Raw genomic sequence first — 72,089 nt, 5'->3', positions numbered from 1 at the left:
TTGATTATTTAACCCACTGCTGCATTACCCCTATTTGTTTATGTATTTATAACCCTGTATTCACCTGACCAGAAGGCTTGTTCCTCCTGCCACCGATCTTCACTAATTCCCACTACATCTAACTTTAACCTATCCATTTCCCTTTTTAAATTTTCTAACATACCTGCCCCATTAAGGGATCTGACATTCCACTCTCTGATCCGTAGAACGCCAGTTTTCTTTCTCCTGATAATGACGACCTCTTGAGTAGTCCCCGCCTGGATATCCGAATGGGGGACTATTTTACCTCCGGAATATTTTACCCAAGAGGATGCCACCATCATTTAATGATACAGTAAATATGTACGTATGTTTTAGCATTGCGTGTAGTACCGAGCGAACGTTTGTTTTAGGATAGCTTGCTGTATGTAACTTTGGGGGCTGACATCTTGCGGCCTGCCTCGGAGACACATGTGCATCTGTCACTGCCTGCTTTGGGAAAGCTATTCAATGTATCTTACTGAACGTTACTTTCAGCACCTATAAGAATCTAAATAAAAGATAGTAGTTTTATCGCTTTCAAAATTTGTATACTGCACATGGTTATTAATAGAAAGGTGTTGTGAAAATCTCAGCTTTCCAGTGGGGATACTTTCGGATACAGAAAAATTTACTTTAAAATTAGAAAAACTACATCTAAGAAAGGAAATTCACGGGGGAACATTTCTGACGTGGTCACCATCCATAACACAGATTCCTACACCTTTTTCCCCTCCGCCAGTGTGGCCCAAGGCTCCGTCCTCTCCCCCCTTCTGTACCTTTTGTTCACGGTGGACATGCCGCCACCGTCACCCCCCGTCCACCTTCTCCAGTTTGCCGATGACACCGCCTTCCTTGCCCTTGCCCCCACCCTGCAGCGCTCCCAACACCTTCTCCAATCCCATCTTGACCGGTTCACCGCTTAGTGCAACCAGTGGTTGCTCAAGGTCAATCCCTCCAAAACCCAGGCGATCATTGTAGGCAAAACCACCCCTTCCTTCCGCCTCCTTGATTTCTATCTCACCATCTATGGCCGTCCTATCGCCCTCACTCCCACCCTTAATTACCTTGGCGTCACCCTCGACCATCGCCTCTCCTGGACTCCCCACCTACGGACAATCCAAGCCAAGGCACGATCCCGACTCAGTCTCCTCAAGCTCCTCTCCGGCCGTACATGGAGTCTGGACCCCTCCACCATCCTTCACACCTATAAATCCCTCATCCACCCTATCCTTTGTTATGCCCATCTGGCTTGGATCTCCGCCCCCCCTACCTTTTATAAATCCCTCCAAATCCTTGAACGCCATGCTCTCCGCCTCGCCTATCGCATCTGTCTCCCCTCCACCACGCGGATCCTGTACGATCTCATCCCCTTCACCCACATTCTCCTTTTCCTTGAAAGGATACGGATCCTGTACACCTCACGTAAACTCGATCCTCCTCACCCACTCATCTCCCCGATCCTCTCCCACCCCACCCGGTCTCCATCTCTCCACCCTCCTTACCCTCTCCCGAGGTGGCTTCCACCAGCTCCCCCTCCCTGATGCTGTCCTCTTCCCCTCCATCTACCCCTCCTATCAACTTTGACCCTGCCCGCCCCCCCTTCTGGTGTCCTTTCCTTTCAGCACCCTCCCTCCCTTCTCTTCCCTTCCCGTCTCTTTCCTTTTCCCCCATCCCCTCCCTCCACCCCTCTTCCCTCGGGCTTCCCCTCCCCCTTCCACCCTCCCCCTATCTCCCCTGCCCGTGGCATCTCTGCTCTCCCCTCTCGCTCTCCCACTCCCCTTACTCCTCCTCCTCCTCTCTTGGCAGGTCCCCGGACTCGCACACGCACAGTGAACATTCGCGCGCCGGAGGTAATCGCCATTAGTGTCTCGTGTGTGTGCCTTCGTTTGTGTTTAGTGTTTGTTCGCCGAAACGCCGCCACTGTTCACGTTTACCATCGCCATCATCCCTGTTTTGTGCGACGTGTCAACAAGTGTCAGTGATGTTTTCTCGACAGGCGTGAACGGCTCCGTGTTTTTTTTTTTTTTTGGTGGCTACATTGTTTTGCCCGCCATTTTGATTGTATTCTCTGTGTCCCCTCTCTTTATTACTTATTGTAAATCTCAAGGCTGAAGAGCGGCGTACTCAGCTGCTGACAGCCCGCCTTGTGTAAGGTGATAAATGATGTGTCGGCAGCGGGGCCAACACCTTGTAGATCGAAGTGGCTGAAAGTGCACGCTAAACTAACGCAGACGGGCGTGAAGTACTGGAACATGAGACTTATTAATGAATAAGAAGAAAAGTACGTAGCTGGAATAATATACTTAACTTTATTCTCTTGTTGGAATACATCTCTTGAATAGTAGTAAGCTATAAGCACTGATACAAATGGCGCCTTGCTAGGTAGTAGCTATGGAATAAGCTGAAGGCTATTCTATCAGTCTCTCGGCAAATGAGAGGAAGACTTGGTAGGTCTGGTCGCAAGCTATGTCGTCCGTACAACTGGGGCGAGGTCTAGTCCGTGTATTGTGACCTGCCATGTGGTGGCGCTAGGATTGCGATTACACAGTGGCGACACGCGGGTCCGACATGTACTACAGGACCGCGGCCGATTTAAGTTACCACCTAGCAAGTGTGGTGTCTAGCGGTGACACCACATTCCTCCCCCGCAAATCGGCGAACGGTCGTGAGATAAGGCTTCCGCCCGCCGTGGGGAGGACCCCATGTTGACGTATGCGATGAGGTGGGGAGCCTAACAACAGGCGAGGCTGTGCCACTCGCACCCGGCCATTCGGTCCGAGGGGAGCTAGGAAACGCCTGCAAACCTAGTCCAGGGTGCACGTCAACATGCGGTGTATGCGCACGTAATGAGAAAAAAGGGGCCGAAGGGTCGACCTCCATTGCGTCGGGGAAGCTGACGCGCGACGACGACACCTGGTCCGGAGCGGGCAAGAGGTCCATGGCGGAGGACGGCTGGGCACGGGAAGCGAGTGGCGGCGCGTGACCCAGGGAGACGCCAGGCGGCTGCAGCGAAGCGTCCGCTGCGGGCGGCGCCGGCGGCGGCTGCGGCGGCGGCGCGACGCCATGAGGCAAAATGGAAGGCAGCGTCGGTAACACCTGGGGATGAGGCGCGCCAGTAGGTGGGTCCCCAAGGCGCTGACCTGACGGCTCCGTCGCTGAAAGCAGACGGGGAGCGGCAGAACCCAGGCGACGACAGAGGCGCAGCTGATTGAGATGCCGACGCACCTCACCAGAGGCCCCCAAAACCAAATACATCGCGCGGCCGAGGCAGCGAAGAATGCGCCCTGCGAGCCAACGCCGTGAACCGCGATAGGTGCGATAATAGACAACGTCGCCAGGAGCAAAAGCAGGAGTCTGCCGCTGCACAGGAACCTGATGCGGCGGATGCAGCAAAGACATCAGGGTACGATGAGGACGACCATGGAGCAATTCAGCCGGCGAGCGACCATCGCGGGGCTGAGAGCGATACGAAGACAAAAAGAGCAACAAAGCGTCCTCCCGAGAATGAGACTCTTGCAATTTCAACATCTGTGACTTGAAAGTCCGGACCAATCGTTCAGCGGCACCGTTTGACTGAGGCGAAAACGGCGCGGACGTCAGATGTTGAATACCATTGGCCTGGCAGAATGACTGAAATTCTGCGGACATGAATTGTGGGCCATTGTCGGAAACAATAGTCTGCGGAAGACCTTCAATGCAAAAGATGGCAGACAAGGCTTGGATTGTGGTAGAAGACGTCGTGGAAGACATCCGGACAACAAAAGGAAAATTACTGAAAGCATCGACCACAACCAACCATCGAGCATTCCAGAATGGACCAGCAAAATCGATGTGCAAGCGTTGCCAAGGGGAAGTGGCGTTCGGCCATGCAAAGAATTTACGCGGCGGTGCGGATTGGTGTTCGGCACACGCCACGCAAGAGGAGCACATATTCGTAATCGCAGCATCGATTCCGAACCAAGTACAGTGCTGACGAGCAAGTTGTTTCGTACGCACTATACCCCAATGTCCTTGGTGAAGAAGCTTTAAGACAGAGGACTGCAACGAACGTGGGACCACGACTCGGGATTGATCATTATCAGAACGCAACAACAAAACACCACGTCGTACAAAAAGTCTCTCCTTGTGAGCAAAAAAACGGCGAACCAAAGGATCCTCGATCCGTGACTTTGACAAGGGCCATTGCGTAGCAACAAAACGCAAAACAGTAGCAAGGACAGGGTCAGCAGCTGTGGCTGTAGCTACACGACGAAAATCAATCGGAAACGATGCGACCACGTCATCGGCTTCCGAATCAATGAACATGCAAGCAAGTTCGGAAGAATCGAATGCTTTATCCTCAGCAACAGGCAAACGGGACAACGCATCAGCGTTTCCGTGCTTAGCAGTGGACCGATACAAAATATCGTAGCGGTACTGCGAGAGAAAAAGTGACCAGCGAATGAATTTCTGCGCTGTACGTGGAGGTACAGGCTTGTGCGGATGAAAAAGCGATGTCAACGGTTTGTGGTCTGTGATGATGGTAAAGTGACGACCATACAAGAAGTCATGGAACTTGGTAACACCAAACACGAGAGCTAAAGCTTCTTTCTCTATTTGTGAATAATTTCTTTGCGCAGAGGAGAGCAATTTGGACGCAAAGGCAATAGGGCGATCATGCGAGCCATCCTTGTGCGCAAGCACAGCACCGATCCCGAAATCCGATGCATCTACCATCAACAAAAGGGGTTTTCGGGGATCGAATGGCGTAAGGCAAGTATTTGAAAGTAACGCCGATTTCAACTGGCGAAAGGCGCGTTCGCATTCCGTCGTCCAGACGAACGGAACACCTTTACGGCGTAAGCGATGAAGCGGAGCTGAAATGGAAGAAGCATTGCGCAAAAATTTATGATAATAATTTATTTTACCCAACACACTCTGTAGCTGTTTCAAATTCTGCGGAGCAGGTAAGTCCTGTATGGCACGGAGGTGCTCTGGACTCGGATGTATACCTTGGGCATTTATGACATGCCCCAGGTAGGGTAAGTCCCGAGCAAAGAACACACATTTGTCCTTTCTCAAGCGAAGACCATTCTGACGCAATACCTGAAATAATGTTCGGAGATTTTGCAAATGTGCTGCTTCTGTCTGTCCTGAGATCACAATATCGTCCAGATAGTTCGCAGCAGTAGGGACCGACGCACAAATAGTTTGTAAATATTGCTGAAACAATGCAGGGGCGGATGCACACCCGAATGGCAGTCTTTTGAAGCGATACAAGCCAAGATGCGTGTTTACCACCAAGACGCGCTGGGAGTCTTCGTCCAAAGGTATCTGCAAGTACGCATCTGCTAGGTCCAATTTTGAAAAATATTTTCCCGGGCACAGTTTGTCAAAAAGATCTTCCGGGCGGGGCAAAGGAAAAGTAGCAGTCACAAGTTGTGGATTCACAGTGGCCTTGAAGTCCACACAAAGTCTCAGTTTTCCGGAAGGTTTTGGCAAAATTACTAAGGGTGAGGCCCAGAGAGAAGCCTGCACACGTTCAATTACACCTTGAGATTCTAAATCGTGCAATGTTCTTGCGACCTCATCCCGCAATGCGTGGGGAACATTGCGCGCTCTGAAAAATTTCGGTTGCGCGTTGTCTTTCAATTCCAAATGTGCTGCATAGTTCTTAGCGCAACCAAGGCCCGGTGCAAAAATGTCTGCAAATTCTTCACAAAGACTAGAAACACTGGCGGAAGGCACAGTCTGATTCACTGATAGGACCTGATTTACTATAGACAAATTAAACAATTGAAACAAATCTAAGCCAAACAAGTTCACTGCACTAGAAGAACGAAGAACGTAAAATGATACAAGTTTTGTTTGTCCCTTGTATGTTGCAAGAAGGCTGCACTGTCCTAACACAGGGATCGGCTGTCCTGAGTAACTAGTTAACTTAACATTTGCGGCACGCAATGGCGGTTTGCCCAGTTGTTTGTACGTGTCGTGATTGAGCAATGAAACTGCAGCTCCGGTATCGAGCTGGAATGGGATCACCTTGCCTTCAAAGTCTAAGTCCACAAAAAGTTTATTGTCCTGCTGACGACAAGAGCGACTGTCACGTGCAATTTGAACTGATACAGGTACAGAAGCACTTGCGACTTTACGGGATTTCCTGCGACGTCGACACACACGTTGGGTGGGACGAACACAGTCACTGTTAGCTAAAGTGTCACTGGACGGGTGGGAATGAACTACATTAATGTCCATGGGCGAAGGTCCACGAGCCTGATTGTCCTGGGTGCGATTCCGGCGCGAAGCAAAAGGCCTGGAATTATTGCGATTGTCTGATCTAAGCTTTTTCTGGCAAACACTTTGTACATGTCCCTTCTTTTGACAGTAAAAGCAAATAGCTTGGCGTGACGGGCAATTTTCACGCGAATGTCTAGTTGCACACCGCGGGCATGATTTCACTGCAGTTGCTTGCTTACGCGGCGCACGTGTTTGCGAGCGAGGCTGCGACGGGCGCGAGGGCCGCTTAGCGTCCCGTGCAGCGGGCCCGGCGGGCTGATTAATGTGACACACTGCTGGCGAAGTTTCAAATGAGTCCTGAGCAAAGTCAAGTGTGTCTTGCCTATCCAATATGTCTATCACTTGTTGAAGGGAGGGATTTACGAGTTTCAAAATCTGTTCCCGTATGCGAACATCAGAAACGTTCTGTGCTATTGCATCACGCACCATAGTATCTGAATAAGGGAGGCCACAGTCACATTCAAAGGCACACTCCCTAGTAAGTCCTTGCAAAGTTGCAACCCACTCCCGATTAGTCTGACCGGCCGTACGTTTTGTACGAAAGAACGTATACCGTTTTGCAACTACATTGACTGTTTCTTTGAAATAGGCATCTAAAGCAGACAAAATTTCTTCGTAGGACAGAGTTGCTACGTCGCGTCGGGGAAACAATTTCACTATCACACGGTAGGTAGACACACCGACACAAGAAAGCAAAAACGGCTGCCGCTCTTTACCTTGAATTCTGTATGCTGCGAGATGAAACTGGAACTGGCTGGCCCACTCAGTCCAGGTTTCGCACGTGGCCTCAAAGGGCCTAAATGGCGGTGCGACAGCGTTGTGTGGCTGCGGTAGCGATGAAGCGGCGGCTGCCGCATCGGTTTGCAGCGCACGTTGACCCTGGACGAGCTGTCCAAGGGCTTCCAATAACGCCTGCGTCTGCTGATTCTGCAAGCGAAAAAATTCGGACAGTACATCTGGAGATTGTGGCGAAGCCATGACACAAGCAAATCAGAGCACAAAAAGGGAAAAAGAACAAATCAGTCCAAAGCAGAAAAAACACTTTCTCTCGTCGCCATGTGATGTGTCGGCAGCGGGGCCAACACCTTGTAGATCGAAGTGGCTGAAAGTGCACGCTAAACTAACGCAGACGGGCGTGAAGTACTGGAACATGAGACTTATTAATGAATAAGAAGAAAAGTACGTAGCTGGAATAATATACTTAACTTTATTCTCTTGTTGGAATACATCTCTTGAATAGTAGTAAGCTATAAGCACTGATACAAATGGCGCCTTGCTAGGTAGTAGCTATGGAATAAGCTGAAGGCTATTCTATCAGTCTCTCGGCAAATGAGAGGAAGACTTGGTAGGTCTGGTCGCAAGCTATGTCGTCCGTACAACTGGGGCGAGGTCTAGTCCGTGTATTGTGACCTGCCATGTGGTGGCGCTAGGATTGCGATTACACAGTGGCGACACGCGGGTCCGACATGTACTACAGGACCGCGGCCGATTTAAGTTACCACCTAGCAAGTGTGGTGTCTAGCGGTGACACCACAATAAAAATCACAATAAAGAAAATAAAAAAAATTTTTGGTTGTCACTTGAAATACTCACCTGAAGTATCAGGGTATAGAATTATTTAACTGCAATTTAATTTTAAAAATTTCAAGTGCCTCACTATTTTGATAGTATGAAATCTAGAATAAATTCAGAAAGATCTAATAAAATCATTATTTACTTTATTATGTGTTATGTGAGCCTGTGAGTAAATGAGATTGTGTAAGTGGGACGTACGTCAAATTTCAATATTGCTTTATATACCACTTAAGTAACGTTCAAGAGTTACACAAACCTGTCATGGGAAAATGATCCTAGGGGCTTTACTCACTTTGATGATGGCATATGTCTATGTGTGATTGCCACTGTAACAGAGCAGCCAGAAAGTCAGCTGGAGTAAAATTTGTATCTAAGAATATTTCCAGAATTACTGTCTTGGCATGTTTCAGTGTTCAACTAATGAGCATCTTTGGCGAGAAGTTCCTTTTTTAGAAATCCACAAGAAGGACCGAATGTAGTTACTCATATTAGTGATGAAATACTGTGAAAACGTTGTTTCATTTTGGTCGGGTTTGAGCAGATTCCTGGCTGCTGTGTGTGTGAGATGTGTGTATGAAGCGTGAACTGGAAGGAAATAGGCAGTAGTTTAAAAGTGGAGTGATAGTACCTTTTCTTTGGTTATCAAGGACAAAATAAACATTATTGTGTGGAAATTTCAGACATTATTATCCAGAAGCCAGCCCATTTTCTTACTACCCACTACAATTGGATGACCGTATTTCTATAGAACCTTCATAACTAGAGTTGCGTATCCTCAGTAATTGTAGATATTAGGAGGTGTATTTTATCAACGCGCTTTTACATCATCTTGTAAGTATCTACGTTGCCGAGTGAAGGGACGTCGAACAGACGCCGTTCTGAGGCAGGTGAATTTTAATTTGCAGCCTGCACAGTGACAGAGACGAATAAACAGGATTAATTAAATACTGACGCGCCGCAATGTGTGTGTATTCATATTCTACATCTCGTCCTAAACCACTGGACCAATTTCAACCAAACTTGGTACACATGCGCCATGGGCTGCTGTGAAGCGGCCAGTGTGAAACCTAGAGCTGCAGAGTGAATACCTGCTGGAGGTTGGGGCGCAACTTAAAATACAGTGGCTGAAAATCATCTGTGGGCGCTTGGTGGGCATGTGAACCTCTGATAAAAACGGATTCTTCCAATTGCAGTGCTGCTGGTGCAGATGTACGTGCGGCTTGTGAGCTATGATTGCGCCTCTGGTGGCGCCTGCCAACGATCAGCATGCCAACAGGTTCTTTTTGATAGGGCTACAGTTTCGATTACATGTGACGCACTTGCGATTCTCGTAAATAGTCTCTAGAAGGGGTAGTTCCTGTGGCACTCAAGCAAATTGGCCACTGGCAGCGTGCGTAGTACTGCCTACATTGCTGAGTATAATAATTTCCAAATTGCATAATCTAAATGAATGTTAAACATATGGGTTGGATGGTGCACTCCTTTATTTAACCTGTGTTAGGGCACCATTTATATCTCAATTATAGTCGTTCTTTTGTAGAGACTGTTTAATACGTTTCTTAGGTATTGCAGGTGTCTGCTTTTCCTCATACAGCACCACAGTATCTCTCTATTAACTTTATCGGATGCTTTAATGAAATCTATGAATCTTAAAGATATTTCCTTATTATACTATTCTAATTTTCTGTTATTTTTTAATTGTAAATACGGCATCTGTTGTCAACCGGCCATTCGAAATCCTATTTAATCTTTTCCTAGTAAACTTGTATATGCTGATTAACTGTCTTTCGAAGTGCCAAACTATCTGTGAAGGAACTGATGATTTATTGGCAAAACGCGCAAATCCAGAAACAGGATCTGAGAAGTTAGAAATCAGAAGCTTTCCATCAACAGTGGGAATAACTACAAATACGTGCTAGAAGGTTTCTGTAGATCATAATCGAAAATCAAGAGATGTTCTTAAAAAGTCGAAGACGTAGCACATGTTAATGCTTTGAAAATAATTAATACTGAAGATGGTAGTCATTCCTGAATCAACTGTCGAAACAACTGAAAATGTTGTTCCAGATATGGGTCTCTAGTTATTTACGAAAGAATTAACAGATTGTAAGCGAGCAGATACTGGCAGAAGAGCCGAGAATGGAGCTAATATGATAATCAAAAATTCAATAAGTAATGGAAACGTCCTACCCCAATGAACCATGGACCTTGCCGTAGCTGGGTAGGCTTGCGTGCCTCAATGATACAGTTGGCCGTACCGTAGGTGCAACCACAACGGAGGGGTATCTGTTGAGAGGCCAGACAAACGTGTGGTTCCTGAAGAGGGGCAGCAGCCATTTCAGTAGTTGCAGTGGCAACAGTCTGGATGATAGACTGATCTGGCCTTGTAACACTAACCAAAAAGCCTTGCTGTGCTGGTACTGCGAACGGCTGAAAGCAAGGGGAAACTACAGCCGTAATTTTTCCCGAGGGCATGCAGCTTTACTGTACAGTTAAATAACGATGGCGTCCTCTTGGGTAAAATATTCCGGAGGTAAAATAGTCCCCCATTCGGATATCCGGGCGGGGACTACTCAAGAGGTCGTCATTATCAGGAGAAAGAAAACTGGCGTTCTACGGATCGGAGTGTGGAATGTCAGATCCCTTAATCGGGCAGGTAGGTTAGAAAATTTAAGAAGGGAAATGGACAGGTTAAAGTTAGATATAGTGGGAATTAGTGAAGATCGGTGGCAGTAGGAACAAGCCTTCTGGTCAGGTGAATACAGGGTTATAAAGACATAAACAAATAGGGATAATGCAGGAGTAGGTTTAATAATGAATAAAAAAATAGGAGTGCGGGTAAGCTACTACAAACAGCACAGTTAACGCGTTATTGTGGCCAATATAGACACGAAGCCCTTGCATACTACGGTAGTTCAAGTTCATATGCCAACTGGCTCTGCAGATGATGAAGAAATTGATGAAATGTATGATGACATAAAAGAAATTATTCAGGTAGTGAAGGGAGACGAAAATTTAATAGTCATGGGTGACTGGAATTCGGCAGTAGAAAAAGGGATAGAAGGAAACATAGTGGGTGAATTTGGATTGGGGGAGAGAAATGAAAGAGGAAACCGTCTGGTAGAATTTTGCACAGAGCATAACTTCATCATAGCTAACACTTGGTTCAAGAATCATAAAACGAGGTTGTATACATGGAAAAATCCTGGAGATACTAGAAGGTATCAGATAGATTATATAATGGTAAGACAGAGATTTACGAACCAGGTTTTAAATTGTAAGACATTTCCAGGGGCAGATGTGAACTCTGACCACAATCTATTGGTTACGAACTGTAAATTAAAACTGAAGAAACTGCAAAAAGGTGGAAATATAAGGAGATGGGACCTGGATAAACTGAAAGAACCAGAGGTTGTACAGAGTTTCAGGGAGAGCATAAGGGAACAATTGACAGGAATGGGGGAAAGAAATACAGTAGAAGAAGAATGGGTAGCTCTGAGGGATGAAGTAGTGAAGGCAGCAGAAGATCAAGTAGGTAAAAAGACAAGGGCTAGTAGAAATCCTTAGGTGACAGAAGAAATATTGAATTTAATTTATGAAAGGAGAAAATATAAAAACGCAGTAAATGAAGCAGGCAAAAAGGAATACAAACGTCTCAAAAATGAGATCGATAGGAAGTGCAAAATGGCTAAGCAGGGTTGGCTAGAGGACAAATCTAACGATGTAGAGGCTTATCTCACTAGGGGTAAGATAGATACTGCCTACAGAACAATTAAAGAGACCTTTGGAGAAAAGAGAACCACTTGTATGAATATCAAGAGCTCAGATGGAAACCCAGTTCTAAGCAAAGAAGGGAAAGCAGAAAGGTGGATGGAGTATATAGAGGGTCTATACAAGTGCGATGTACTTGAGGACAATATTATGGAAATGGAAGAGGATGTAGATGAAGATGAAATGGGAGATATGATAACGCGTGAAGAGTTTGACAGAGCACTGAAAGACCTAAGTCGAGACAAGTCCCCGTTAGTAGGTCAATTTCCATTAGAACTATTGATGGCCTTGGGAGTGCCATTCCTGACAAAACTCTACCATCTGGTGAGCAAGATGTATGAGACAGGAGAAATTCCCTCAGACTTCAAGAAGAATATAGTAATTCCAATCCCAAAGAAAGCAGGTGTTGACAGATGTGAAAATTACCGAACTATCAGTTTATAATAAGTCACAGCTGCAAAATACTAACGCGAATTCTTTAAAGGCGAATGGAAAAACTGGTAGAAGGCGACCTTGTGGAAGATCAGTTTGGATTCAGCAGAAATGTTGGAACACGTGAGGCAAAACTGACCCTACGACTTATCTTAGAAAACAGATTAAGGAAAAGCAAACCTACGTTTCTTGCATTTTTAGACTTAGAGAAAGCTTTCGACAATATTGACTGGAATACTCTCTTTCAAATTCTAAAGATGACAGGGGTAAAATACAGTCAGCGAAATGCTATTTATAATTTGTACAGAAACCAGATGGCAGTTATAAGAGTCGAGGGGCATGAAAGGGAAGCAGCGTTTGGGAAGGGAGTGAGACAGGGTTGTAGCCTGTCCCCGATGGTATTCAATTTGTATATTGAGTAAGCAGTAAAGGAAACAAAAGAAAAATTCGGAGTAGGTATTAAAGTCCATGGAGAAGAAATAAAAACGTAGAGGTTCGCCGATGACATTGTAATTCCGTAAGACACAGCAAAGGACTTGGAAGAGCATTTGAACGGAATGGACAGTGTCTTGAAAGGAGGATGTAAGTTGAAGATCAACAAATGGAAAACGAGGATAATGGAATGTAGTCGAATTAAGTCGGGTGATGCTGAGGGAATTAGATTAGGAAATGAGACACTTAAAGTGGTAAAGGAGTTTTGCTATTTGGGGAGCAAAATCACTGATGATGGTCGAAGTAGAGAGGATATAAAACGTAGACTGGCAATGGCAAGGAAAGCGTTTCTGAAGAAGAAAAATTTGTTAACATCGAGTATAGATTTAAGTGTCAGGAAGTCGTTTCTGAAAGTTTTTGTATGGAGTGTAGCCATTGTAATGAAATTAAATTAAAAAAAATGAAATGAAATGTGATATTGATTTTTGCAAAATGTACGGGGGGGGGGTGGGAGGGGGGTTGTAAATGTTACTTTTTAAATTGCTTTTTTTTTTTTGTTATTTGCTCTTTCTTTCAGTCAGTACGAACTTTCCGGGCGTTAGCTATGGAACACAAGACTGTCTCTGTTAGCAGAAAATGGTTTAATATTGCAAAGCCGACGTTTAATTATCATTGATAAAACACACTTCACTATACGTTTAAGTTATTTGAAAGAACCAACAAATTGTTGAATTTCAACGTTAACTATCCGTCTATGAATGCACAAATGTGAAACTAGTAATAAATTCCGTCAGTCTCAGGATCGCTGTAAAAGAAAAACGTTTTCTTAATTCACTGCTAATTTTTATCTGCTCCCGATTTACGGGTTTGGTTAAATTTTTCTTAGCGGAACAATGTTTTAAATGTGCTGCCGCTGCAAATCGTTCGGTCGCGGCACAGCCCAGCAACACCAGCGATAATTGCTAAAAATGCTGAAAATTCTTTAAAGAAATATTATAGATGACATGGGCAAGCTAATTTACATTAGTAATACACACTTTTGATAAATTATAGTGTGTTTAGACCACAACAATAATTCAACTTACAGTAGTTTTTAATTTCTCCTCTAATGGCGGCTAAATCTAGATACAGACAAATGAAGTCTACCCATTCATAAAATGCTACGTCACAGGTTCCTCTCTCTCTCAGCTCTCGAGGAAGAAGACAAAGAATGCACACTATGTATTCCTACTTATACGACTCTCAACCGTTATTGTCTCATTGCAATCTGCGGCTGTATTTTACATTTTTCTTATCGCAGATATCGACACATTTCGTAATTACATCATGAGTATAGAAATATTACAATCATAAATACATTGAGAATATTATTACAGAAAATATTACAATAATAACGAATTTCCTCTATACAAAATTAAATAATATTTTTTGTTAAATAATTACAGTATATAAAAATTGTTTCATAGCGGCGTGTATAGTACAATTAAATTTTAGTTTATTAATAGTGTGTGTGTTGCCAGGGAACGTTACATTGCCCCCTGGCAGCGTTTGGCAAAGAGTTTCTATACTTTAACACAATGGTGCCAGTAACGTTCCTTACAATTCTGTATTTTTTATGGAATGACTCTTTTAATTAGTCCCAGGGTTATATATGTTCATGGCTCCCCCATTTGGGCGAAGGCAGACAGGAAACTTGGGCAAAACTGTGCCGGAGCCCAGCCATCCCAGTTGGTTCATGATTAAACTTGTCTTTTTAACAGTCATTCTTTTGAATTGATTTAGCAGTTTGTCATCTACGGTTACATAATATCACAGTCACATACAAGTCAACGAAAGTTTGTTGTGTGTGGTTTACAACTCGTAATTATCATTTTTGCGATATACTGCAAGGTCACTTGTCCTAGGATATATCACTTAGTTTTTTGAAATCATTTAGCACAACGTCACTTTTCATAATGTTCCCACTACCTACGTGTTACAAATCTTGTTAGTGTTCATTTTCTCTTGTCAATTTACAGGTATACGTAATAAATGTTCACTGTTTATCAAAAATCGAGTTCATTGACATGTTATGCAGTTTGTGTAAATATTTTGGTATATGTCAATAACGCTGTAGTTGGTGAGCGGTGCGGAGTGATTGTTGAGCGGCGCTCGGCGCGGCGCGTCGGCTCTGTGTAGGTCACCGCCCCCGGTGTTGACAGCTAAGGCGCGGAGAGGCGTGTGGCTATCTGGTCTGCTACGGGCTGCTGTGGCCGCAGCATGGCTGAAGTAGCCGGATGCGCGTTGTATATCAGCTCGCCCATGAGACATCTTCTTGCAGTGCTCCAGCAAACATGCAACAAGTTCACAAACAGTGTAATATCCTTATGGGCATTTTTCCTGCTGTGGGAAAGAACGCACACAGTTATTGGCAGTTATTATTCAGTAGGCCTTCACTAGTCTGGTTTGCACAATGTTTCGTTGTCACAGTAACACGTTTTATGGGCACACAATATTTTTTCACCATGTCATGACTTGTCATTAGTCACACGCAAGTTTTCACCTTAGGACAAAATGTATCTCCGTAGTCAATGCGCTTTTCTGGCTTCCCTTGACACACAAAGAGTTACAGTTTGACACTAACTTGGTCCACCGTCTGTTATCGGCTCACTGTTCGTGTCGTGCTAGTTTCTTGTCCACTTGCACACACGGCGATGATACAGTTTCTTATTGCTTGTTCAAAACAACCTCGTGACGTATTGCTGCAGGTTTAACAGTCACTGTCTGTCTCTGCCACACAATACCGCACTTTTGTTTAAGTTTTTTCAGTTACAATGTCCGTTGTGCAATTTTTTGTAACAGCACATTCGTAACTTCTTTGTTCGCTCTTTACCAAGGTGTGTGATAATTGCGTACATGGTAACAAATATTAAAATTTCGTATTAGTTTGACCAAAAATCATCTATATTTATGTTCGAGTAGATTTTATTTGTGCATTCCAGCCGGATTCAGGCATATTGTTCAATAACTCCTTTGAAATCATGTCTCACTTTACTTGCAAGGTCCTACGTAACTACAGTGTAGTCTCTGTAGGCTGAAATTGACTTGGACTGTATCAGGCTAGCTCTTTTTTAGTGATTGGATCTGCACATGCTTCAATTGAAGCTTCTTTGTGCGTAACCTTGCGTTACTTAAATTTGCAATAAGTTTGCCTCGCATGGTGCCCTCGGGTCACTACTGGGTGCATTACTCTCTTTGATAATTCTGGTTTGAAAATAAAGTTCTCATATATATATATATATATATATATATATATATATATATATATATATATATATATAATAGAAAAGATTGTACCAAGAAATATTTCAAGTTTGACACACATATAGAATATTATGCAGTACACAAACTGATCACTACTAAAATGTTCCTCCTGACTGATCTCTGTCACAATTTAACACTACAAATAATTGCACTAATCAGGTTATCTGTGCAGACATTTAGAGCATGTTTAAGCTAACACTAATTAAAAAGAAGACATAACACAATTATTCATAAACAAAAGAGAAAGTCAATCATATTTTTATAACTAAATACTTCTACACTAGTACATTATCTCTACAGATCACACATCATTAATGTTCATTCATTTTCAAAAGAATGGCGTCCTTTTTTTTTTACACGTAACACATAGGACTATTAGTCATTTACTGTAGGAATATTTTCACATCCTTACGCGGATACAGTCCCCGTACTCTCCCTGATTGGAGATCTGCTACGAGATAGCTACTATTTCCTTCTTGGACTAAGGAATGAAGTATGAGGCTCGACAGTAGGTTTTGTGAGGCTTCACCTCGATATTGTATTGATATCCCTTAACAATTCCTGGTCGTTCTGAAAATACATCTGCATAGTTATATCCTGCTGTGGCATTGAGTTCAAATTTTCGGACTGTGATACTCTGTTCACAAGTACGTCCACATTTGCTTTTAATTGATCACTTCGTACGTCTGGATAATAGAGATTTTGTCCTAGAGAATGATTGTCTAAATGTAGTATCCACTGATTCCTACATTTTATGTTAACAGCATTACAATTGGGCACAGGTACCTCTTCAGATCTGAGCATGGACAATTCTATCCTCCTACCCGCGTTCATCAAACTTAATTTTCCCCGAGAAAGGTCGATTACTGCGGCGTGTAGCACCTGTATCTACGATTGTTTGCACATCAATATTGTTAATTTTGATCTCTATTATCGCTTGTACTTTGTGCTCCTTTATGCACGTGGGTGGTTCAGTTATTAATTCATGTCCCATCTGTACCCCGTCATTATACCTGAGGATACAGATTTCCGATGTTTTGTTCTGTGTCGGGCTACTCTCACTCCAAACCTCAGCCGACGATGGAGAGCGTATCTCGGCTGAATCTAGTTTGTTGGATTATTACAGGTGGATGGGTGTGGCTGCTTTGTGTCGCTGACCTCCACTATGTGTAAGTTGTGTTGCGTCGGCTGCCACGGTTGCGCAATTGGCGCATTTTGTGGTGGCGGTCGGTTATTGTCATATCTTTCACTGTTTTGCCGGTACGGACTGGGCCTCTGGTACTGTGGCCAAGTTCGGTTTGCATCGTTATAGGTATTAGTGTTCCACGGCCCCCTGGCATTTTTCCTACTATTGCTTGGTGGGCCTGTTTCATATCGGTCATCAGACCTCCTTTTCCGGTCATTATTCACCGGCGGACTATTGCCGTTCCGGTCTCTACCTCTATTCCCGTTTTGTACATATTCTTGTCTCCTATTGTTACCTCCGCCGTTTCCATTATTTGGTGGAGGCGTGTTATTTCGACCATTTCTGTAACCGTTTCCGTTACTTCTAGCCTGTTCAGAGGCTGCTTTAACATCCTCCTGAATCAGGTCAATTGAGTCCAGAACAGACAAAAAATGTTCCATGTCGTTCTCCGGTACGTGTATAAGTTTTCCTTTTCGTGTATCGGCAAGTGTGATTTCAAATGCCCGATCAAAACCTGGATGAAATCTGCTCGTCCCAGTAACGGGTCTTATTAATGTATTTCTCAAAATATTTTCGCAAATTGCCTAATCGTGGAGAATACGGCTCTGGATTATATACCTCTTTCCGTAATCTCTCCTGAATACATGTTGAACAATATTTGGCCAAGAATGCCTTTTCAAATTGCTCATATGTGTCGCAACTGTCAGCTGCTTCGGTAGCCCATAATGCAGCTTCTCCTTGTATGTAAGACATAACGAACTGTATTTTTTGTGTATGACTCCAAACGCTAGGCAAAATGTTTCTAAATCCCTTGATAAATACTACAGGGTGAACAGATTTCTTCTCCGTTGTAAAGATCTGAAACTGTCGGTTTCTAATCAGGCTTTCTTCAATCACTATTTTGGAGTGACATTGTTTGTTTCGCTAACATTGGTTGCCTGTTCTGTCTCGCAGTTGCAATTTTTCACTGCTGTACTTATACGCCTATCATTGTTGGAATTGGCTGGCGTGACACACGCCTGTGCGTCGCCGTGCAGCAAGCTGTTTTCCACTTCCGCAAGACGACGGTTGACATTTCGCTGCCACAGCGGAAAGTCAGTGTGCACCGCCTTTTTTAGGTCCTGCACTTCCGCATTGGAGCCCACGGCTTTGGCCTCAATCGCGACGTGCACCTTCTCGTCTATTTTTTTTTATAAATTGGTTTTCTATTTAGTGCACTTGTTCGGACATTTTCTGCTCAGTTACTTGACTTGTGTCAATTTCTAATTTTTCCATCCTGTTAGCCAGTACACTGATTTCACCCGCGATACTGGCGTTAGCCACTTGGATATTATCTACTCTTTCGCTCAGTTCTTGCACCGCTTTTGGTATGGTTCCATAGTTTTGTCTCAAACTAACAATCTCACTTTGCATAGCTTCCAAAGATTGCATTAACTGCAAGTCTCTCTCATGCTGGCGTCGATCACGCTCTGCTTGTTTAGCATCACGTTCTCTATCGCGTTCTGCTTGCATACGTGCAAATTCAGCTTGGAAATTGAGCATGCGCTCGAACGTAACCCTTAATGACTGCACTTCTGACACCTCACCACTCTCTGGTCCGTGTCTAGTGCTTGTGGGTGGTACAGTATTTCTACTATCAACTGAAACACTGGCTGGCAGTGGCAACATTTCTTGCCCTTCTGCCCCCAGATTCTCACATTGTACTTCCTGAACTACGCCACTAACATTACATCGTGCCTCACTTTCTAACTCGGTACCACTGCTTGCTAACTGTTGTTCATTATCCATGTTTATATCTTTCTGACTACGCAATCTAACCATAGTCAACAAAAGAAACAAAATCTGAACTAAATATCCTAACACTCAGGTTTCACTGACATAATCACACAAGAAATTATCGTTTGTTGAAACACACTTATTATATACTACGATGACTAACTACTCAAATGTCCTGTTATTTTTTAAAAAAGAACACTGACAACAAGCACACCACAAATGATCCGAGAACACTGCACTGAGGCTACTTTACTACCCACAGGACAACTACACTGTAGCTTTACGTTTTGGTGATCTATCTTGGGTGCAGCTGCCCCCTGGTATTGTGGTAGGTAATTAATTTTTTGATATAATGAGCTCTCTTCTTCAGCTTGCCTCTGGGTATAAAGTGTTCTCATGCAAAAAATCATATACAGGTATTGAAATGGAAATGAAGTCCCATGCTTCTTTACAGAGCGTAGGGGAACGATGCGGGAGACCCGCACCGCCTTACTAGGCAAGGTCCTAATGGAGGTGGTTTGCCGTTGCCTTCCTCCGACCGTAATGGGGATGAATGATGATGATGAAGACGACACAACAACACCCAGTCATCTCGAGGCAGGAAAAATCCCAGACCCCGCCGGGAATCGAACCCGGGACCCCGTGCTTAGGAAGCAAGAACGCTACCGCGAGACCACGAGGGGCGGACATACAGGTATTACCACACGATATTGGTTAGGCAATACATACAATACATGAAAAAAAATATTAATTGATCTCCAACAAAGTTCGACTACAATAATTCCCTAGTTATCTCATGAGTATTTTGTGGTCACTGCAAATTCGAGCCCCACGTTGGGCGCCAATTTAATGAAATTAAATTAAAAAAAAATGAAATGTGTATTGATTTTGCAAAATGTATGGGCAGGGGGGTTGTAAATGTTACTATTTAATTTTTTTTTTTTTTTTTTTGTTATTTGCTCTTTCTTTCAGCCAGTACGAACTTTGTTGTAGAGCCCCTTATTTACGTGTGGTAATAAAAATTCATTTAGACAGAATTAAGTACATTTAAAATTGCTTGATCTTAGTCAACCCTCTCATGCTGATAAATTCACATTAACTGATTAAGAATATTTACTTGAGAATTAAATCTTTTACATATTTCGGCCTTGGCACACATTTTCTAAATGCAGTGGTTTTTTTCTAATATTTACTGAATTCTTTCCCGGCGTTAGCTATGTAACACAAGACTGTCTCTGTTAGCAGAAAATGGTTAAATATTGCCAAGCCGACGTTTAATTATCATTGATAAAACACACTTCACAATACATTTAAGTTATTTGAAAGAACCAACAAATTGTTAAGTTTCAACGTTAACTATCCGCCTATGAATGCACGAATGTGAAACTAGTAATAAATTCCGTCAGTCTCAGGATCGCTGTAAAAGAAAAACATTTTCTTAATTCACTGCAAATTTTTTTCTGCTCCCGATTTACAGGTTTGGTTAAATTTTTCTTAGCGGAACAATGTTTTAAATGTGCCGCCGCTGCAAATCGTTCGGTCGCGGCACAGCCCAGCAACACCAGCGATAATTGCTAAAAATGCTGAAAATTCTTTAAAGAAATATTATAGATGACATGGGCAAGCTAATTTACATTAGTAATACACACTTTTGATAAATTATAATGTATTTAGACCACAACAATAATTCAACTTACAGTAGTTTTTAATTTCTCCTCTAATGGCGGCTAAATCTAGATACAGACAAATGAAGTCTACCCATTCATAAAATGCTACGTCACGGGTTCCTCTCTCTCTCAGCTCTCGAGGAAGAAGACAAAGAATGCACACTACGTATTCCTATTTATACGACTCTCAACCGTTATTGTCTCTTTGCAATCTGCGGCTGTATTTTACATTTTTACCATCGCATATATTGACACATTTCGTAATTACATCATGAGTATAGAAATATTACAATCATAAATACATCGAGAATATTATTACAGAAAATATTACAATAATAACGAATGTCCTCTATACAAAATTAAATAATATTTTTTGTTAAATAATTACAGCATATACAAATTGCTTCATAGCGGCGTATATAGTACAATTAAATTTTAGTTTATCAATAGTGTGTGTGTTGCCAGGTAAATTTGTTAACATCGAGTATAGATTTAAGTGTCAGGAAGTCGTTTCTGAAAGTTTTTGTATGGGTGTAGCTATGTATGGAAGTGAAACATGGACAATAAATAGTTTGGACAAGAAGAGAATACAAGCTTTTCAAATGTGGTGCTACAGAAGAATGCTGAAGATTAGATGGGTAGATCACATAACTAATGAGGAGGTTTTGAATAGAATTGGGGAGAAGAGGAGTTTGTGGCACAACCTGACAAGAAGAAGGGACCGGTAGGTAGGACATGTTCACAAATTTAGCATTGGGGGGCACCGTGGAGGGTAAAATTCGTAGAGGGAGACCAAGAGATGAATACACTAAGCAGATTCAGAAGGATGTAGGTGCCAGTAAGTACTGGAGTACTGGGAGATGAAGAAGCCTGCGCAGGACAGAGTAGCATGGAGAGCTGCATCAAACCAGTCTCAGGACTGAAGACAACAACAACAACAATGTAAACGTGTTTGAAAATAATGGAATAACCCATTACTTACGCAACACTAGCAAATTCCTTGACTTCAGCTGTGTTAGGTACAGATATTCTACCCAAGAGTGACATAAGAAAATTTTTGTCGGACTGGAATTTGAAGGCGGAATTCCCACTTATCGCGAACGGTAGCCTTAACCACTTCACCTATCCATATGCACTCAACTGACCTACTTAAACTTCCATATGTGACACTGTCTACATCCTTGTATCGTAGTCCTTTAAGGTCATCACCTAATGCTCACAACATTACTTCGATTCCATACAACAGGGATATTGAGACAACGAGAAACTGGGCCACTGTCGTTATAATCATGCGCTCAGCTTTGTTTCTAATACATACATGCATGTGTGGTAGATTAGACCCTGTTGACGATCAACAGCTGCACGAAAAATTTTTGTAATATTTATGAAATATAATTGTAGACAGTGTGAGATATGATATAGATCGGTTCGGTAAGCGTGCACTGATAGGGAGGAAAAAGCCGAAGTGATTAAGGAATCCGGGTCCGAGTACATGTCCGGCACAAATTTTCATACATCGTTGTCGGGTAGTTGATCTGTACTACATACCGCCAACGTCAACGTATTTGCAACCAGTGAATTAATTCAGAAATATTTCCTACATTTGTGGATCGCGAACAGTATCTGTTCTCTCTTAGGCATGCCTATAAATAACATTAATAATTTCGAGAAAATTTCCGCCATATTACTTACCCTCAGAAAGAGAAGGCCAAAGATGTCTATGAAATTCTTTCTGAATTGCGTCTTCATTCCTGTGTTAAAAGTTTTGTGTTTGACACAACCGCATCAAAGAAGTGCGGTTTTGGAAAAAGGCGTTTGGTATTTACCTTCCAGGTATCGGATATATATGAACCCATTTTCAAAAGCGTTTTTGTAGAAAACATGAGCTATGGAAACATAGCTCCAGTTTTGTATCATACTTGTAAAAATTTCCGGCCTCTTGTTTTGCAACAGATTTTAACAAATTTCAATTTGGAATTCAACATTCGAAGGCCTTTGTTTAAGTCGCTGTGCCTCTAACACTGAATTTTGTTCGATATACTTTGAGAAGCAACTCATATAGTATTTTATCCAAAAACCTGAAGTATCAGCACAAAAAAGAAACGCCATTTATGTAACTTATACGTTGTTGTATGATTCTGTGCGCTTGCACAAGCCAAAGCAGAGTATTAGGACTTCTATATTCTTTCAAAACTTTCTATCTATCAGGTTGTCGGTCTTAGTATCTCTAGTGTGGCTGAACAATGGAAAATCATATCTGGCATTGATATGTTTCCCTTTCTGTAGCTTTGGCTACACCCTGAAATGAAAACGAAAATGGTTAATGGATTGAATCGAGAAGCAGAGCTATGTTAATACTAAAATACTAAAATGTTTCTATTAGGAATCAATAAAATTTCAGAAGTAGTCTACAATGGAATTGAGCTTTGTGTTCTAGTTTTGACTTGAGTCGAAAGTTCTTTAAAAGAGATCGCTATAAATTCGAAATGAAGCCTTCTAAAATGCCCTATACGTAGTTATTAAACAGAAAATAGTAACTATAATAAATTATTTACAAAAACTCATTAACAGAGGAAATGTGTGTTTCATGTTGTCTCTGGGTATCGCGACAGGATTTCAGAGCATAAAGAAAGAATACATTTAAGTTTGTTGTGCTCAGAAATGTTGTGCTGATCATCGAACGTGTACATCTACATCTACATGGCTACTCTGCAAATCACACTAAAGTGCCTAGCAGAAGGTTCTTCCAATAACCTTCACAATAATTCTGGTATTCCAATATCGAACTGCGTGCGGAGAAAACGAACACCTATATCTTTCCATGCGAGCTCCCCTTATATTATATTCTTTTAATGATAGTTTCTCCCTATGTAGGTCAGCGTCAACAACATACGTTCACATTCTAAGAAAAAAGTTGGTGATTGAAATTTCCCGAGAAGATTCCACCGCAACGAAAAACGCTTTTGTTTTAATGATGTCCACACCAAATCCTCTATCACGTCAGTGACACTCTCTCTCACCTCTTTCTCGATAATACAAAAGGTGCTGCTCTTCTTTTTAACTTTATCGACATCTGGTAAGGATCCCACACCACGCGGCAGTACTCAAAAGTGGGCGGACAAGCGAATTGTAGGCAGTCTCTTCAATAGATCTGTTGTATTTTCTATGCGTTCTGCCAGTAAAACGCAGTCTTTGGCTCGCCTTCCCTACAACATTTTTAAGTGTTTTTCCAATTTAAATTGTTCGTAATCTTTCCAATTTAAGTTGTTGTAATTGTAATTCCTAAGTCTTTAGTTGAATTTTCGGCCTTTAGATTTGAGTGATGTATCGTATAATCGAAGTTTAACGGATTCCTTCTAGCACTCATATGGATGATCTCACACTTTTCGTTATTTAGGATCAATTTCCAATTTTTGCACGATGCAGGTACCTTTTGTAAATATTTCGGCAATTTGTTTTGATCTTATGACAACTTTACTGGACGATTTACGAAAGCATCATCTCTAGACAAACGAAGACGGCTGCTCAAATTCTCTCCTATACCGCTTAAATACGTAAAGAACAGCAGAGGGTCTATAACACTACACTGGGAAACGCCAGAAATCTCTTATGATCTACTAGATGACTTTCCGTCAGTTACTACGAACTGTGACCTCTCTGACGGGAAATCACGAATCCAGACACGTAACTGCGACGAGATTTCATAAGCACGCAATTTCACTACAAGCAGCTTGTGAGGTACAGTGTCAAGAAATACAAAATCAGTTTGAAATCCTTTGTCAGTAGCACTCAACTCTTTGTGTGAGTAAAGAGCTAGTTGTGTTTCACAAGAACAATGTTTTGTAAATCCGTGTTGACTGTGTGTCAGTAGACCGTTCTCTTCGGGGTAATTCATAATGTTCGAAAACAATATATGTTCCAAAGTGCTGCTGCAAATCGACGTTAATGATTAAGTGGATTACTGCTCCTGCCGCCGGCCAGAGTGGCCGTGCGGTTCTAGGCGCTACAGTCTGGAACCGAGCGACCGCTGCGGTCGCAGGTTCGAATCCTGCCTCGGGCATGGATGTGTGTGATGTCCTTAGGTTAGTTAGGTTTAATTAGTTCTAAGTTCTAGGCGACTGATGACCTCAGCAGTTAAGTCGCATAGTGCTCAGAGCCATTTGAACCATTTGAACTGCTCCTGCCATTCTTGAATACTGGTGTGACCTGTGCAACTTTCCAAGCTTTTGGTACGGTTCTTTGGTTGAGCAGTTGTATGTGATTGTTAAGTATAGAGCTATTGCACCTGTTGTGGCCACATGTAGAAAGTGCTGCTTCACGCAGTGGAGAATGGCGAAACGGAGGCACGCCGGCGACCAAGGCACTGCGAAGTAAGCACGCACAGATAGCCTAGCAGCAGTCTACCAACAGACTGACGCCGAGACTCACACAGACAAAGCGCCGAGCGAATCCTGGAGAGTGCTGAGTAAGGGGAAGTGAGGCCAGCACGCTACGTTACGCTGCAATATAGTGCGGGAGTAATAACAGAAGCTACCACTGAGGGTGAAAAACGTCATCCTGCCGGATATAAATAGTGGAGCGCAGGCAGCAACAGACAGAAGCCGTTAGGAAGCAGTTCGTATGTGAGGACGGACGTGGTCCGTGTCCGAATGTTCAATCTTCGTAGGTGACGATTCCGGAAGTCTGTTCCAGTTCGCAGGAGTCATCCGTTCCCCGCCAGATGTCAACTTCAGCTCTGGAGGTCGGCCCGAGTTCGGTAGGCACCATGGTTGACTAACTACAGCGAGAACTTCCAGCAGGACCGGCCGCAGCGCGGTCTTGGTCACAGGCGCCGCCACGGACTGACGCCTGGACTTCATGGCAACCCGGCTCCACGGTGCGTGGTCCGTCCATGACGGGACCTCGCGGACATCGCAACTGACGGCTTCCCAGCCGCCAGTACAGCAGGCGTCGGCAGCTGACCTCACGGCGACGGGGCTCCGTGGGCGCCCGTACTGGGGCGCTGAGCGGCGACGAGTTCATCTCAACCACAGGGCATCCTGGCTTCAGCGGAGCACTGGTGGCCTGAGGCTCCCGAGTGCGATCAGCGGCGCGCGTTGCGCGCATTTTCGGGGAATCTACACAGCAGCAGCCAGGCGGAGGGATCCGCAAAATGGCTCTGAGCACTATGGGACTTAACTGCTGTGTTCATCAGTCCCCTAGAACTTAGAACTACTTAAACCTAACTAACCTAAGGACATCACACACATCCATGCCCAAGGCAGGATTCGAACCTGCGACCGTAGCGGTCACGCGGTTCCAGACTGTAGCGCCTAGACCGCACGGCCACTCCGGCCGGCCGAGGGATCCGCAGGGCTGGGCAGTGATGAAGAGGGAGAAAGTGTAAAGAAAGCTCAATAAATAATTGTAAAACTCCACGCCGTCTCAGTCATTGGCGCAGCCACTGTGTCTGCTGCTAACACACCAGCATACTCTGAAAGGAACCTAATTGGTATACGGCCTGGATCGGAAGACTTGCTGTTATTCAGTGACTTAAGTTGCTTCAGTATTCCTAGGATATCTACCTCTAAGTTACTTATGGTGGCAGCTGTTTCTGTTTCGAATTCCAGAATATTTACTTCGTCTTCTTTGGTGAAGCAGTTTCGGAATGCTCTGTTTAGTAACTCTGCTTTGGCAACGCTGTAACCGATAGTATTTCCGTTGCCATCACGCAGATAAGGAAGTGATTGTGTGTTGCCGTTAGCATACGTTTCATACGACCACAATCTCTTTGAAGAAGATTGTGACAAAAAAAAAAAAAGAAAAAAGAAAAAAAGAGGACGAAAGCTGCAAAAATCACTACAGATCTGAATGTCACACTCGCGAACCCTGTTAGCACCGAAACAATAACGAAGGGTGCTTCAGAAGCCGGAAATGGCAGGGCAAGCCGGAATTCCAAAACGACTCATTATCGATGGAAATGCCCATAACAGAAAAAAAACGTGGTGCTGAAACACAAAGTATGGAGCCGTGGAAGATTGTCACTTGGTCGGATGGGTTTTGTTTCACAGTTTTTTCAAATTAAGGCCGACTTTACGCCCGAAGGGTGAAACATGGCTGTGGTTCGGTGATGATTTGAGCATCCAAATAATGGTATTCCATGGTCACTCTGAAAGGTCGAATTACGTGACCATTTTAGCTGATCAGGTCCATCCCATGTCAGAATGTTTTGTTCCCCAATGGTGATCCTCTGTTCCAGTGTCTACACAGCTCGCATCGTCCAGGACTGGTTTTGTGAGCACGAGAACGAATTGTCACGTCTACCTTGGCTTCCACAGTCACCATATTTCAACTCTGCACAGCCTTTGTGGCTACGTGATCGCTATCCAACTGCACCAGCGTTACCTGAACTTGCATCTATTTGGCAGGGAGAGTGGTTTAAGTTTCCCTTACAAGCCATACAGGAGCTATATTTATCCATTCAGAGATGACTGGAAGCCCTTCTTAATGCTTATGTGTTTCCTGCACGGTATTAGGAATGCTAATGAGTAGTGTTTTTGGTGTTTCCAAATTTTACATAATCCCTGCAGTTCTGGCTTACATGGTCCCACGGAACCTTATAGATAAATAAATAAAGCAAAGAAATAAGAATACTGTGTAGCAACAAATTAACTGTGTGCAATCATCATTCAATGCCAACTTCGCAATCTGATCACATGCAGTCACCTGGTAATCTGACATCTCATCGTATGTTTTCATTACTACAATATTCCAAACAATTTACAAAAAAATGGTTCAAACGGCTCTGAGCACTATGGGACTTAACATCTATGGTCATCAGTCCCCTAGAACTTAGAACTACTTAAACCTAACTAACCTAAGGACATCACACAACACCCAGTCATCACGAGGCAGAGAAAATCCCTGACCCCGCCGGGAATCGAACCCGGGAATCGAACCCGGGAACCCAGGCGTGGGAAGCGAGAGCGCTACCGCACGACCACGAGCTGCGGACAAACAATTTACAATACAAGAATTATGTATACACAGGGGGGACGCTCCCATCGAACTCCGAAAAATTCAATCACAATGCAATTGTTTATTGTTTCTTTCACTGAAAGGATATAGCTGAAATATGTAGAGTGTACAGTCACAGCCAAATTGTCCGTAGAACGACACGTACCTCAAGTAGAAGAGGCACTTAAAGTCAGCCGGCAGGGGTGGTCGAGCGGTTCTAGGCGCTACAGTCTAGAGCCGCGAGACCGCTACGGTCGCAGGTTCGAATCCTGCCTCGGGCATGGATGTGTGTGATGTCCTTAAATTAGTTAGGTTTTAGTTCTAAGTTCTAGGTGACTGATGATCTCAGAAGTTAAGTCCCATAGTGCTCAGAGCCATTTGAACCATTTTTTAACTTAAAGTCATCAGTCCGGTGTCAAGATCGGATAGTCGAGTCTAATCCCAATAAGTCTGCAGCACACCAGAGAGAGAGAATTACGGTTGGGTTCGGTTGTTTGGGGGAAGAGACCAAACAGCGACATCATCGGTCTATCGGATTAGGGAAGGATGGGGAAGGACGGGGAAGGAAGTCGGCCGTGCCTTTTCAAAGGAACCATCCAGGCATTTGCCTGGAGCGATATAGGGAAATCACGGGAAACATATATCAGGATGGCCGGACGTGGGGTTGAACCGTCGTCCTCCCGAATGCGAGTGCAGTGTGCTAACCACTGCGCCACCTCGCTCGGTAACAGCACACCAGCTAAGAACATACGTTTAGCAGCAGTTAACTTCACTATTCCTGGGGCTCCCGACAACCAACAGATGAGTTAATTTTCTTACCATGAAACAAGTCCTGACTGAAATTATGTGACTGTATACTGTAGACATTGCTTAATCTATGAGAAAAATATTATCAATAGTTTCGATTAGCTAATCCTCGATTTCATGCAGCTATTCTTCTTTTGCATTTCTTCTCTTAAATGATACAATTTTCGATCTCTTACTTCTCACATTGCAAGGAAATATCGAAGTTTCTTTTCCGTTGGTGAAGAGTAAAAGTACGTACTAACGCCCGAACAAAAGAAGATAATATAGGAAATAATTAAGATAACTATAATTTCGCTATACACTTTAACAAGGATCACTGACAGCGTTCGTAGACGGGTGACATCTAGTGGGAGTTGAACGGACAGAAGAAAGAAAGTTCCACAAAGTAATCCTGGAGAGTTGCTTCAGACGGCCCCGCTGTATTCTGATGTGCGACCGACGTCTCGGGTCGTATCTCTTATCTCTTCCACAGTCCTGATTCGAAGCTCCTCTTCTCTCTGCATCAGTGGCACTCGGGATATATATATACCTCATTGAGTAGCATACACCGAAGGGCGAACGAAGAAAAGCCAAATATTTTCCTCTGTAGGACTTACGCTACGGTGCATTTCGGAATACTTCAGGATCGGGGATTCGTTTTAGAAATAAATTTCGTATACTTCTCGTTGTCCTTTCCGAACATCCTTTAATATTAACTCTTACCTCAAATTATATTCTGTTTTTATGTATGTTTTACCTATTACTACGCGTTATTACTGTTGATTATCAACATTAATAATATTACAACTTTTGGCTTATTATTAAAATTCCTAATGTTATAACTTCTTGTTTTTTCGAGTGGAATAAGATGGGTGAAGGGAATGGCTATTAACTCGGCCCGGAAATTGTATTTATGAAACTTAGTTTTTTAATGTCTTTACAATTCCTCAATAACATAAGTCAATTTGGTTCGAACAATCTCCGAAATCTAATCCTTCTGAGCACTTATCTTTCAAATGATAAAACTGAAATACCGTGTCGTCAAAAAATTCTTTGTTTAGGACGGTGTATCGCAAACAGAAATTCATCCAAGTGGATGAATTCTAATAGTGGGTCCTGACGTTAACCTTCAATAGACAAGAAATGAGCGACTGAATTGAAAGATGGTCTTACAACACTTCAAGACAATCTGCATGTAGAACTTTCGATAACTGCAGATGTGGATCGAAAAATATCCAGAATGTGGACAGCGTGGTATTCTAAATTCTGCGATTAAAGGTGAAAGAAAGATATAGTATGCTACATGTTACATGAATAGCCTTTATGGATTATGCGCGCACCACATGTTGAGTGTTGGTATAAATGAATCCAAATTGATTTATTTGACCGTTTCAAGAAGAATGTGTGCGCTGATTTATTATTGTGCACAACACATGGGTTTACCACGACACGCCAGATACGAGATAGCAAATAAACAGTCGGTGAAGGAGGCTGTGGTCCTACACAAAGAAGACGAAGTCAGTTTACCGGAAGATAACAGTCAGTATTCTCTGGTATTCAAAGGGAATTTTAACTAATCATTCAGCATAGCGTAAAACAATGACTTGCGGATATTTTTGGGCACACTGTACAAAACATTAGTAGAAACGAGTTAGGGATTTCAGAAGAAAAATATTCACATTACAACCGTGCATCCACCGATTATTTGGCGGTCAGGAAATAGGTGATCCTTGATTCAGATACCCTCGCCTGTTATTAAAGAAATTTCTTGCTGAAAAATGTCCAGTAAAGAGCTCAAGCGCTGATTTGAAGGCCTTTCGAAGTTGGGAGCTATTCAGTTAGAAAAATGTGCATTTACTTCAAAGTGGAGTACGTCAATAATAAATTTATTTTGACATAAACAGCTATATCAGATAAGATTAGAGTTTAATGCCCAATTGAGAAACGAGCTCATTATAAATGAAGCACAAATTTGGAATTCGTACGGGGTTGGAAATGAGCTGAGCTCTTTCAAAGGAATCATCCAGATGTTTGGCTTAGCACTTTAGTGAGTCCGCAAGTAATTTTTTGGATGGTAAGACGGGAACTTGAACTGCCGTCCTCTGTTACCACTGTACGAACTCGCTCAGCATCAATAGCTTTATGTAGAAACGTTGAGTTTTTTTATTACTGATGTCCATCGCACCTACGTTTGAAATATTACAGTAGTGACCCTAAGGATGGTTAAGATGTGAGCGGTGTGCAATGGAAAAAACAAAATCAGCCTAGTGGACACACACACACACACACACACACACACACACACACACACACACACACACACAAACACATACATATGTGTGAGTGTGTGTATGTGTGCGTGTGTGTGTTCCACGTCTCCTCCTAAATCACTGGACACACGCTGTTTGTCTGACAGTCTGAAGTGATGATCGCTGACTGAAAAATCTACAGATACCACTCACTTAATGCTGGTCCGTAATTTGACTGGACCAGAGATGGGATTCTTCCTACACGTCGGTGAAGGGGCTTAATGTAGCTCTGAAACTGGCGGTGACATTCCAGTACAAAATTTAACTACATTATATTTACTACAAAAAGGTCTTACTCATTTTTTTTCTGCAGGATTAATAAGTTGTGCGTAGCGAGCTATAGGATATGGAAATCATTCACCTTGTTTTTTAAGGTTGCTTAAAACCCAGCAGTAGGGGCAGCTGGTTCACCATGTGTGACAACATATGTCTCTCTATTTTTCTGTGTGTTTAATGTTCCTATATTTTGGCGTCTACATGTTCTTCTTCATGTGTTATGTCACATGTTTCGGTGCTGGAGAAGTCCATTGTCCTGAAGTCCTCATCTGAACTCAGTTGCCTTTCTGACGTCTGTTACGATGCTTGTATGGTTTTTCTTTTGTTTCTAGATGGTGTATCGTGTCTTTGAGATGTGCTCTGTTAGTTCATTTAGTTGTCTCCACATCTGTGAGTCACTGAGTATGTATTGTAGTATTTCGGTTGTGATGCCTGTTATGTTTTGCTGTGTGTGTGAGCACTGCTCATAGCATTGCATGAGTACTCACGGGATTCAGTTCGCCACATTGGTAGTAGCTATTCTGCCATCAGAATTGGTATGAATCATCCATAAATGCTCCCTGATGTGCGCAAAGAAGGTGTACACCCTATGGCATTTATCACTTTGGTCATACTTCCGTTGCCAGTCATCCAAATGCCAAGTGCTTAGTTGATTCCAGAATGAGATTTTCACTCTGCAGCGGAGTGTGCGCTGATATGAAACTTCCTGGCAGATTAAAACTGTGTGCCCGACCGAGACTCGAACTCGGGACCTTTGCCTTTCGCGGGCAAGTGCTCTACCAACTGAGCTACCGAAGCACGACTCACGACCGATACTCACAGCTTTACTTCTGCCAGTACCTTGTCTCCTACCTTCCAAACTTTACAGAAGCTCTCCTGCGGACCTTGCAGAACTAGCACTCCTGAAAGAAAGGATATAGCGGAGACATGGCTTAGCCACAGCCTGGGTGATGTTTCCAGAATGAGATTTTCACTCTGCAGCGGAGTGTGCGCTGATATGAAACTTCCTGGCAGATTAAAACTGTGTGCCCGACCGAGACTCGAACTCGGGACCTTTGCCTTTCGCGGGCAAGTGCTCTACATCACCCAGGCTGTGGCTAAGCCATGTCTCCGCTATATCCTTTCTTTCAGGAGTGCTAGTTCTGCAAGGTCCGCAGGAGAGCTTCTGTAAAGTTTGGAAGGTAGGAGACGAGGTACTGGCAGAAGTAAAGCTGTGAGTACCGGTCGCGAGTCGTGCTTCGGTAGCTCAGTTGGTAGAGCACTTGCCCGCGAAAGGCAAAGGTCCCGAGTTCGAGTCTCGGTCGGGCACACCGTTTTAATCTGCCAGGAAGTTGCTTAGTTGATGTTTGTGCTCTATGTGTTACCCTGTTATTTCCATAATCTTGATGTGCCTTCCGCTCTTAAGCTGGTAGCTTGAGGCCCGATATATCATCGTTAAGTCGATCGTGAAGACACCCAACACCACACACAGTGCCTCTGATGAGGTAATGTGGAATGACCCCGACAGCCTAAGAAGTACACTTCTTTGTCCACGCCTCACCGCCGTCTTATTGGTCACTAGAGCAAAACCTGTGTGCCCATATACTTTCTGCGAAGCTCACCACCGATCATAGGGTGTGCAGTGGCATACTATGATGTGTGTGATTTGTATACTACGATGTGTGTGATTTGTAGTGTTTGCTATGTAGTGCTTAAGTGTGCGATTATGTATATTATTTTATCCGTTTTACTATGAGTATACGCTTGTGCTTTCGTCAATGTATACTCCCAGGTATATTGTGGCTTTTTCACTTTTAATGATTTTGATGCATAGATGCGGCTGTGGGGTGCTTCTCAATACTATATATGATGTATTGTGTGCTGCGACTGTATGTTTGTGTTGGAAAATAGTATTTAACATATCACTGGGTTTGCTCTATTGTCAGGGGAAACCAGTAATACCAACTCACCAGTGTATGCCATGACCCCGTTGATGCGGATGTAGGTCCTTGACTATGAGATGCAATAGGAACTCTCTTGCGATGTCACAAAAGATGGGTCCGCACACTGAGACCTGAGAGCATCGTTTTGTAATCTTTTTGCTAGTTTCCGATTTACCGCCTGCCACTCTGCAATTCTGTTTGTGCAATAATCGAGGAAACTATTGCAGAGAGACGCCAATATCTGAAGGTAACGACGTCGATTAGACTGTGCAGACCACCAAATGTTGTCTAAGGTGCCTGCAATGTCGATTAAGACAGCGATACAATAGTTGACTGTTCCCTATGATGTGAAAGACTGTATCTACTGCACGGAGAGTGCAAGGACGTCTGGATCACTATGTACCGTAAGCACAGCTCACATGGTTGCGACATACAATGACGAGGCAACAGAGAGAGGCATGCTGACAAAGGTGAGCCCAGCTACGATACCGAGCATAATGTTTCTGAGTCTTGGGCTGCATTAGAATGTAGTGGGAATGAATGTCTCATCCAGAAGCAATATAGGCTACTGGAAGTGACTGAAGAGTCGATACCTATAAAGCCAGTAAACGAAATTAATGTGAGCATTCGAAATAACATATTTTGTCAAATTTAATCTCTCGGATGTTGTACGCTAACAGCATGGGGAATGTGAACAAATACTGGGCACATTTTCTTTTCAGACGAGTCCTGGTTCTGAGTGTGGTGTGATTAAGGATGTGTCTGTGCATGGAAGTGAATGAACGTTGTCCGATTGCATTTGTCATCTTCATACAGTTCCCAGCGCCTGGAGGTGGCCGTATGGGGTTCCAGTTGGTACACGACACCATCACCTCTGGTCCGACAGTTGTTAATTGGGATAGTGGGCTTTACGTTTCTGACCTGTTAAGGCCAGTGACCGAGTCCTACCTTCGAAGTGACCATGATGGTATCTTTTAACAAGATAACACATATTGTCCATGCTCTCCCGACCTAGCTCTATATGGAGTGTGTGCGACAGTTGAGCTCGTGCGAACATTCTCCAGATCTTTCATTCACTGACTACACGCCGTCCAGTCACACAAGTGAGACCACCACCAAGTTCGACATCAACGTTCAATAACCACTCACAGATGACAGGTGGCAGCACTAGCAGTGGAGGGTATGTTAAGCGTGTCGGGGGGAAGCGGAAAATTTCGAAACTGGAGCTGGGATGAAACGCCAGTTCGGTAGCTCATCCGACATCCTGAACACAGGGATTTGTCGTAATGCGGAAACGGAGGGATTTATTCGATGTCCGAAAGGGCATGATTATTGGCTTCCGTGCCAAAGGTAGAAACCTGCCACCATCGTTAAAGTACACCGTGCATGGCAAAATGGCGTTATTGGAAACCGGCGCAGCGGCAACTGTTGTCCACGACGGGCCATAGATGTTAAGGGTAAACGACGGCTGCGGTAATGAATACAAGTAAATAGACGTATAACTGTTGAGCAACTGACCGCTGATGCTCCAAAGAGCTACCAACAGTGTCTCCTCAACGACAGTTCAGTGAACTTCGTTGTGTACGGGTCTCTGCAGCAGACGACTGGTTAATGAATCCATGCTGACTGCTGTTCATCAGTGACAAAGGCTGAAATTTGCACGTGAATACCACAATTGGACGTCCGCAGAGTGGCGACAGATGACCTTTGCAGATGAATCACGTTTTAGGCTTTTTCGGACACATGGCCGTTTGCAGGTACAGCGTGAAACGTCTGTAAGCAAACACACTTCAACAATCGTCGGAATTCTCAGGCCGGAGGATGGAGCGTTATGGCCTGGAGAATGTTTTCGTAGCACTCCCTGTGTGACCTCGTCATTCTGGAACGTACGATGGGTCAACACAAGTACGCAAATATCCTTGTAGACCATGTCCAACCCGACATTCAGTTTGTTCTTCCTCGTCACAATGGTATCTTCCAGTAGGACAATGCAACGTGGCATACACCTCGAAATGTGTGCGCGTGCTTTGATGAGCACCAGAATGAATTTACCGTAACCCCCTGGCCACCAAAATGTCCAGCTTTAAGCCCAATCGAGAATTTGTGGGCCATCTGGAACGGGCTGATCGCGCCATGTACGCTCAACCGAGGAGCCTAGCGTTGTTGGCTATGGCGCTGGAGTCACCATGATTTTACATTCCCGTCGGTACCTTCGAAAACCTCGTCGACTCTTTTCCTGCCCTTCTCACAGCGGTCCGTGCTGCAGAAGATGGTTATTCATGCTTTTGGCTTATGGAAACATTAATGTGAATGGATAGTGGGTTGGTCATTGGTTGCCAAAAGATTGGAATGATGTACCCGTAATTGGCTTCCAACTTCTGTCGGACTCGATGTCCAGACAGGATGGACCAGTCGTTGCCGATAAATGTGGCAGCTCTATGCACTAAATTCCCCACACTGTCCTCCATTAGGCCTCGCTGAATACGCCCTTGCTGGGACGTATAACAGAAAAACAGAAAAAGAACTTCAGTCTGTTGGATCCGACTATGGTTTCCGGGAGAATTTCCTTGGCCACAAGGCAAATTTCGAAACTGGAACTGGAATGGACCTTCCAGTTCGGTAACACATCCTGAAGACGGGGATATGAATGTGAACAACTGATATCTGCAACTGGTTGCCTATCAGCCCATTCCACTCTTTGAGTTAGAGAATTATCTCTATTGCAGTAAGTAAAAAAGTTAACGTCTCTGCCAAGAAGAAGCACCAAAGAGATTACGTGTCAATGTACCACAGGATTTTCTTGCAGAGAGACCGTAATTTGTCGCGCTTTGCAGAACAAAAGAGACACATGTAAAGGTAATTTTACGAGTACACCGAGGAAATGTGATAGAGCGATTTCTGTCTACAATACACCGTCTGTTCAAAAACTTCGGACATTGATTTTATTCCTGGTGTACAAGCGACTTCAGCGCCCTAAAAACGATAGCAGCTTGAACAAATCACTGTAAACAACAAATGCGCATCCGATCACTCAGTCGTGAGAAGGCAGTATTAAGAAATGAACGGGCGGCCGTAATGTGTCAACGTTGTTACAATACAAATCTCAATAAAGCACCACCTCATTCTCCAGAATGTTTGAAAGGTTAATTCAAATCTCTGTCTTTCTGTGCAGGTTTTGCGTTCTTCAGCTCACTCTAGTACCACGAAGGTTACTCTGTGATGTCTCAACACATGTCCTATCATTTTGTCCCTTCTTCTTGTCAGTGTTTTCCATGCTTCTTTCTTCACCGATTCTGCGGAGAACTCCTTATCAGTCACCTAATTTTCAACATTCTTCTGTCGCGCCACTCCTCAAACGATTCGCTTCTCTTCTTTTACAGTGAACTCTTACAATTACTTAATTGCAATGCAAAACGCAGACAGTTCTTCTCTGGAAAGAATCATCACTCATCACGAGACTTACTGTTACCGATAGGAACCTACGACAAAATGACAATATTCAGAAATTCAGAAGAAAGGTCAACACTGTGACATCCAACGAGGAATGTTAGTTGGAGCTAGACGCGTGGGGCATTCAGTTTCGGAAATCGTTAGGGAATTCAATATTCCGAAATCCACAGTGTCAAGAGCGTGCCGAGAATATCAAACTCCAGGCATCATTTCTCACCACCGACAGCATAGTGGCCAACGGCCATTACTTAACGATCGAGACCAGCCACGCTTGTGTAGAGCTATCAGTGCTAACAGACAAGCAACACCGGCAGAAGTCAACGTGGGACGTACGACGAACGTATCCGTTGATACAGTGCGGCGACATTTGGCGTTAATGGGCTACGGCAGCAGACGACCGACGCTAGTGCCTTGTTAACAGCAGGACATCGCCTGCTGCGCCTCTTCTGGGCTCGTGACAATATCGGTTGGGCTCTAGACTACTGGAAAACTGTAGCCTGACCAGTGAGTCTCGATTTCAATTGATAAGGTAGAGTCGAGCATGGCGTAGACCCCCGAAGCCATGGACCCTAGTTGTGAACAGCGCACTGTGCAAGTTGGTGGAGGCTCCATAACGGTGCGGGCTGTGGTTGCATAGAATGGACAGGGTCCTCTGAGTGTTCGGTTACCTGGAGATCAGTTGAAGCCATTCGTGGACGTAGTGTTCGCAAACAACGACGGAATTTTTATGGATGACAATGCGGCATGATACCGGGCTACAATTGTTCGCAATTGGTATGAAGAACAGTATGGACAATTTTGGCGAATGGTTTGGCAACCCACATCGCCCGACATGAATCCTATCGAACATTTATGGGATATAATCGAGAGATCAGTTCATGCTGTAAATCCTGTACGGGCTACTCTTCCACAATAATGGACGGCTATAGAGGCATCATCATCATCATTTAAGACTGATTATGCCTTTCAGCGTTCAGTGTAGAGCATAGTCCCCCTTATAAAATTCCTCTATCATCCCCTATTCAGTGCTAACATTGGTGCCTCTTCTGATGTTAAGCCTATTACTTCAAAATCATTCTTAACCGAATCCAGGTACCTTCTCCTTGGTCTGCCCCGACTCCTCCTACCCTCTACTGCTGAACCCATGAGTCTCTTGGGTAACCTTGCTTCTCCCATGCATGTAACATGACCCCACCATCTAAGCCTGTTCGCCCTGACTGCTACGTCTATAGAGTTCATTCCCAGTTTTTCTTTGATTTCCTCATTGTGGACACCCTCCTGCCATTGTTCCCATCTACTAGTACCTGCAATCGTCCTAGCTACTTTCATATCCGTAACCTTAACCTTATTGATAAGGTAACCTGAATCCACCCAGCTTTCGCTCCCATACAAGAAAGTTGGTCGAAAGATTGAACGGTGCGCAGATAACTTAGTCTTGGTAATGACTTCCTTCTTGCAGAAGAGAGTAGATCGTAGCTGAGTGCTCACTGCATTAGCTTTGCTACACCTCGCTTCCAGTTCTTTCACTATGTTACCACCCTGTGAGAATATGCATCGTAAGTACTTGAAACCGTCCACCTGTTCTAACTTTGTTCCTCCTATTTGGTACTCAACCCGTTTATATCTCTTTCCCACTGACATTACTTTCGTTTTGGAGATGCTAATCTTCATACCATAGTCCTTACATTTCTGATCTAGCTCTGAAATATTACTTTGCAAACTTTCAATCGAATATGCCATCACAACTAAGTCATCCGCATATGCGAGACTGCTTATTTTGTGTTCACATATCTTAATCTCACCGAGCCAGTCTATTGTTTTCAACATATGATCCATAAATAATATGAAAAACAGTGGAGACAGGTTGCAGCCTTGTCTTACCCCTGAAACTACTCTGAACCATGAACTCAATTTACCGTCAACTCTAACTACTGCCTGACTATCTATGTAAAGACCTTTAATTGCTTGCAAAAGTTTGCCTCCTATTCATAATCTCGTAGAACAGACAATAAATTCCTCCTGGGAACCCGGTCATATGCCTTTTCTAGATCTATAAAGCATAGATACAATTCCCTATTCCACTCATAACACTTCTCCATTATTTGCCGTAAACGAAAGATCTGGTCCTGACAACCTGTAAGAGGCCTAAACCCACACTGATTTTCATTCGGTTTCTGCAGGGGGAATTCAGCGACTTGTTGAGTCCATGCCACGTCGAGTTGTTGCACTACACCCGGCTAAAGGAAGTCCGACGTTATATTAGGAGTTATTTCATGAGTTTTGTCACCTCATTGTATAACTGATAACGCTGGCAGCTTCATCAGGCTGTTCACGGAAGATAGCAACGTCATACGACTACAGTGAACTTCACTACGAGTTGCAGGGGATGGATGGTGGTGCAGAGACCTGCATCTGAAATCATAAGTCAGAGTGACTTATTGTGCATAAGTCAGCAACTGTTCGGTTACATTGTTGGTGATCAATCGCTGGAGACCGTAACTACAGTAAATTACCTAGGAGTAATCAACCGTAGCGACGCACATTTACGCAGATACTCTGCAGACAACTGTGAAGCGAATATCCGCGGAATGACCGTACATAGCTAATTGCACGCAAAGCGGGTGCCAGGTTGAGATTTGTTAAGGAATCATAATAAAAGGTCTACTGAGTATTGCTTGTCAGGCTGAGAACCCTGTTAGGTCAGATTAAACAAGAAGTAGAGACATGCAACGAAGAACGACGCGTCCCCGGGTCGCTTAATCTGCACAAGGACTTCACGGAGTTGCTCCTCCGCTGGTAGAAGCAACAAGAGAGAAGTTGTGCCTCACAGAGAGGTTTATCGTTGCAATTCCGAGACTGTCGGGCAACAAATTAGTTCCCCCGAAATGCGTCTTCCACAATGATCACATCGACAAATTCAGGAAATCAGTTCGTCTTCAGAAATTTACCAACCTTCATTCTTCCCACGAACCCATTCGCGAAGTTACAGGGAAGGAAAAACAGATACAGGCACCAGAATTATCCTGCGACACACACCGAAAGGTGGCTTGCGACGTGTAGATGTACAGTCGTGCTCAAAAGTATCCGAACGACCTGAATTGCATTTCGCCTGATTCGCATGCAACCCACATAACGCAGCTGTTTAGCAGGTCCTCTAATCGCTCCTCGGTACAGTCGTTTGACTATTGAAAATGGTTCCAACAAGTCACCAGTGGAAAAAACTGCTCTGTATCGCAATAACTCAAGATGTAAAGCTATACCACGATACTACAAATATCAGGCAACACCTTATCACAGATAAGACTGTCATTAAGGCTTGTAAGCTCGCATTTATTACAATAAATGACATACCTGCAGTGTTACGACTCTCAGTATTACATCAGATAGGTAACTCACGAAGTAAATTCGTCGTTTTCATACCGACATTAAAAGACATTAAAAATGTAAGTTAATAACGAGCAGCTAGTTCAGAACATGTATGAACTTCAAATGACACGACGAACGGTCTCGTTCTGCATATGGATTCAAACCCAGCTCTCTCGTGACTGACGGAAACTAACAATTATTCTTGACTATGCATACAGAGAGTGATATACCTCGATTTTAGACAGTTTCAGCTGGCAAATATTAACTTTACATCACATAACATAAACATTTTTAACGGACGGGAATTCCTATCCAGCACCTATTGTCCCTGTTAACGAACTACGAGAGATGGTAAATATTGCTTCTTCACAAGTAACTTACTTGAAATACCGTAAGGAAAAGCTTTGTGTTGGACAGGGATTCGAACCCAGAACCTAATCAAATTGTTATCGAACACAATCAACTGCCGGCTCGGTGGTCTCGCGGTTCTAGGCGCGCAGTCCGGAACCGTGCGACTGCTACGGTCGCAGGTTCGAATCCTGCCTCGGGCGTGGATGTGTGTGATGTCCTTAGGTTGGTTAGGTTTAAGTAGTTATGAGTTATAGGGTACTGATGACCACAGCAGTTGAGTCCCATAGTGCTCAGAGCCATTTGAACCATTTGAACAATCAACTGTGCATATCGGTTTTTCTCGGCAGTAGCTAGATGTTTTAACTGAAATGACGAGACGAAGCATTAATTTTTTCCTTCCCAGGCCTCCAACCCGACACCTATCGCTGTTATATTATAGAGAAAACGAAAGTTAAATATGTTCAAAATGGCTCTGAGCACTATGTGACTCAACTGCTGTGGTTATCAGTCCCCTAGAACTTAGAACTACTTAAACCTAACTAACCTAAGGACATCACACACATCCATGCCCGAGGCAGGATTCGAACCTGCGACCGTAGCAGTCCCACGGTTCCGGACTGCGCGCCTAGTAGTTAAATATGTGTTTGTTACACCAGCAGCGACATGTGAGCATGTTTGAACTAGACGAAGAGTTCATTGCTGACTGGGAATCGAACCCCACACAAAACGTTCTTGTCTGTAAGAGACGTCAGCTACCGAAATTTTCTCCACCAGCATCCTTGAACTTACAGTTATCTCGCAAATATTTCTGTCACACTGGGAGTCAAAAACGTTAGATATCGTTAGTGCTGACAACGAATGAAAATACTTTAAAAATCAAAATTATTATCTACCTGCAGATAGGTGTTCTCATGCTAGAGCTTGATAATTCATAATGAAAACTTTAGTGCTGGGCCAGGATTCGAACACATTCAAGCGCAATATGTGGAAATGTTGAGGAATCTGCAGTTTTGAACCAACAACAAATTGTATTCGAGCTGTATTATCACGAAGGGATCAAATTCCGCGTTGAGGGCGGTCTGAGTTGCATTATAAGTTCAGAACCAATTTTATCGACATACAGAAGCTCAAATATAAGATGGAATAAGCGACCTGTATCCTACATAGCGTTTGTTTCGTCACTAGAAATATATAACTAGTATAATAAAGGTTACTGGAGATAGAGTTTCTACATGTCGCCACTCCTGACTTTATTGTGGTTCAAACTAACGTCTACTTGGTAGAGAAGGAATATCATGATTAATGTGAATTTCAGACCACAATGCAAGAAGAGAATAGAATCTGTCCCTCCCTATCAAAAATCATCGGCAGAAGTTGGTATCGAAGCCAGACCATACGTATATCAACCTATTATCAACCTAACAGACCGCTGAATCGCCTGCTCCTAACGCCGTTGCACCACATTAGATCAGACTTCTGCCACAGAGGCTCCATGTAGTGGTTTGCAGCATGTTCAGTAGATTCATTTACTTGGTGGACTGAATCGCCATGAACTACCTGCCTCAGTTACCCAGTGCATACATTCGTCTGTTTGTTGTAATCACCGAAATAAATTCACGTAACTGCCACCTGCACAGAACTGACAACGGCGTAGGGTGCAGAAATTTAAATAGGAAGTGTTCCTTTCCACTTGAGCTACTCGATTGCGCTATGTGTTTGTTGAAAACGTCATGCAGTGCAAAAGAAAAGCTGTAACTGTCTGTCTCTCAGAAGTCTAGATCCGGTCATATGCATTATCTCACAACACTGTGGAATGCGGAAATTGTGAAGGAAGTGTTATTGACTTCTGGAGGTGCCATAGCTGCGTGTCGGCTAGTTAGCGTAATGGTAAGCGTCGTGCACTGTAGATAAGGAAAAATGGTTCAAATGGCTGTGAGCAGTATGGGACTTAACTTTTGAGGTCATCAGTCCTGTAGAACCTAGAACTACTTAAACCTACCTAACCTAAGGACATCACACACATCCATGCCCGAGGCAGGATTCGAACCGGTGACCGTAGCGATCGCGCGGTCCCAGACTGTAGCGCCTAGAACCTCTCGGCCACTACGGCCGGCCTGTAGATAAGACGTCGCGAGTATGAGTACATTCACCGCTACATTTTTTAAATACGGAAATCTGCTATCTACTGAAGTTATCGATCTAATGGAACTTTGAACATAATTCCCTTCACTTCTCAACCCAAAATAGTCGCATGTCGAAAAGGGCTATCTTCTGTGACATTTTGTTCTTTTCAGGTCTCATAGAAGGCCTGGCAGCAGGTGCATCTCGAAACTTTTGTATTGTGTATGGGGAGAGCGCATCGTGCCAAAATACCCCAGAAAAGTATTTTCTACATTACCTGTCATGTGATGGTGGCATTTAACTCTTCTTCAAACCTTGTTGGAAAGCTTTAACCCGGAACTAGTTTTCTGAATGCACGTAAACAATAAACCGCATGTGCATTGTCAGACTGTTATATATAATATCAGAGAAGGTAGGAGACGAGGTACTGGCAGAAGTAATGCTGTGAGTACCGGTCGCGAGTCGTGCTTCGGTAGTTAAGTTGGTAGAGCACTTGCCCGCGAAGGGTAAAGGTCCCGAGTTCGAGTCTCGGTCGGGCACACAGTTTTAATCTGCCACGAAGTTTCAGTATCAGAGAATTTGGATATATCGTTGATGATAAACTTCTGTCTCATGTTTAGTATTGTTTTAACAACACTAAAAAAAACCTTACGGAAATTGTGCACTGTACTATAAAAAATGAAATAAACCTACCCAGGTTAGCCTTACGAGGAAAGTCTGTTTTAATAAAACTGAGGCCGGCCGCGGTGGTCTCGCGGTTCTAGGCGCGCAGTCCGGAACCGTGGGACTGCTACGCTCGCAGGTTCGAATCCTGCCTCGGGCATGGATGTGTGTGATGTCCTTAGGTTAGTTAGGTTTAAGTAGTTCTATGTTCTAGGGGACTGATAACCACAGCAGTTGAGTCCCATAGTGCTCAGAGCCATTTGAACCATTTTTGAATAAAACTGAGTATTTGTACACAAGTGTGCCTCTATTGGCACGAATTAGTAAAACACTACTCACATTTCGATTGAGTCTGTGCTTAATTGGTATGCTGTATCATTCTCAAGAGGTATGCAACTGTAACATTTAAAAATAAAGTTATGTATTCCTAGAAAGCCGAAATTTGCTTGTCAGCAGCGGAAAGAAGCGTTTCCTGTAGTGCGAAATTGTAAGTCTTTCACCATTGCACTATGAGCCGAAAGTATTTTCTTGCTATTTCCTTATCTATGTATCTGTCTGCTCGTAGCTCCTTCACAGAAAGGATAAAAACGTTATTGTCAGCTAGACTGGAACCGCGTACTGCAACGATCGCTTATTCACAGGTTAGCCCGTAACCAAAGAGCTATAGAAGAGGTACGTGTGTCGTTTTCCTCTTACGTGGCCAATAGTGGCTAGAACTCGTAAACAGCTACTTAAATGACGAAATTAGTTGCGATTTCCTCGTGCAACGACTTTCCTGGGCAGAAAACCGTAAATTTACAATCATTTGTTACAATTCAAACGATAATAACTCAGATTATTCTGTGGAAATGACAGGAAAAATCAAGTGAACTTTGAGGCTTAATTCCGTGTACACCAGGAACTAACTCGTCGATCACAGAGTTGCCAAACATCCTTGCCGTGTTGCCAAATCTCAGTTACAGTACCTGCAGCAGGCTGGGAAGTGACCATAGCTGGCGTCTCAAAGACGCAACTACTATGTCATGGAATATGTAATGCGTCTGATTCGCATTACTGTAACTAGATTTAGGGACTGGGACGTAGTTACTAATAATACTCAGAACTGACTGCAAACTAAGAATGCTAATTCAGTAAGGCTTATAGTTATTTTCATATTTCTTTCGTAAGTGTACTCAAAACTAAGAAACTCATTCACGGACGTTTTCGTGCCTCACCAATAGTCAAGCACAACAAACATATAAAAATAAAAAAATAATGTGTGTGTGTGTGTGTGTGAGAGAGAGAGAGAGAGAGAGAGAGAGAGAGAGAGAGATAAAAATGAAGAAGAATGAGAGAGAGAGTATAAAATTGTTGTAAAGAAATTGAATGATGGTATGTAAAGAAATCTTTCATTAAAATGACACGTTCCACATCATTACAATATGTCGTATTCACGATCTATGGAACAAGTATTAATCTAATCTAATCTAATCATATCCTATTGCTAACTAGCCGTGAATAGTCATGAATTACCGAAATTTTCGCCAATATCAGTAACCAAATCAAAACTTGAAAATAATAAACGACAGTTTTTATAATAAACCAGGACTCCCATCAAGACCCTTTCGTCCCTGTTAACTGACCACGAAAGATGTCTGATATACCTCCATTCAGAAGTAACAAAGTGTGCATGCATTTAAAGATGAAGCGCATGATGTGAAGTTATGTGATGGAGATTCGAACCAATCACATTGTCGGATTGTTAACTAAGTAAAATCTAATGTTATTTATAGGTTTTTCTTACCAGCTGCTAGGTGTTTGAGTCTAAAATAAGAATACAAATTTTTGTGCCTGAGCGACAATCGAACCGCACACCTATCGTCCTTCTTTATCATCCAGCCGGTCGGAGTGGGCGAGCGGTTCTAAGCGCTACATTTTCGAACCAAGTGACCGCTACGGTCGCAGGTTCGAATCCTGCCTCGGGCATGGATGTGTGTGATGTCCTTAGGTTAGTTAGGTTTAAGTAGTTCTACGTTCTACGGGACTGGAGACCAAAGAAGTCCCATAGTGCTCAGAGCCATTTGAACCATTTTTATCATCCACGAATATAGCTTAAGTATCAAGGTAGGTGTGCGGTTAGATTGTCGCTCAGGCACAAAAATTTGTATCCTTATTTTAGATTCAAACACCTAGCAGCTGGTAAGAAAAGCTATAAGTAACATTTGATTTTACTTAGTTAACAATCCGATTATGTGCGTGGTTCATATCTCCATCACAGAACTACACATCATGCGCTTCATCATTAAATGCATGCACACTTTGTTACTTCTGAATGGAGGTATATCAGACATCTTTCGTGGTCAGTTAACAGGGACGAAAGGATCTTGATAGGAGTCCTGGTTTATTATAAAAACCGTTGTCTTTTATTTTCAAATATTGTTTTGATTACTGATATTGGCGAAAATTTCGGTAATTCATGACTCTTCACGGCTAGTTAGCAATAGGATATGATTAGATTAGATTAATACTTGTTCCATAGATCGTGAATACGGCATATTGTAATGATGTGGAACGTGTCATTTTAATGAAAGATGTCTTTACATACCAAGATTCACTTTCGATACAACAATTTTATACTGTCTCTCTCATTCTTCTTTAGTTTTATCTCTCTCTATCTCCTCTCTCTCTCTCTCTCTCTCTCTGTCTCTCACACACACACACACCACACACACACACACACACACACACACACACACACACACACACACACACACGTAATTTTTTTTTATTTGTTTGTTGTGCTTGACTATTGGTGAATTTTCTTAGTTTTGAGTACACTTACGAAAGAAATATGAAAATAAGACTTATTGATTTAGAATTCTTAGTTTGCAGTCAGTTCTGAGTATTATTAGTAACTACGTTCCAGTCCCTAAACCATGTTACAGAAATGCGACTCAGACGCATTACGTATTCCACGACATAGTAGTTGCGTCTTTGAGACGCCAGCTATGGTCACTTCCCAGCCTGCTGCAGACTCACGTCGGTTCGTCTTCTTCCTGCTGGTACTGTAACTGAGATTTGGCAACACGGCAAGGTATGTTTGGCAACTTTTTGATCGACGAGTTACTTCCTGGTGTGCACGGAATTAAGCCTCAAGGTTCACTTGATTTTTCCTGTCATTTCCACAGAATAATCTGAGTTATTATCGTTTGAAGTGTAACAAATGATTGTAAATTTACGGTTTTCTGCCCAGGAAATTCGTTGCACGAGGAAATCGCAACTAATTTCGTCATTTAAGTAGCTGTTTACGAGTTCTAGTCACTATTGGCCACGTAAGAGGAAAACGACACACGTACCTCTTCTATAGCTCTTTGGTTACGGGCTAACCTGTGAATAAGCGATCGTTGCAGTACGCGGTTCCAGTCTCGCTGACAATAACGTTTTTATCCTTTCTGTGAAGGAGGTACGAGCAGTCAGATAAACATCGATAAGGAAATAGCAAGAAAATACTTTCGGCTCATAGTGCAATGGTGAAAGACTTACAATTCTGCACTACAGGAAACGCTTCTTTCCGCTGCTTACAAGCAAATTTCGGCTTTCTACGAATACATAACTTAATTTTTTAAATGTCACAGTTGCATACCTCTTGAGAACGATACAGCATACCAATTAAGCACAGACTCAATCGAAATGTGAGTAGTGATTTACTAATTCGTGCCAATAGAGGCACACTTGTGTACAAATACTCAGTTTTATTAAAACAGACTTTCCTCGTAAGGCTAACATAGGTAGGTTTATTTCATTTTTTATAGTACAGTGCACAATTTCCGTAAGGTTTCTTTTAGTGTTGTTAAAACAATACTAAACATGAGACAGAAGTTTATCATCAACGATATATACAAATTCTCTGATATTATCTATAACAGTCTGACAATGCACATGCGGTTTATTGATTACATGCATTCAGAAAACTAGTTCTGAGTTAAAGCTTTCAAATAAGGTTTGAAGAAGAATTAAATGCCACCATCACAAGACACATAATGTAGAAATTACTTTTCTGGCGTATTTTGGCACGATGCGCTCTCCCCATACATAATACAAAAGTTTCGAAATGCACCTGCTGCCTGGACTTCTATGAAACCTGAAAGGAACAAAATGTCATAGAAGTTAGCCCTTTTCGACATGCGACTATTTTGGGTTGAGAAGTGAAGGGAATTATGTTCAAAGTTCCATTAGATCGATAACTTCAGTAGATAGCAGATTTGCGTATTTAAAAAATGTAGCGGTGAATGTACTCATACTCGCGACGTCTTATCTACAGGCCGGCCGTAGTGGCCGAGAGGTTCTAGGCGCTACAGTCTGGGACCGCGCGACCGCTACGTTCACCGGTTCGAATCCTGCCTCGGGCATGGGTGTGTGTGATGTCCTTAGGTTAGGTAGGTTTATGTAGTTCTAGGTTCTATGGGACTGATGACCTCAAAAGTTAAGTCCTATACTGCTCAGAGCCATTTGAACCATTTTTCCTTATCTACAGTGCACGACGCTTACCATTACGCTAACTAGCCGACACGCAGCTATGGCACCTCCAGAAGTCAATAACACTTCCTTCACAACTTCCGCATTCCACAGTGTTGTGAGATAATGCATATGACCGGATCTAGACTTCTGAGAGACAGACAGTTACAGCTTTTCTTGTGCACTGCACGACGTTTTCAACAGATAGCGCAATAGAGTAGCTCAAGTGGAAAGGAACACTTCCTATTTAAATTTCTGCACTCTACGCTGTTGTCAGTTCTGTGCAGGTGGCAGTTACGTGATTTTACTTCGGTGATTACAACAAAGAGTCGAATGTATGTACTTGGTAACTGAGGCAGTAGTTCATGGCGATTGAGTCAACCAAGTAAATGAATCTACTGAACATGCTACAAACCAGTACATGGAGCCTCTGTGGCAGAAGTCTGATCTAGTGTGGTGCAACGGCGTTATGAGGAGACGATTCAGAGGTCAGTCGGCTCACAGCCGTGTTAGCGTGCGGAGCTGCTCCGTGCGCCGTCCGACGCTCCGCTCTCGATGGTGTTTACTTCCGCGTCGCGGTGTTTGTGTCTATCGAGTCCAGTACTAACGTACTCCATGGCGCACTCGTACCGCCGTGCAACGATCGAAGTAACGTTTCAGGACGAACATCCACGACCCAGAGCTTTCAAAGTCGAATAATTCATCCGAGAGGATCTACGTTTGAACCCCCAGGACGTAATCGGCATACACTTTTCCATCACTGGAAGTGTTGTCTACATCAAGATGTCGACGGAGGAAATTTGCACTGACATAATTCACCGTCATGCCACCGGATTAAAATTTAAACACCGACACATGGGTGCTGTGACAGTCGCCCATGCTGGATTTGGTCTCCGTACATTGCGGGTGTTTGAGCTCCCGTTCGAGGTGCCTCAGGATGTGGTCATTGCCGCTTTCCAAACATATGGCACCGTCTTGGGTCACGTCGCGGAGAAGTGGCAGACATTTACCACCTACACCGTACTAAATGGGATCCGGCAAATAAAAATTGAGCTGAGGAAACATGTCCCATCGTACCTGCTGATTGGCGGTGTGAGGGCCGTCGTCATGTACGATGGACAGCCACGAACGTGCGCAGGATGTGACCAGGAGGGACATGTACGTTCCGAATGCTTACACCGCCGTTTAATACAGACGCCGTTACGTGAAGAGACCCAGGCTTCGACGGTCACGTCCTTACCCATCACCTACGCCAAGGTTGCACAGGACCCCGTCGTGCCACTCCCGATTGCGCCAGCAGCATCGTCAACGCCACCCGCCGCAGCACAACGCGCCAACGACACAAGCACGGCGTCACCTCCAGTGCTCGCTTCAGGACCGTCCGGTTTGCAGACCGAAACCGATGGTCCTGTTGGAACCATGGACGTCGACTTCGGTGTCGTGCCGACGTCTGCATTGTCCAGACAGTTTCGGCGTCAGATGACGGATGACCACATTCTGATTCAGAAGGCCACATCAGAAAACAGCGGTCGCCTCGCAAACACAGGAAACGACGACGAACGCCTTCCGATGACGGCCCCGCGAGATGTCTACCTGATGTCTGACGGTGATCTCCCACATTGCGTCCAGTCACGCGATGTGGCAGCAACAGGCGCCCCTCCTGTGACGCTTCCTCTCCCAGCCAAGGACGTATCCTCGCCTTTGTCAACGAATGATGACGGCGGTCCCCGTGCCACTCATGATGCGGAATTCACAACACCCGTTCCAGAAGTACGTGACCGTCACATGTTCACGTCGTCAGCTTCCTGGGCCGATGACGTTGAAGAAGAAGTGGAACAGACTGCCAGCGTGTCTGCACAGGAGTCAACCACGGCGACACTGGGGCTGGCGCCCCGCCAGTAATTATCACCACTGCGGCACCACCGGCGGGTCTCCACCTGCCGGCTACTTCTACCGCACGTTCGACAAATACTGAGGATGGCCGTACACAGCAATATCGTATCGCCACGATGAATCTTGCCACCATTCGTGCCCCCCACAAACTGGCCACGTTCCGAGACACTATTTACTCTGCGGGTGTTGATATAGCACTCTTACAAGAGGTGTTTGTGGCTGACTTCCTAGTTCCCACCGGATACAACGCCCATGTTTCCCCCGCATCCGACACCGGTAGCGGCGTCGCCATCCTGCTACACGACGGACTCCCTGCAGAGGACGTCATCTACCTCCCCACTGCGCGAGGTATGGCCCTCACACTGTTCGGCGTGCGTATTATTAATGTCTACGCTCCGTCCGGAACTGGCCACCGTCATGACCGACAAACTTTTTTTGCCGAAAGCGTCACACCCCTCTTCACAGGTCCGCAAGACGATTTGGTACTCGGTGGGGATTTTAACTCGACACAAGAGCCCGCGGACCAACTCCCGCGACATTCACCTTGTGCATCTCTCTCAGTGGTCATCGACCGTCTACGACTTGTTGACACTTGGAAGAAGCTCCACGGAATTCAACCGGGCTATACATTCTACACCTCTCACTCGTCTAGCCGCATAGATCGCATCTACGTTACCCGCTCCCTTGCTGATGGCACACGTCATGCGGAAGTCTGGCCCTTGACCTTTTCAGACCATGATGCGTACCTCTGTGACGTCACTCTCGCCCGACAGCGAGTGTGGCATAGTCGTGGTCTGTGGAAACTCAATGTCGCTCACCTGACCTCCTCAGACTGTCGCCGTATGGTCGAAGAAGCGTGGGCACGCTGCCGCCATCGTCGAGAAGCCTATGACTCCACCTTATCATGGTGGCTCTCCTGTGCAAAGCCGACCCTCAGAAAGACACTGATGAGCTATGGGAAGAAATTGAAGGCGTGGCAAACTAATTCCCTGCACTTCTACTACATCATACTACGTGACTGTGCGACGACGCCTTTCTCGCCAGCCCGGCAGTCGATGGTCCATCGCACGAAGGCGCAGATCTCCTTGATCATGCGGCGTTACTTGGATGGAACCGTAGTCCGTTCTCGTGCTTCTAATCGTATTCCTCAAGAACGTCCGTCGATGTACCACCTCCTTCAGGGACGACAACGACGACGACGACGAGCTCTGATCCAAGTACTCACTGATGTGGAAGGGCGCCGGCGCGACACCCAACAAAGCATCGGTCGTGCTCTCCATGCTCATTTTGCCGGGCTATACGCAGCACTGATCACAGAAGTCGCTCAGCTTACTACGAACACTCTTCCGGAGGATGCAGTGCATGACCTCCAAGACGACGTAACCACAGATGAAGTGGTAGATGCTATCAAGGCGGGTACCAATAACAGATCTCCTGGACCTGACGGTCTACCCATCGAATTTTATAAACGTTTTCACTATTTGTTGGCTTCCACGTGGACGGCAATCGCACAAGAGCTGATGTCACCGATGACAGTGGTCCCAAGCGCCTTTCTAGATGGCATTATTATCCCCGCACATAAACCGCACGGGTTATCTAGGGTCCAGGACTATCGACCAATTACTTTGCTCAACAGCGACATGAAAATATTCACACGGCTATTGGCATCGCGACTCAAGAAGGTCGCACGTTACGTCACGTCCTGCGACCAGACTTCCCTAGGAGGCGACAACAACATCCGTACGGCCCTTTGCCGTTACAGAGACATGATAGCATTGGCGCATTATCAACGTCTCCCTGGCGCCTTGGCTTCACTGGAATTTAGCCAGGCTTTCGACCGCGTTGACCACTTCTATTTACGGACAGTTCTTGAGCATATGGGATTTCCTGGCGGTATTGTCACAGTGGTTATGCGCCTGTTGAGTAGTGCAACCACTAAAATCATGTACAATGGTCGCCTCACACCGCCCCTGGTCATCGCACGATCTGTACGACGAGGCTGCCCCTTTTCCACGATTTTGTATGCTTTCGCCTTGGAACCCCTGCTCCAGGGCATGCGCCAACGTTTGGAAGGTATGGCTGTGCACGGCCACCGTTTTTGTTGTACAGCCAACGCAGACGACATAGTACTATATCTGCGCAGTGAAGATGAAGTACGAGCAGCACTGACATGGGTGGCGACTTACGACGATGAGTCGGGGAGCTGCCTCAACGTGTCAAAATCCAAGGTCCTGCTCATTGGTGAGGGCTTGCCGGAGAGATGCGTTGCCCCCCTTAGTGTCGCCGCCACCATACGATGTCTTGGACTTGATTTCGCAGAAGATCTGCGCCGCTCAGCGACTATCAATGGTAGACGCTTGCTACAGACAGTCAGAGCAAATCTCGCAAATCACCGGCTACGAGCTCTCGACGTTATCCAACGCGCGCAATATGTGAACATGTATCATGCTTCCCGTATACCACACGTGGCTCAAGTACTACCAGTCCCAAATCTCCTGGCCCGACGACTGTTGATGGCTTTTGGCTCCTTCGTCAGCTCGGGGATGTTATTCAAGGTGCAATATGAATCCCTTGCACTGCCACGAGATCGTGGCGGGGTGGGACTCATCCACGTGCCGACTCGTGTCAAGGCACTTTACGTCAGCTCCGAACTACAACTTTGGCATCGTTGTCCGCAGAGCCTTACTAGCCTCCTGCTTGACAACTTTGCGCCGGCCTCCTTGTCCGCCCCAGTACTGGTATCGACCATTCCAATCCCCTTTTATTACATTCAACGATTTTTCCTGGAGTTCAGCTATGTCTACCGGTCCTTACCACTTACACGTTTGTACCTCACAAAAACAGTCTCCGAATTGTTACAACAGTGCCGCCCGTCCAACCCCATCGAACGTAAGTATCCATAATACGTGTGGCGACACATATGGAAGGCGATCCATGCGCGTTTTCTCGAATCAGGCGTTCAATCAGCGTGGTACATCACCGTGAATGGCAAACAAGTTAACCGAGATCGTCTACACCGCATCCATCTCGCCGATTCATCCCTCTGCACCCACTGTGGAGTGGATGACACGGATCTCCACCAGTTCCACTGTGGCACAGCGTTCGATGTCTGGACACTTGCGCGGCGAATTTTGGCGTTTCTTACTCGACAGACACCAGCTCAGATCGACGTCCACATGCTTTTGTACCCCGATAAGACTTTCTACCACTCTGCCAAAACTCACTCTGTGAATTGGATCTGTGGCCACACGATCCGCTATCTTTTTACTTCTGGCGACAAGTCTACGCTAGGATATTGGACTTATCTCAACGAACGACTCTGCGTCCTGATCCGTAACACACGCTATAAGCAATATTTTTCCAATTTCTTACGGAGCACCTTCGATGACCCACCTCGTAGCTGGAACGTCCAAGCCCTGAGAAGCTGAAAACTGTATTAACCGAACCGAACTGAATAGATCTGCTACCCAGAATCCACGCCTACGCAATGGGAAGACACGTTTGGACGAGCTGGCCTGCTTTAGGCGTAGACACTTCAGGCGCTGCGCTCCTGTAAGAACTGATCTGTAACTACAAGCAGCACCACGACTTTCTATTACAAAAAAAAAAAAAAAAAAAAAAAGCTTTTCCTGATTTATTCCTCATAATTCCTTCTTAAAGGAAAATTAAATTTCATTTTGGCTTCGACAAACTTTTTTTTTGTTTTTTTTGTTTCACAAGATTACTTCGCCATCAAGACGAAGGAGACTAATTTGTGTTTACTGGAAGGAGAAACCAGTAAAAAAAGTGGTCAGCGTGAAGGAATGTCAATCCTAAGGGCCCGGGTTCGATTCCCGACTGGGTAGGTGATTTCTGTGCAGGTGGCAGTTACCTGAATTTATTTCGGTGATTACAACAAAGAGTCGAATGTTTGCACTGGGAAACTGAGGCAGGTAGTTCATGGCGATTCAGTCAACCAAGTAAATGAATCTACTGAACATACTGCAAACCACTACATGGAGCCTCTGTGGCAGAAGTCTGATCTAGTATGGTGCAACGGCGATATGAGCAGACGATTCAGTGGTCTGTTAGATTGATAATAGGTTGATATACGTATGGTGTGGGTTTGATTCCAACTTCTGCCGATGATTTTTAATAGGGAGGGACAGATTCTATTCTCTTCTTGCATTGTGGTCTGAAATTCACATTAATCATGATATTCCTTCTCTACCAAGTAGACGTTAGGTTGAACCACAATAAAGTCAGGAGTGGCGATATGTAGAAACTCTATCTCCAGTAACCTTTATTATACTAGTTATATATTTCTAGTGACGAAACAAACGCTATGTAGGGTACAGGACACTTATTCCATCTTTTATTTGAGCTTCTGTATGTCGATAAAATTAGTTCTGAACTGCGAATGCAACTCAGACCGCCCTCAACGCGGAATTTGATCCTTTCGTGATAATACAGCTCGAGTACAATTTGTTGTTGGTTCAAAACTGCAGATTCCTCAACATTTCCACATATTGCGCTTGAATGTGTTCGAATCCTGGCCCAGCACTAAAGTTTTCATTATGTATTATCAAGCTCTAGCATGAGAACACCTATCTGCAGGTAGATAATAATTTTGATTTTTAAAGTATTTTCATTCGTTGTCAGCACTAACGATATCTAACGTTTTTGACTCCCAGTGTGACACAGAAATATTTGCGAGATAACTGTAAGTTCAAGGATGCTGGTGGAGAAAATTTCGGTAACTGACGTCTCTTTGCGTGTAGTCAACAACGATATGTGTGGGGTTCGATTCCCAGTCAGCAATGAACTCTTCGTCTAGTTCAAACATGCTCACATGTCGCTGCTGGTGTAACAAACCCATGTTTAACGTTCGTTTCCTCTATAACATAACAGCGTTAGGTGTCGGGTTGGAGACCTGGGAAGGAAAAAATAAATGTTTCGTTTCGTCATTTCAGTTAAAACATCTAGCTACTGCCGAGAAAATCCGATATGCATAGTTGATTGTGCTTCGATAACAATTTGATTAGGTTCTGGGTTCGAATCCCTGTCCAACACAAAGCTTTACCTTACGGTATTTCAAGTAAGTTACTGGTGAAGAAGCAATATTTACCATCTCTCGTAGTTCGTTAACAGGGACAATAGATGCTGGATAGGAATTCCCGTCCGTTAAAATGTTTATGTTATGTGATTTAAAGTTAATATTTGCCAAATGAAACTGTCTAAAATCGAGGTATATCACTCTCTGTATGCGTAGTCAGGAATAATTGTTAGTTTCCGTCGGTCACGAGCGAGCTGGGTTTGAATCCATATGCAGAACGAGACGGTTCGTCATGTCATTTGAAGCTCATACATATTCTGAACTAGCTGCTCGTGAATAACTTACATGTTGAATGTCTTTTTGTGTTAAATACTATGTACGGTATGGTACTTTGAAGAGGAAATCATGAAAACGACGAACTTACTTCGTGCGTTAACTATCTGACGTAATACTGAGAGTCGTATCATTTGAGGTATGTCATTTATTGTAATAAATGCGAGCTTACAAGCCTTAATGACAGTCTTATCTGTGATAAGGTGTTGCTGATATTTGTAGTATCGTGGTATAGCTTTACATCTTGAGTTATTGCGATACATAGAAGTTTTTTCTAGTGGTGACTTGTTGGAACCATTTTCAATAGTCAAACGACTGTACCGAGGAGCGATTAGAGGACCTGCTGAACAGCTGCGTTACTTGGGTCGCATGTGAGTCAGGCGAAATGCAATTCAGGTCGTTCGGATACTTTTGAGCATGACTGTACATGTAGATCAGCAAAAAGTGAAAAAGTTTCACTCATGTCTGTGTGCGCTACTTTCCGCTAGGGATGGCGGTTATCGCTGAAACAACCGGTATTCAGTTATACCGGATTTTTCGACGCCAGTGGAATCGGACTTTTAATCTGTTTAAAGTAACTGGTTCCGAAATAACAGGGTTGCAGATTTTCCCCTTTTATTTCCTGTAGTAAACGTAGAAATAAAACAGAGATTAAAAAACCTTGACTCCCTCAGTTTCAAGATACATAGAATCAAAACATTAACTTAAACAGGTAAAAAAGGAAAAGTGAGATGTAGTTAACTCCTACAAAAAATCACCACTATCCTCCCATTGATTCTAATTGCCTTGAAACTCTGCTCAAACATCGTTACATAATCGGTGATCCTATCACTAAGAAAATGAATTGATGGAATGGCATTGTTGGCCAGGTGGCCCCATTCGGGGCAGTTCTGTAGCCGTATTGCAAGTCCTTTTTAGGTGACGCCACATCGGCGAATTGCGAGTCAGTGATTACAAAAATGATGATGAAGGACACACAACACCCAGTTCCCTGCCGGAAATCGAACCCCGGCCCCTTGAGTGCTAGGCGGTAACGCTATCGCTGCGCTACGGAGGCGGATTTGAACATTATGAAGTTAGTGTTGCAGGGTGAAAACTGAAGTTGAAGATCTCTGGTTTTCGTGTTAAATTCATCGCAGACTTTCAGTACAGTACGGGAATAGTGTTTTGCCACAACGTAGGGTCTACGAATGGATTAAAAAATTCCGAAATGGTCGGACAAGTGCTACGCACGATGAAGGAGCCGGATGACCGTTTACCGCCACAAATGAAGAAACCATTGAGGGTTCACGTGAAATGATTCTCTTTGACAGACTGTTAACTATTGACGAAGTGGCTCATCGTCTGAAAATTAGTCACGATTCTGCCTACGAAATCATCCACAACAGACTTGGTTTTCATAAAGTTTGTGCAAGACGGTTCCTAAAACAACTCACACAGTTGCATAAACAAACGCGCTTGGACATCTGCAAGAAACATTTGGATCGCCATGGGAACGAAAGGTACAACTTCTTAGACGGTATCATTCCTGGTGACGAAACATGGATTCATCATTACGAGCCGGAGAATAAACGGCAGAGTAAGGAATGAAAACATCCAAATTCGCCATGGAAGAAAAAGTTCAAGATCCATCTGTCCGCAGGAAAACTGATGGTTACGATTTTTTGGGACTCACAAGATCTAGTACTGGGACGTTATGGGGAAAGGGGCACAACAGTAAACAGTGTACGTTCCAGTGTGATGCTTACTGCCAAGCTAAAGCCTGCAATTCGAAGCAAACGCCGAGGATTGCAGTCATAAGGTGTTGTGTTGTTGCACGACAATGCCTGTCCGCATACCGCTGCCCACACTGGTGAAACGCTCCAGAAACTCAAATTTGAAGTACTGGATCATCCTCCATATAGTCCCTATCTTGCCCCACTCAAACAGGCATTAAGGGCCGTCGATTTGCCTCGGACGAGGTTGTGAAAGAAGCGATGCGTTCCTGGCTCGCAGCTCAACCGAGAACCTTCTTTTATGAGGGCATCAGGAAGCTTGTACAACGCTGGACGAAGTGCGTTGAAAGGCAAGGAGACTATGTAGAAATATGATGTTCTTATGAGTTTCCTATTTGATTACAATAAAATTTTATAACTGCTTCGCGGATAATAATTGACTTACCCTCGTATCTGAGAACAGACTTATCAGCTAATGTTCAGCTTCAAATCCAAGGTATCCCACCATTTGCTGCGCTTCCTCCGTCAGCTCTAATTAAGGGCGTTATTTAAATTGCTGGGAATCGGTCTGTGCACGTGGCGCCTTCTTCGCAGCAATGTTTTCGCGCCGGGGCCATTTGTTTCAGATGTTGAGGACGGCCGTAAGCGGAGATCCAAGATCCGGAGATTCGGCTTCCGCTTAGCTTCTGCCTTACGCAGAGCTCTGCGGAAATGTGCGAGAGGTGATTATTTTCTCCGACACCTGGCTCTCCCGTAGCCGACAAGCAATTATTTACTGTGATTAACTTGCGCCTTAGCCTCCGCAGTGCCTAACAAATGAGTCTGAATAATTGCTCTGGAGATGCTTAAAGAGACTGAACGTCTCACAATGAGCTAAGGATGATTATAACGTCTATGGTTCCATGATCGTGTTAAAGACTTGTATTTTAGCTCTTGGAAGCTATTGTTTGTACTGACCATGTCTTTTGGACGATCACATCCAGAAGTTAATGACCCTTTAAACTAGACTAACAAAAAGAGACTCGGGAAAAATTATGACTCCTAACACGTTTTATGTAATTCTCTTTAATTGTCCGATCGTTTTGGAAATCAGAGACCGATTGTTAGTACTCGATCTACTGCTGTTCGATTTTATCAGAAGGAACACATTATCTCTTTTAATATCGATCTTTCACTTGTAATTATTGTAACAATTTTCTTCGTGTTATTCAAGTTTTTGTGTTTCGTTTCTCTTTTATCAATCATACGCAGCTTTAGTAACATTTGTTGGCAGTCAGATCCATCTGGTATTCGCAGTAACATGATAGGAGAGCACTGCTCTGCTTACTTTTCGAAATTTTCTTTAACATGCATTCTGAAGTAATTGAAGTATTGCAATCGATGTACAAAGTCGAAATATATCGATACATGTAATTCTTTCATCCAAAAGACAATGTGAAACACCACTCACGGATTACGCTACGCGCGTGTTCCATTTGCCTGACTTCTCCCTGCAAGGGGATATGAGAAGCTATTTACGATCGAAGGACATGTGATCGGCATGTTGTCAATCATTCCAGGTGTTGTTGCCAGTAGATGAATCCTGATTTTACCACTGCTGCTTTGTTCAAGCAACTCGACAGCTTGCCACATGAGGCTGAGTGGAATCCGCTTCTGACTTCCCTACCTCAGAAAAGAATCTGAGGAGGTCCGAGAATCGAAACCGTGTCCTTTCACACCAAAGGCAGAGACGTTCAAACTCCGAATTATTGTAAATTACTTAATACTTAATAACAATACATCGATAACTTACGGGATATGAAAGAGTTTGACATGGAAAATTTCAGTTCTATAACTGTAATCTGTCGTCAGATTGCAATTTTTGATAGAGATAACAACCACCTTCTGTTTGATTTTTATGTTGACTATTTGTTGTGATATTACGCTTTATTCATTTTAGCCCTTCTATCCCCACGTCCTTCCCGTTCAGTCAGCCGATTATAAAAATGATTTGTGTTCAAGAAGAACTGGCAATCTGTGAGGTTTACTATATTCTACTTTGATCCACTCAATGGATGTAGCGTCAATGTAAGTTATAGAAATACAGGATGTACATAAAGTCCGGGAACACTTTCCATTATTTATTGCACAAGAACCAACCATTGTACAGATATTATACACATTTCATTTTGAAGAGAAACCCTTTTTTTTTTCATGTGCACCGGCACAGCGGAGTTTGGTAATTCGACGATAGTTTGCGCTAGTTGCAAACATGGCGAGTTCAGGTGCGGAGCGAGCTTCCTGTGTGCTGGAGTTCGACAAAAACACCAGATGTCACTCCGTGTAAATTTTTTCTGTGGGCACACATTAAAGATCTGGCGTATGTACCGCCTCTAGCACGTGATATAGCAGAGCTTCGGGAGAGAATACGGGAAGCGACTGCCACAGTCGACGATGCCATGGTGGGACGGGTACGGCAAGAATTCGATTACCATATTGACGTCTGTCGGGTCACTCATGGTTCGCATACTAACGCTTGTTTAAAAAAAAAAGTAAAAAAAAACTTTCAGAGTTTCTCTTCAAAATTCAATATGTATGACATCTGTACAGTGTTTAGTTCTTGTGTAGTAAATAATTGAAAGTGTTCCCGGACATTATGTACATACTGTATTCTTAGAATCCATAAGACACTTTGTAATTATGACGCAGGTCGTGTTTGACGCGATAGGAATGACGTCACAAGCCACCATAATAAGTGAGTGATGACGTGAAGATTGGTAGTCATTGTGGTTGGTTTACGAGTGTGGTGGCTTTGTTAGGCCAGTTACCAGCAGAGCGATTTTGAAGATTCGAATCTGTTATACAGTGTGATGGCTGACTGCGCGGTTTTGAAAGGAAGCAACGCCTCTTCATGTTGTGCTTAACAATAGTAAACAAAGACAGAGGAAAGTTTTTGTTGGTTTTACAATCATATAATATCATCCCAAATATTACTTGAACCCACAGACCTGCAGTCTTCGACAGACCAACAACCGCAAAGTACGTGTGTCCACGGGATTTCTGGATTTGACGACATGCTCATGTGGGATGGCCTTTTATTATCAAGGTACCAAGGTCTCGCAAAGACATTAGGCATTTGGCGAAATCGATGGTGCGTACTATACAGAGTGGTCCAAAAAAATGTATCCACTGTTTAAAAGTCCATAACTGGCAAACTAATTGACGGAGTTGTCTCATCTTTGGTAGTGTAATAGTTTGTAGTATCGGCAATCGCCACACAAGCTTTGTATTGCGTTGTTTTGTTTTGTCAGATGAGAGTCGCCAGATAGTCAGTGTTCTGTTCTTAGTTGCACCTAGTTACTCGAGGAAACATGGCTGGAGCAAGGCTTACATTCGATGAAAGGAAGTCAGTTTTCAAGTGGTATTTTAAGTACGAAAACATTAATGAGGTTCAACGTCAATGGCGAAATGAGTATCAAACAGAGCCACCGACACGTTTAACGATTCGTAGCTTTCGAGACAAATTTGAAGCCGAAGGCTGTGTTGAAGATGTACACAAACAACGATCTGGACGACCTGTAACAGTAACAAGTCCAGCTAACTCCCGTCGTGTGCTACAACAATTCACTCGCTCACCACAGAAGTGTGAGAGACTGTGAAACGTCCCCTTTCAACAATTATACACGACTGTCCTTAAACTGACACACAATATTTTTATTAGCGCAACGCAATCTGACTTTAAATAATCTCTACGAGAGAATGGCCCTGACTAACATTAACCTGTACTTTTCACAAATCACTTACCTCAAAAAAATCTTGGTTACTCCCACTACTGCAATACAGCAAGCGCCACTACTGCCAGCTAAATAAAAGATTCAAAACTATGGAAGGCACTAACTACTGATAGGGATAGTTAGCAAATGAAAGATATTAATAGAGAACAAACAATGTATTTACCTTGATATCATCATATATAAATATAGCAGTTCATGACAAATTTTAAAACTCCGCCATCTCTCTCCCCACATCCACCACTGCTGGCGGCTCACCTCCAACTGCACAACGCTACGCGCTGTTCACAGCCAGCTGCCTAACACTACAATGGCGAGTATTACAACAATGCAAAGCAGCCACAGACTGCACACAGCACAGCCAGTGATTTTCCTACTGAGATGGCGTTACCAATAAAAAAACCTAAACAGCCTACTTACATAGCCCCCATGCTCCCCACAAAAAATTTTACAAATTGTTTTGTGCACTGGGCAATACATATTTGTTAAAATTTTTCATAATCGTAATTACAATAACAAAGAAATCAAATGCACACACTTATTGATACAATGTTGGTCAAAAGCTAAAATTTTCTCACAGCCCATAAAGACAGTCCTGATCATTCATCACATTGCAGTGTTTTTCTCAAAGTCTGAGCAGTAAAAGAAAATGCACACGGAAGTAGTGGATTTCCATGCAGTCTTGAAGAAGTAGCGTTGTCCTTCCAACGGAAAGACAGTGCTGATTCTTGACATGCTGACAGGTAATGGGCCACAACAGAGCAAACCCACAGCGGAGTCAGTCGAAGTTTTAAAGAATATCGTTTGGTAGGTCATCACAGAGCAGACCCACTGCAGTCCTGGTAGAGATTACGGTATTGGTGGGCCACCAGAGGTGCAGACCCACTGTAGTCCTTGTAGAGATAATGGTACTGGTGGGTCATCAAAGATGCAGACCCACTGTAGTCCTGGTAGAGATTACGGTATTGGTGGGCCACCAGAGGTGCAGACCCACTGTAGTCCTTGTAGAGATAATGGTACTGGTGGGTCATCAAAGATGCAGACCCACTGTAGTCCTGGTAGAGATTACGGTATTGGTGGGCCACCAGAGGTGCAGACCCACTGCAGTCCTGGTAGAGATTACGGTATTGGTGGGCCACCAGAGGTGCAGACCCACTGTAGTCCTTGTAGAGATAATGGTACTGGTGGGTCATCAAAGATTCAGACCCACTGTAGTCCTGGTAGAGATTACGGTATTGGTGGGCCACCTGAGGTGCAGACCCACTGCAGTCCTTGTAGAAATAATGGTAATGGTGAGTCAGCAAAGACGCAGACCCACTGTAGTCCTTGAAGAGATGGCCAGCAGCCATCCGTTGTGACTGTGCAGGTGCACAATCACCATTGAAGAGTCTTGCGGATAATATAGCAAGTCCATAACCACCACTTGTGCACTCACAAAGTTTTTGGAATTGTCCTTAGAACCAGCAATGCTGTTATCCAGTCCCTTGCTGAATTATTAACACACGTGTAAACACTAACAGTCCCTACGTGTCACATATTGTCCATATAGTATGACCAACAGAAATGTGTGCAGTGAAATGAATGCTTACAAGTTACTTAGTTTGATAAACTGGTGTCAATTACGATTTTATAACATAAGAATACAATTACAAAGGTACAAAATACATCATTAAAGAACATAACAATACAGATAACATTTGCGGTAATAGGGGCTTTACAAAAGAATAGAAATAAACTTATACATCAGTGTTACAGGAATTATGACATAAGTAAACACATAAAGATCAGAAGAACTTTTGAAACAACACCTTCACATGTGAGCAACAAACCAGAATAAATAAGGTCTAAACATCTTTACAAAGTAAATAACATATTATCAATGCAAATTATATTTGAGGATAACAGTATTCCTCATCATAGTTCATGTAGCTGAGTATTAGAAGAGAAAAAAGTTCTATGAAACAGTACGCAGAGACAGGAAGAAAACAAATACACAAGGGTACACAAACACATAGTGGGATAACACAAGGAAAGGACAGGGTTTCTTTTACTGCAGTATTTTGCAAACAAAACTTTCTTTACTTCTCGGAGATCTCCCTTCGTTCCTCATTATTTCCAAAAAGTCCTATCAATACCTGCTTTCTCTACTCTGTTCATATTTCTTTCAAAATAATTACGGATCATTGTACAATACTCATTTTGGCCCAAAACGTTTTCATATACCTTCAATGCATTTCTTTCCATTCATCACCACTAGTTTCTTATATAGTCTACCCCCTCTTAAGCTAACTTAAATCTACTGAGCTCAGATGCTAAACTAAGGGACGAGGCAATGCAGCAGCACAGAACAATTAACACAAACAGCAATGACAAAAAAGTGCAGATTTGCAAAGGAAGCAGCATTTTAGAAATTAGCGAAGCAATTGCAATATTACGACTAATATAAGGCAATGTGCAGCAAACAAGAAAAATAAATCTGGCTTAGCAGAGTAACACAAATTAAAATTCAGTAGCACTATGCCTGGCAAACAGCGTAACTTATACCTAAACATGACAAAGTTCAAGCAGAAAAAGTATTACACTAAAAATGGCCATGTCTAATACCTATGTCACATCTTAACACTAGAGTGATGCATCACAAGAACTTACACTAGCAGATAAGTTACCAAATCGTAAAGAAATTATTTATGCAATTCCTGTGAAGGGAAATGTCTATTTATGTGCCCTCGTTTTCTTGGAAGTAGATCATAAATTTCTTATTGACTCGATCTGTAGGCATAAAATAACTATATTAGTACATATATTAAATTTTATTTTAACCAATGCTGCAGTGCAGCTAGAAACTAGATATTAAACAAAATGAGTAAATATGTATGAAGGAAGGCATGAAACATCATTCATTAGCCATAGGGCATTTCATAAGGTAGTACAGAAAATCTCTCAACTCCCGTAGAAAGACGCTTGTCATAATCAGGTGTGCAGATGTAAAAATGTTTCCAAGTTATTATTAGCGTGTCGTATTTACGATGCTTTCTACAAAGGAATGTCAATAGCGAGGATAATGGCCTCCCCTTTTTTTTTCTACCACCTAATGGCTTTTTCTCAAGGCAGCTGGCACACCTGGCCGCTCACAACGTATTACGTCACGGTCACTTACCTTTCATACCGAAATATTGACGACAGCAGTTTTCGGTACAGCGACGGTCTCATATAAAAATTTCATAGGTCAAGAATTTGCGTTATAAATCTATAGAAACAAAATCGTATGAATATAACAGTGTCCAAAAAATTTTCGCCGGCATTGTGATACATTCACGCATTTACACATATTTCATAACTCTTAAAGTACGATTCTCGGTTTACAACATCCTTTTTCACCAGTCAGAGTCCCTACCTTCTATTCATTATTCATATACATATAAACACGTAATCACATTCCTTATATAGCATCAGCTTATTGATCATAAACATAACGCAACAGCATAATACACATCGTCGTCGTAAAAATAACATCATAACACCTCAGTCAAATCTCAAAATCGTCGTAGCTTCCTGCAATAGTTTCAAAACCTAAAAAAATTCTCTGCTCATTTCAATAGTGTCATCAACCTCAAACGTACCTTAAAAATCATGATCTCATACCAAATACATCATTCAAAGCTCTCATAGTATCACAATGGTTCCGAAAAAATATGAAGAGTTTACAAAGTACTGACAAAATACAATTTCATAAGTGTGAAGTTATCCAACGGTGTAATTACGTAAACATCTGTCAGTGACGTAAAATAAATGTTTGTCTCTCTCAGTTAAATGATCAGATAGCTGTGTAATTTATGTGTTAGAGAAATATGGTACCGATGTGTAAAGTTGTATAAGCAAATACCATATTAGCTAGGGCCCCTTGTGCTTGCCAAACACATGGTACCCAAAGTAGGCGTGTACCCCTCTGAGGATTAATGTAATTATACCCTCAGGTGTTACAGATTACAGCAACGGAATGAAATGTATCACGGAAAACCTTTGTATCATTGTACTTCAAATATCTTTAAAAAATAAATGTTTTAAGTACAAAATTAATCACTCAAATGCGTGTCCTGTAGCGCTAAATGTGCGTCTTGCTGTAAGATAATTCTATGGAACTGTCGTAGTTATCGTCCTCTGTAAGCAAAGTTCTGCTGAAGTCAATGTACTTACCTCATGATAAACAAAAGTGAAATGCTTTGCGTATAGATATCTTAGTTATTACGCTTATTGCCGTGATGAAGAAAGTACTGTGCTGTGACGTATTGTTGTACTACGGAAAAGGCAGTCTCATTGTAGCTATACCACAAAAGTTACTACTAAAACATGTTTTACTTTCCAGAATAATACAGAAAAACTGTGCAGATATAAAACAGATACACCGCAAAAGCAACATTGTAAATTGTCACTCATTAGTAGTGTCGTGATAAAATCGTGTAGCTGTCACATAAACTAACCTCTGTGTCATCTGGTATCTCACAGAAAGTACTTTAAATCCAGAATGTATTTTCAAGTAAACCAAAATGTTGCATTAAAATCTCATTAGCAGTACTGGTAAATGTTCTAAGTATGTAAACCTTGTAGTCGTTACGTAATCATGCAACTAACACGCAAGAATGTACACACACAATGACACTGTGACGTCTGTTCACTATAACAATGCATTCGTAATTCCTGTTTAAATAAGTTCTCTTGGTTCTTGACTGGATATTTAACTTCAAACATTGTTGCATGTTAACAGTTTCTTAAGTCTGACAAAACATACTAGAAATGTGAAGTGAAAAGTTTTATGGCAAAGACAAATTTAAAAAGCAGATTATCTTTCAATAAACGGTTTTACATGTGAAATGTGGTGTAAACCTTTACTCTTCATAGTACTCAGACTTTCAACTGAAAAGCAATTGTCATGTTTTATACATCAGTGAAGAATGCTAAAATTTTTCTCAAGGCTAGCGTCTTATGTTATTTTTCTCGGAGCCAGCGGGCGCACGCGGCTGCTTGCTGTGCGAGTCATTGTCTGTCTCTTTGTTGGCGCGCGCCGTTATTGGAATTAGGAGACCTAACTTCTACAAATTCACTCTGACGAGAAGGCCCTGCCCTGTTTAAATCCCGCCAGTTCTGATGCACTTCAGGTCTGTCGTTCCGATCATATCGTCTGTCGTCATGTCGGTAGATTCCATAGTTTCTTTCTTGTCGGTCACGAGGTGCAGAATTTCTCCCTGAATCGTAACTGCGCGCTGGACCGTTGCGTCTGAAGTTATTCTGCCTCCCGTAATAATAATTATTTTGGTTCCCATATTGTCTGTTTCTCTGATTGTCTCTGTAATAGTCATTACCGCGGAGAGGTGATCTTTCCCTGTAATTATTACTACTCTGCCAACGGTTGTCATACGGGTGGTGTCTGTTTTGGTCACGATTTACGTTATAAGAATAGCCTTGTCGTGTATTATTTCTGTGATCGCGGAATTGTGACAGATGTGACCTGTAATTGTTGTGCTCCTGTTCTCGCATTCCGCGATTGTCAGTGTCAATTTCCAGTTCTTGTAACAGTCCCTGAAAAGCTTCAATGTCGTCTTTGCAACGTCCTGCCAAAATAATATGTCGTAAATGTTCAGGTAATTTGATTAAGCAAATTCGGATGAGTTCTGAGGGGCTGTATGGGTTTGAAAGATACTGATTCTTATGCAACATGTCTTCAAAATATTTCATAATACTGGAAAATTCAGATTGTTCGAAACGTTTCATCATTATGATGCTATGTTTTACTCGGTCTTGTGTGGCTTGAGACCAATATGCTGAGAGGAAGGCATGACAAAAATCTCCTTCACTGTGACAATCGTGAATGACCGATCGCATTCTTACAGCTGGTTCATTCTACAAGTAGCCACACATAAATTCTAACCTGTGCTCCAATGACCAGTTGGGAGGAAAACAATGAGAGAATTGATGGAGCCACGCTTGTGGATGAATGTCGTTGGCAGAATTCTTAAATGTTTTGAATTTACGTGTAGTAATAGATTAGATTAGATTAGATTAGATTAGATTAATACTAGTTCCATGGATCATGAATACGATATTTCGTAATGATGTGGAACGAGTCGAATTTTCCAATACATGACATAATTAGGTTAATTTAACAACATACTTAAGTTAATATAACAACTTTATTTTTTGTGTTTTTTGTTTTTCTTTATTTTTTATTTTTGTTTTTTTAATATTTTTTTCTTTTTTTCTTAATTTATATCTAAAAATTCCTCTATGGAGTAGAAGGAGTTGTCATTCAGAAATTCTTTTAATTTCTTCTTAAATACTTGTTGGTTATCTGTCAGACTTTTGATACTATTTGGTAAGTGACCAAAGACTTTAGTGCCAGTATAATTCACCCCTTTCTGTGCCAAAGATAGATTTAATCTTGAATAGTGAAGATCATCCTTTCTCCTAGTATTGTAGTTATGCACACTGCTATTACTTTTGAATTGGGTTTGGTTGTTAATAACAAATTTCATAAGAGAGTATATATACTGAGAAGCTACTGTGAATATCCCTAGATCCTTAAATAAATGTCTGCAGGATGATCTTGGGTGGACTCCAGCTATTATTCTGATTACACGCTTTTGTGCAATAAATACTTTATTCCTCAGTGATGAATTACCCCAAAATATGATGCCATATGAAAGCAATGAGTGAAAATAGGCGTAGTAAGCTAATTTACTAAGATGTTTATCACCAACATTTGCAATGACCCTTATTGCATAAGTAGCTGAACTCAAACGTTTCAGCAGATCATCAATGTGTTTCTTCCAATTTAATCTCTCATCAATGGACACACCTAAAAATTTGGAATATTCTACCTTAGCTATATGCTTCTGATTAAGGTCTATATTTATTAATGGCGTCATACCATTCACTGTACGGAACTGTATGTACTGTGTCTTATCAAAATTCAGTGAGAGTCCGTTTACAAGGAACCACTTAGTAATTTTCTGAAAGACAGTATTGACAATTTCATCAGTTAATTCTTGTTTGTCAGGTGTGATTACTATACTTGTATCATCAGCAAAGAGAACTAACTTTGCCTCTTCATGAATATAGAATGGCAAGTCATTAATATATAATAAGAACAACAAAGGACCGAAGACTGACCCTTGTGGAACCCCATTCTTGATAGTTCCCCAGTTTGAGGAATGTGCTGATCTTTGCATGTTACGAGAACTACTTATTTCAACTTTCTGCACTCTTCCAGTTAGGTACGAATTAAACCATTTGTGCACTGTCCCACTCATGCCACAATACTTGAGCTTGTCTAGCAGAATTTCATGATTTACACAATCAAAAGCCTTTGAGAGATCACAAAAAATCCCAATGGGTGGTGTTCGGTTATTCAGATCATTCAAAATTTTACTGGTGAAAGCATATATGGCATTTTCTGTTGAAAAACCTTTCTGAAAACCAAACTGACATTTTGTTAGTACTTCATTTTTACAGATATGTGAAGCTACTCTTGAATACATTACTTTCTCAAAAATTTTGGATAAAGCTGTTAGAAGGGAGATTGGACGGTAATTGTTGACATCAGATCTATCCCCCTTTTTATGCAAAGGTATAACAATAGCATATTTCAGTCTATCAGGGAAAATGCCCTGTTCCAGAGAGCTATTACACAGGTGGCTGAGAATCTTACTTATCTGTTGAGAACAAGCTTTTAGTATTTTGCTGGAAATGCCATCAATTCCATGTGAGTTTTTGCTTTTAAGCAAGTTTATTATTTTCCTAATTTCAAAGGGAGAAGTGGGTGAGATTTCAATTGTATCAAATTGCATAGGTATGGCCTCTTCCATTAACAGCCTAGCATCTTCTAATGAACACCTGGATCCTACTATATCCACAACATTTAGAAAATGATTATTAAAAATATTTTCAACTTCTGACTTTTTGTTCGTAAAGTTTTCATTCAATTTGATGGTAATACTGTCTTCCTCTGCTCTTGGTTGACCTGTTTCTCTTTTAATAATATTCCAAATTGTTTTAATTTTATTATCAGAGTTGCTGATTTCAGACATGATACACATACTCCTGGATTTTTTAATAACTTTTCTTAATATAACACAGTAGTTTTTATAATTTTTGATAGTTTCTGGGTCACTACTCTTTCTTGCTGTCAGATACATTTCCCTTTTGCGGTTACAAGATATTTTTATACCCTTAGTAAGCCATGGTTTCTTACGAGTATATTTAACTATTTTCTTGGGGAAGCAGTTTTCAAATGCATTTACAAAAATGTCATGAAATAAATTATATTTTAAATTGGCATCAGGTTCACGGTACACCTCATCCCAGTCTAACTGCTGTAGGCTTTCCCTGAAATTTGCAATTGTTAAATCGTTGACTGAACGTACCACTTTGGAGGACTGTTTAGTATTGCTGAATGGAGCTATGTCATATATTGTAACTAGCTGTGCACCATGATCAGAAAGACCATTCTCAACAGGCTGAGCATTTATCTGGTTAAACTTATCTTGGTCTATAAAGAAGTTATCTATCAGTGAGCTGCTATCCTTTACCACCCGAGTAGGAAAATCAATAACGGGTGTCAAATTGAAAGAACCGAGTAATACTTCAAGGTCATTTTTCCTATTACCCTCTTTCAGAGAATCTACATTGAAGTCCCCACAAATAATAATTTGCTTCCCCCTGTCTGACAGATAGCACAACAAGGAGTCCAAATTTTTCAGAAATAGATGAAAATTTCCTGATGGGGACCTATATACAGTTACAATTATAAATGTGCCTTTATTTAATTTAAGCTCACAGGCACATGCTTCTATATGTTTCTCTACACAAAACGTTTTTGTTTCTATACTTTTTGCACAATGATAACTTTTGACATATATGGCAACTCCTCCTTTCTCCATATTTTCTCTCATTACATGTGCAGAGAGCTTATATCCACTTACATTTACCTTATCCATATCAGTAACAATGGGATGCTCAGACAGGCATAGTATATCTATTTCATTCTCAGCTTCTAAATCTTCTAAACAAACCAGAAGCTCATCTACTTTATTCTTTAAACTCCCAATATTTTGATGAAATATACTTACATTATTTTTAATTATACCTTTATGAGAACCTTTCCTTATTCTAACATTTGCAGTACTCTCCTGTCTGAGTTTCTCATTGTGCTTAGGCCTAGTTCCTATACCAGTGGTCACACGGTGTTCAGAGAGGCAGATTATGTCAACTGGGTTGGGTGACTTTAATTCATCAATGCAATTACCTAGGACTGAGCTACAACTTGGTGGAAATAAAATTTCTGGTGATTGGTGAAAATTTATAATTGATAGCTGTGATTGGTGATCCAATGTGCTAGAATTGTGCTGTTTAATTTCTTTCCTAAACTGAAGATTTGTTTCAATCCTGACCTCTCGTAGAACTTGACATCTTTCTGTCTTACCTATCCTAAAAAAGGTGCTGCTCCAACACCTGTAACCACTGGTATTTTACCATTCATGGCAGTGCCTCCCCCCCTTAAATTTCCTGCTATTACCCCAGCCAGTTTCCCCTTCCCTTTCCTGTTGAGATGTAGGCCGTGCCTGGTATAGTCCCACCTACTGAGATAATCAACAGGAACCACACCAATATGAGCCCCCGCACCCGACCCAAGCAGCCGTTCCAACTCCAAATTAACTCTCCCAACAGAAGAGTCCAAATGAGGCCGGTCATGACGTCTCAGGACAGATACAAATTCAACATTGGTGTGTCTCGATGCCGACGCAATCTTTACCAGGTCACACTCTATACTGTACCCAGGATCTCTGTCAATGCTGTTCCCTGGCCCTCCCACAATAACCACGGTGTCTTCCCTGGTAAATCCTTTACAGAGTGAACCTAAATCCTCTGTCACCTGATCCAGACTAGCACTTGGTTTGAAAAAATTTGTGACCTGGTATTCTGGTCCTAATTCCTCCTGCAGAAGTTGGCCTACACCTCTGGCATGAGAACTGCCTAACAACAAAACTTTCTTCCTTTTCGATAACTTTCCTACATTCTTTTTCAATTTCCTATTGAAAGTTTGTTGTGTCCTGTCTACACCTACCTCTGCTTGAGGCTCATCAGTTTCTAACTGAAGCAACAGGTCAAACTTATTTTTGACATTCACCACAAAACTGTCAGACTTAGTTCTAGGCCTGTTCCTTCTGCTACCTGTTGCCACTTCCCACCTCTCTTTGCCCTTCTCCCTCCTTAACCTGTCCAGATCTTCCCTAGCCTGATCTAGCTCAGCCTGAAGGGCAGCAATTTTCCCCTCCTGTTCCACTATCTTCCTATCTCTGCTGCAAATCCTACATAACCACTGATGAGCCTGATCCACTTTCCCAACACCCACGCCACTGCAGTCCCCCCAGTGAAAAAAACTACTACATCCATCACACCAAACCCCGGAACTAACAATTCTACGGCAAGTCAGGCACTTCTCACTCATGGCAAAAATAATACTTTAGCTAGAATAAATCAATTAAATTACCGAAAATCAAAAAAGACGTTACAAGAATTAAGCCTATTCACAAATGTATATAAGCAAGTTTCTGATTTAAAATTCCGCTGTTTTTCTGAGATCTGTATTAAAACAATGAAGGTATACGCTATTTATTATATATTTCACTCGATGGAATGAAAAAAAGGACAATTAAACGAGATACTTTAACTTTGATTCTCCAAAAACGTTACGAGAATTAGGCCTATAAACAAATGTATATAGGCAAGTTTCTGATATAAAGTTACGCTGTTTTTCTGAAATCTGTATTAAAACAATGAAGTTATACGCTATTTGCGGTAGTTTACTTATTTGTTACCGAGAAACTAGTTAAATTATCGTGAAACAAGAAACAAACACGTTTACAAAATTTAAGCCTAAGCGCGACTTCGCGAAGTTACGATCTTTTTGTGTTTTCTGAAAAAATACGCAAAGAAAAGTGAAACCTTTAATGGCAAGACTAAACGATACACTAATGCACGTATTTAATTTGTTGTCGGCGTTAAACTAAATTATATTACTGTCTAAATCACTTATCTTTCTGGAAATGGTTTCTGGCGTCACTTACTCGGCGGCCATCTTGGAAATAAACAGCTTATAGTCAAAATCATCGTGTCGGCGAGTCGCATATCGGTCTTTGTTACGTCGTGTCGGCGGTTCCATCTCAAAATCCAATGCGCCTTGTCAATTTCTTTCATAATTTCCGAAGTGTCCTGTGTTATTATTTTGTGGTTGTTCCGTATTTCTATGTCCCTCTTCCCGTGTTGGAGCGCGAGTGTCCTCTGAAATACGTAATTCTTGTATTACCTGTGTCAGCTGATCTTGTACTTACCGGATTTCTACTTGGTGTTGCGTATTAATTTGATTCAGATTTTGTTTCAGTTTCCTAATTTGTTCGCTCTCTTCTGTGTCATTAAAGACTACCGGTTTTGTGTCATTCAGATTATCATCTACCTTCGTAGATAAATTATTTAGCTGATCCGAAAGTTCAACTACTTTCTCTGATAATGTACTAATTTCCTCCATGTGTCTTTCTACTGTGTCCTTTAAGTTTTCCTGGGTTTTTGCAAGTTGCGTAACCGAATCGGTAGATGCAACTGAGTCAATTTTAGCTTGCAAGGTCTCATGATTTTCATGAACAATAATTTGCAGTTCTTTTATGGCTACTTCGTGATTCTGTAATGCATTTTCATGCCGCGAAAAAATAGGTTGAAAATGCTCACAAATTTGTGTTTTTACATCATTACAGACTTTTTGACATTTCGATTCAATGTTATGTAACTCAGTAGTTAAATCTTCACGTGTTTGTTCAAGCTTATTTTCCACTGAGTCTAACTTTTGAAGCTTTTGTTCCATTGCGTCTAACTGTTGCTGTGTTTGTCTCTGGTGTTGTTCCATTGTGTCTAATTTTTCAAGCTTTTGCTGTGTTTGTCTCTGATTTTGTTCCATTTGTTGCATTAATTGCAATAATAATGTATTAGTGTCCGGAATCTGTTTCTCTATGCTTTTTGGCAGTGCATTTGCACCAGCAACATTCACATTTTGACAAGCAGAAAATGTGTCTTGACTCATTTGAGAAAACGGTGAGGACCCAAAACCTAAGTCTACAGTATTTGCA

The sequence above is a fragment of the Schistocerca nitens genome, chromosome 9 (genome assembly GCF_023898315.1).
Source record: "Schistocerca nitens isolate TAMUIC-IGC-003100 chromosome 9, iqSchNite1.1, whole genome shotgun sequence".
Taxonomy (NCBI): Eukaryota; Metazoa; Arthropoda; class Insecta; order Orthoptera; family Acrididae; genus Schistocerca; species Schistocerca nitens.
Note: the sequence above shows the minus strand (reverse complement) of the source record.